We start from the raw sequence: 72,089 nt of genomic DNA, 5'->3' as shown, positions 1-72,089 counted from the left end.
CCTGAACGATCGTTACTCGACGTGCAGTTTTTAGCGTATAGCTTGCCACCTGGAAACAAAGCCTCACAGCATGCGTTGTGACGTCACAGCAGGAGTCAAACAATATCTGCACTTTGGGATGCCCTGCAACATGGATTGTCCATTTAAGTGAATGTATCATTACTTCCTGCGTCTTGCATAAACGTAAATTATCATTTAAAACAACGTAAAATAAATATGGTCATAATTTCTTTCACTGATTCCTATTATCACTGCAAATCTCATATTATTTCGACTTTTTTTAAGTGCAGCTTTGTAATTTTAACATAGGCTCGTAGATTGACAAAACATAAATCGTAATTTGCACCATTTTGTGCTACAATTAGCGGTCCATGTATTCACATTTTTATGTTAAAACGTATATGTTTCATCAGAATAAAACGTTAACATCTCTTAATGGGAAACGGGTGCAGATGTGATTCACTAATTGCAAAATATAGAGGCAGCATAACATGTTCATTTTCTATTAATGGAAAATTACCGAATTAGCTGAAACCTAGCCAGCAAAATTTTCTTTCATACAAATAAACATCTAAAGAGCGGCACACAAATCAATGCAAATATTTTGGAATCTATTGATTCATGTAATGTCATCAATGAGTAAGAAAACACACATTCATGACCCTTAAAAATAATAGAGATATTCTGTTACACACCTCAGGCAGAAAAAAAAGCACACACACAGAAAGCGAGGGGTGGGAAGAAATGGAATAATTATTTAAAAATATAAAACTGACTTTTTATTTCACCTCATAATGTGATTTCCAATACACTCTCCTACAGATCAATAAAAAAATTCAAGTATGCTCTTATGATGTTTTTACTTTTTTAAAAAAAACTTTTAAATTTTTCTTCATAGCTGCATAATTTCTTCTCTTAATATGATTATTTAATATGATATTTACACAACAGAGCAGTATGGAACACCTGATAGATTCAAGACTATGTTCGTTTTTTACATTGAAATCCACCAAACAAATCACTGGGAATATTACAGGATGCTACCTTCAGAAGCACACACCTTTGATTTCTCTATTGGAGAAACAAAATTTGATGTTCTTTTACATTTTTTGAAAAGTTAAATAAACATATGTTACACATGATACATCTTCTTTGGGATATGCCAAGCCTCCTCGATCCTTTGCCGTTATCATATGATCATCTTGCTTTACATCATCTGAAATAAGAAATACTCGCAGTGCAATACTCACAGTGAGGTTTTTTTCAGCACTTGGTGTGAGCAGTATCCTGATATGTAGTGAAATAACAGCCATTTGTCCTCCACTATCCCTTCAACATCATTCTCATCTACCACCAAACTCAATAAATCTGGTACTGGGATATCACTTAACCCCTGGATTTCAAAAGTTGTTTAAAAACTATATGACACGTAAATAACCACATCTCCAACTACCATAGACTGTGCTCTCAGCACTAGGTTTTTGCACAGTTTCAAAAGCCTGTCTAAGAGAAATATGGTATTTTCCCCCACTTAATTCCAAACAGTCAGTCCATACTCTTCCAAGGAGCCAATAGACAGCCAGTAAGTACTGAAATCAGTCAAAGCAGCTGTTGTATGTCATAAAGCAAAGCGTGTTTCTTTAGAAAGTTTCCTGTTATCATTCAAGCCATGCCATAAACCTAACCAAGACACAAAGCTCTTTAAAAAATCAAATATGTGATAGGAATAAGAAGTTGCAGTTTCCTGAAAAACATTTCTTAGCCTCTGACCCTTAAGTAATGTTATTGCATTCACAGTACACCACTGAAGTTTTATTATTCTTATAAATGTTACAGCACTTTAAAAATTTTGAATTCCTTTCTTCGAGCCTAGTCTCTGCAAAGCAACAACTGTCATATCATTAAAAAGCACTTGTTTAGCATCTTGCCTTTCAATTGAATTTGGAAACAGAGATTTTAAAGCTAGAGAGTTTCTCTATTGTAATAAATCATCCTTTTCAACCTCCCTCCATGTTCCTACTGAAATCAGGAAAACACAGAATCTGCTCCTTTTCATTGAACCAGTTGTTACAAATACACTTTAAAATATGAACGGTATCCCCAAAATAGTACAGTGGGCGATCTGCAGAAGACCTTGCAGGTTGACAGCACTTTACCTTTACTTCTGGCGGAGTGCTGAAGTTAGATATTGCTTTTCTATAAATTGAATTATTGTCTCCCACTAACCCAACTACCTCACATCAAGCTGCTTCTAATTTAAATGTTACTTCTTTTATGTATGAGAAAACTACATAAGCCTCAATTGTTTTAAATGGGAGAATTTATACCACATCCTTGTAAGGTGAATGTAATCTTTGTATCCTAAAAATATAAACACTGGTTGCACACAAAAAGTTGTCACTGTTGAATGCACCACCTGCAATATTCGCACCTTCGTTGTCAAGTTTTTGATGAAAGTAATAAATACTCCTTGCAAAAATAGAATTGTAACTTAAATATACTCTGTTAGTGATATACGACGCCGCTTTTTCATTTTCTGTTAAAATATTTTATTATACAGTAGATAATCGACGGTCGCAATTTGCACACGATATCTACAATGTATTTACCATAAATGAGGTTCTCTGATTTAAGTTAAATTAGTGGTTTTTGTTCCTAATTTCAATAGGTACTGCCTAAATTTTTTTTGTGTATAATGTTATTTTTTGTTTTATCACGATTTTTCTTTATATCGCTACGCTACGCTTAGCCTAGACATTTACTGAAGAATACAGCAATTATAGCGTCGCAGATGTGTTTGACGTCAGTATATGACTTTCAGATGGCGATGCGTTGTCGTCGCTGCTTATGGTGCAATTGCTCGCCGACACTCACAAGCACGTGTGAAAGTAGTGGAAACATCGCGTTACCTCGATATGTGTAGCTCAAGTTATGAGAAAGAATAGTTAGTAATGATTGTAAACATGCGCTGTTAAGTTTTAGCTACAATTATTCACATTACTTCAAATCCAACTGTCGGCGCTCATATTTTACATTTCCGTCAACGGAGGCCGTCAGGGTATGAAACTGAACAATAACTTTAACTGTCACGGCGGATATTGTCTTAGGGTTAAGAGACTAGACAGGAATTTGCAGAATTATTTACGTCTCGTTGTGCAGAAACAGAGTCCTAGCAGGATTCCAGTCAGTTGTTGTGGCAAAAGCCGACGGTGGTTATCATCGTAATCTTGCATTTTTGTTGAAATTTGACGCGACAGAAATACCGTGAACGTCCGAAATTCCGTCTCCGATTGTAACAAACTTTTCGACCTAGAGCTGTTCTGGGGGCACTTTTTCTAGTTACATGTCATCTTAGTTGTTGCTTTACCAGATCCTTACGGACTGAAAACTAGTGAGCTGGTCTGAAATATAGTGACGATCACTTCGGACCTCCGATATCGGTTACGAAACATCTGTGGGTCCCGTCATAGCACGATACCCAACTGTGTGGGACCCATACCACACAGAACCGACAGCGGCTAATGAACGTCTAGAGAGAAGGGCAGCAGAAATCGTGAAAGGTTTGTTTGACCCACAAGAGAGTGTCGCGCATTTGTTGAAACAACTCAATCATGAGAGACGCAAGCTGTCCCACGAGAGGCCGCTTACGAAATATCACAGGCGACTGCTAAGCGAGGAGTCCAGAGGCGCTCTCCAGCCACTACTCGTCGCTGCCGTAAGGAGGCTGAAGGCAGAGTCAGGTCGGCCACAGCACGGAGACGTCTCAGCACTCGCCCTTAACGCAATGCGTTCGCGAACGGAACGGGAAAAAAAATTCAAGATTTGTTACCCTGCCAAGTACCCAATGCCATGCACTTCACAGTGGCTTGCAGTGTACGTACGGGAATGTAGATGTAGACGTGATGGTGAATATTCGCTGCTCGTAAATACGTCGCGATGTAGATACTTCCAAAACAGCAACATATGAACTAATGTGTGCATCTCCACATAAAGACAGATTCAATTGTTAGATTTGTCCGTGGGTTCTCATGTTGATTCTTGGATCGTTGAAGCATTTTTGAGGCGTTAGTGGTGCTCGGGAACTAACGATTAATGACCGGGAATCTTGTCACGGATACTAACGACAGAGTAGCGTTAGACAACGTCTTACTAATATTGCGGTAGGTCAAATAAAGTTGGATATTTAGTTGGAATCCTATCATTTTAAGATTCAGACTACCCAACCGTCAAAGTATTATGCACTGTTTACGGCTCAAACGTTTGAGCTCGCGACCGGTGGAGGAGAAACCTACTGGGGCAACTCTTACGAGACCGGAGGTAACAAAGTCGACTACAAATCAGTTACGAGAAGTGTGGGGAGGACGCACTGGACTTCGATACGTGAATCACAAATAGCGGCACTGTGCACCCCCCTCTACGTATTGTGGCAGACGATATTTCAAACATTCATTCCGCTGTCTGTTGTAATAGAATTACGCTTTGCATCCCTGTGCGTGGATGTGTCACTAAAGTGTCAAACGATATACTGAACAAGAGGTTTTCTAGCCCACTTGTGGTAGTGTTATAGTTGGAAGCTTTACGACACTGTTTGCGGACGATACGGCGGTCTATAAGAGAGTGGCGACGCCAGAAGACAGTATCGATTTGCTTAATGACCTGCAGAGGACTGATGAATGCTGCAGCCTCTGTGAGTTGACCCAGAACGTCAATGAATGTAACATATTGCGCATAGATGGGAAAAGAAATCCACTGCTGCCCAACTACACTATTGATTAAATGGTTCAAATGGCTCTGAGCACTACGGGACTTAACTGCTGTGGTCATCAGTCCCCTAGAACTTAGAACTACTTAAACCTAACTAACCTAAGGACATCACACACATCCATGACCGAGGCAGGATTCGAACCTGCGACCGTAGCGGTCGCGCGGTTCCAAACTGTAGCGCCTAGAACCGCTCGGCCACGGCGGCCGGCTACTATTGATTACAAATTGATGGAAGCAGTATCTACCTTAAAATATCTAGGAGTAACTATCTAGAGCGACCCTATGTGGAATGACCATGTAAACCAAGGAGTAGTCTCATAACGAGAAGGATTAGGAAATGCAACGCATCCACGAAACACGTGGCTTACAAGATGCTTGTACGATCGATCCTTGGGTACTGTTCTACAATCCGGGACGCTTACCGGGTAGGGCTGATAGGAGAGACAGAGGAGATCCAACGAATAGCGGCGCGTTTCGTCTCGTCATCGTTTGGTCGGCGCGAGAGCGTCGCAGGGGTTCCCAACAAACTCCAGCGGCACACGCTACAAGAGAGGCGCTGAAACCGTAGAAACATGAAAAACTATCATTTTCACAGCATCGAGCACATCATACAAATTCTGCATTTTTACAGGAGAACTGACCTGTAGCCAACCTGCGGGATTTGGCCTGAGAACTAACAAGAAAAAAATGGTTCAAATGACTATGAGCACTATGGGACTTAACTTCTGAGGTCATCAGTCCCCTAGAACTTACAACTACTTAAGCCTAACTAACCTAAGGACATCACAAACATCCACGCCCGAGGCAAGATTCGAACCTGCGACCGTAGTGGTCGCGCGGTTCCAGACTGTAGCGCCTAGAACCGCTCGGCCACTCCGACTGGCCTCTACGGAACAGGAAGCAGCCTCCGCCATTTTCGTAGTGCTCATTACCAACGCGACAATCAGAGCACAACACTGCAGAAGCTGTAACTGCACACGATTTTTGAACTGAAAACTACGTTGCTAAAGGGTGATTAAGAAAATCGTTGATGGCTGTTACTACATTTGAATATCTTAAAGTTTCATTTAACGTAACTTAGCAATAAAAAAAAATGGCTCTGAGAACTATGGGACTCAACATCTTAGGTCATAAGTCCCCTAGAACTTAGAACTACTTAAACCTAACTAACCTAAGGACATCACACACACCCATGCCCGAGGCAGGATTCGAACCTGCGACCGTAGCAGTCGCGCGGTTCCGGACTGCGCGCCTAGAACCGCGAGACCACCGCGGCCGGCTTAGCAATAATACATATCTTATGTATCTTATGCTCCTAATACAGAAATAGTACCTACACTACTGGCCATTAAAATTGCTACACCACGAAGATGACGTGCTACAGAGGCGAAATTTAACCGACAGGAAGAAGATACTGTGATATGCAAATGATTAGCTTTTCAGAGCATTCACACAAGGTTGGCGCGGGTGGCGACAACTACAACGTGCTGACATGAGGAAAGTTTCCAACCGATTTCTCAAACACAAACAGCAGTTGGCCGGCGTTGCCTGGTGAAACGTTGTTGTGATGGCTCGTGTAAGGAGGAGAAATGCGTACCATCACCTTTCCGACTTTGATAAAGGTCGGACTGTAGCCTATCGCGATTGCGGTTTATCGTATCGCGACATTGCTGCTCGCGTCGGTCGAGATCCAATGACTGTTAGCAGAATATGGAATCGGTGGGTTCAGGAGGGTAATACGAAACGCCGTGCTGGACCCCAACGGCCTCGTATCACTAGCGGTCGAGATAACAGGCATCTTATTCTCACGGCTGTAACGGATCGTGCAGCCACGTCTCGATCCCTGAGTCAACAGATGAAGACGTTTGCAAGACAACCACCTGCACGAACAGCTCGACGACGTTTGCAGCAGCACGGACTATCAGGTCGGAGACCATGGCTGCGGTTACCCTTGACGCTGCGTCAGAGACAGGAGCGCCTGCAATGGTGTACTCAACGACGAAACTGGGTGCACGAATGGCAAAACTTCATTTTTCCGGATGAATCCAGGTTCTGTTTACAGCATCATGATGGTCGCGTCCGTATTTGGCGACATCGCGGTGAACGCACATTGGAAGCGTGTATTCGTCATCGCCATACTGGCGTATCACCTCGCGTGATGGTATGGGGTGCCATTGGTTACACGTCTCCGTCACCTCTTATTCGCATTGACGGCACTTTGAACAGTGGACGTTACAGTTCAGATGTGTTACGACCCGTGGCTCTACCCTTCATTCGATCCCTACGAAACCCTACATTTCAGGTGGATAATGCACGACCGCATGTTGCAGGTCCTGTACGGGCCTTTCTGGATACAGAAAATGTTTAGATTGCTGCCCTGGCCAGCACATTCTCCAGATCTCTCAGCAATTGAAAACGTCTGGCCAACGGTGGCCAAGCAACTGGCTCGTCACAATACGCCAGTCACTACTCTTGATGAACTGTGGTATCGTATTGAAGCTGCATGGGCAGCTGTACCTGTACACGCCATCCAAGCTATGTTTGACTCAATGCCCAGGCGTATCAAGGCCGTTATTACGGCCAGAGGTGGTTGTTCTGGGTACTGATTTCTCAGGATCTATGCACCAAAATTGCGTGAAAATGTAATCACATGTCAGTTCTAGTATAATATATTTGTCCAATGAATACCCGTTTATCATCTGCGTTTCTTCTTGGTGTAGCAATTATAATGGCCAGTAGTGTACTTCGAAGAGCATAACAACACCAGTCTACAAGTGCTACGGCTTCTCATCAATCGTCGCGTTTGTGTTTGTTTACAACAGGTTTATTCTTATGACGAACGGAGTGTAGTAAACATGAGCTCTAAAATGCTTAACTGAAAAGGCTATGAGCACACGTTCAGTAGGAGAGATCATTTCTCAGCAGCGAAGATGAAAAAGTGTGAGGATATTGAAGAATGGGATACAACCCGTCGGCTTTGATCAATGATGGCACACGTTACCACACATCTTGCATTGCAAAGATTTAAAAGCATAGACGAATGTTGAGAAACAAACATTTGAAGTACAGTGGCAACAGATCGTGCACATGTATCATGTACATCAATATTTCGAATGTAGTGTGAGGCATATCGCTTTCTCTTACAGTAGAAAACCCTAGTATAAAGTGATATATCTGACATTGGCATGGAGTGCCTATGTTGATATATACACGAGTTTTACGTTTATCAGTTTTTTCACCTTCGTTGGTACTAGCGTCAACTGAAAAATAGGATACTAGTACTAGCGAAGCCGAAAAAAGAGACAAACATAAAATTTGTATCCTGTACTTCAGGTGACCTACATAGTCCAGTGGAAGAATACGATACTAGTACCAGCGAAGGCGATAAAGTACTGCCGGCGGAAGTGGCCGTGCGGTTAAAGGCGCTGCAGTCTGGAACCGCAAGACCGCTACTGTCGCAGGTTCGAATCCTGCCTCGGGCATGGATGTTTGTGATGTCCTTACGTTAGTTAGGTTTAACTAGTTCTAAGTTCTAGGGGACTAATGACCTCAGCAGTTGAGTCCCGTAGTGCTCAGAGCCATTTGATAAAGTACTTGTATCCTATATACATGTATAGGTCAGCTGAAGAACAGGATACAACCATCGTAATTCAACTGAGGTACGTGATGCCAGTTATGCGTATGTCGCTTCTTCTTCTTTCGCCAATACTTCTTCAGCTGACCTACATAGTACATGATATGAATCGAGTGCAGAGGAAACAGCAATTAGAACGACTGACTATCAGACACAGGTATAATTCGCAAGACCTACGCAAAATACCACCAGCATCAAAAATCGTACACATTATTTATTTCTTCATAAAACATTCATTTATTCCTAGTTACGATTATTACCACAGAAAGTAACCAATTTATTACCTATCATTCGAAAATAAATTAATATCTATGACTAAAATATGACGTCATTAGTCAAAGCCGACGAGTTTTATCCCATTCTTCGTTTGACCCTGAACACCTCCCAAAATATGGAAAACAAAGAGCTGCAATAGAAGAGATTGGTTTAACAGCATCTGAGATGACGAAGTGCTCATAGCTGTTAAGGTATGCATGTTAGAGCTCATGTTTAATAGACATTTTTGCTTCGAATGATCATTCCTGTCATATCTTTGAATATTGACCGTTGCTCCTGGGACAGCAGAAAATTGGAACGGTTATCACAAAAGAACTTTAACTATTTATCGAAATGGGAACGATCCAAGTACCGCGAAACAAGGAAAGACTACAGCTGTGGCACAGTCTTAACATGGTGATAAACATCTTAGTAAATTAGCTTACTACGCCTATTTTTCACTCATTGCTTTCATATGGCATCATATTTTGGGGTAATTCATCACTGAGGAATAAAGTATTTATTGCACAATAGCGTGTAATCAGAATAATAGCTGCAGTCCACCCAAGATCATCCTAGAGACATATATTTAAGGATCTAGGGATATTCGCAGTAGCTTCTCAGTATATATACTCTCTTATGAAATTTGTTATTAACAACCAAACCCAATTCAAAAGTAATAGCAGTGTGCATAACTACAATACTAGGAGAAAAGATGATCTTCACTATTCAAGATTAAATCTAATTTTGGCACAGAAAGTGGTGAATTACACTGGCACTAAGGTCTTTAGTCACTTACCAAATAGTATCAAAAGTCTGACAGATAACCAACAAGTATTTAAGAAGAAATTAAAAGAATTTCTGAATGACAACTCCTACTGCTCCATAGAGGAATTTTTAAGATGTAAATTAAGGAAAAAAAAGGTTGTTATATTAACTTAAGTATGTTATTAAATTAACTTAATTATGTCATGTATTGGAAAATTTGACTCGTTCCACATCATTACGAAATATCGTATTCATGATCCATGGAACTGGTATTAATCTATTAAATCTAATCTAATCATAACAGTCACGGCGCTCCATTTATTTCTTGTTACCCACAGCGGTTGCAGCGCACCTAGCGGCCAGGAAGTTACACTGTTGAGTTTGGTGAGATCTTTTAAAAGCGAAAGCGTTGCGTAATTGTTTATATTGGTCTTTAGAATGGTTTTCACAAACGGAAGCGTATGTAGCGCTGCACATTGGAACAACAAGAAGAAGAAGACACCACATTTTTCTTTTTTAGTTTCCTAGCATACCTAGCAGATGTGAACTGCTACATTATGGAACAGTTCATTTACAATTTTCTTGTAACCTACAAATATTTCCTAGAGAATGTCGTGTTCTTTAAGAACAAAAACATCGCTAGTAAACAGAAGGAGACGTGACAGCTTGCAGAGAGGTATTTTCGGTTGAGGCGGAATCTTCTCACGAAATTTCAATCACTAGTTTTCTGCTCCAAATGCGAAAACATTTTGCTGACGCCCACCTACATAGAAAGAAACGATCATTATAATAAGATAAGAGAAATCAGAGCTCGCACGGAAAGATATATGCATTCGTTTTTTCCGCGCACTGTTCGGAGATTGAAATAATAGAGAATTATTGTGAAGGTGGTTGGACGAACCCTCTGCCAGGCACTTAAGTCTGATTTGCAGAGGATCCATGTAGATGCAGTGGCGGATACATACTGGGTCGAACCCCCACCACCTTGCGGAGCCAATTCGTTCATTTCTCTCGGCAGTCGACTCGACTGAATCGAGATATGGAGTAGTTGTACCAAAAATAAAATAATTGTGCTTGCATAAGGCTCATTTCCAAAATAACCCAGTTTTAGTTGTACTTTCCTATGTAGCACGCGCGTCCGCGTGATCGTATTTTATACGTTTTTGTCTGGCACATAAATAGCTAACACACACCTACGAGTAAAGTCGCGACCATTCTAGTAACCTCGATTCGTTATCCTGTCTGGCATTTGTTCAAGAAAGTCGCGAATATTCTACTGTTTCCTTGTACAGAGAACCTTCGATACGTAGCGTTATAAATACGGACTATTCGCCGAATGGGAAGCTAGTTTACATTCAGAAGCAGAAATATGAATATTGAAGAATGAATAAGTAAAAAGTCCTAGTTGTAGCACGTGCAAGTGTGAAGGCTAGTCAAGAGTGAGATTGACCAATTGATTGTGAAGTATTAATAATAGTAATTCGTAGTAACTTCTCAGGAAAAATATTGTTATGAGACTCGTAACAACATTTTTACCAATAACGTAACAGTAGTTTCCCTTACCTAACTCGTAATCTACGGTAATAGTGATTTTCGAGGAAATGCCTAGAAACGCATTTTTATTACAGTAAAAGTAAAGGTAGCTCAAGATATCTATAGCGCCCCATCCTTGAGGTTCTTCTGTATCCGCCACTGTGTAGATGTAGATATATGTCTACTCAAAAACGTAAATTTTTCTTCACTGCACTTCCAGTCAAATCACTACACGTGGAATATAGGAAACGTGTAAGCAATGCAATACCTACGTTATTTAAAGTAGCAGATAAACTACCACAACTGTAGTTCAACGAAAAACCCGACTAGAGTCACAATAAAAGAATAAAAGCAATAAAACTGTTTCCCAATACAGATGAAACCAACTCCGTAATTGTTGATGAGTCTGATTCACAAACAGTTAGAATCTTCAACACATTCGATTTTGAAGCAAAAGTAATTAGATTTACAAAAATATTTATGTATTAGAAAGCTAAGTGACGTGTAAGAGTATGCGAAACATTAGGCTGCTTACGAAGTTATTACGCGTCAAGGAAAGCGTCTGTTTTAATTAGAACAGACAACAAAACAAATATATTCTTCTCATGCATGAAATATGCGATCAAATACTCTTGTTTTCAGCAGAGTAAGCTACAATTATACGCATATTCGAAAGTATTACTTCATCATTCGGTTGTAGCTTATGTCATTGAACCAGGATCAAATGGCTCTGAGCACTATGGGACTTAACTTCTGAGATCATCAGTCCCCTAGAACTTAGAACTACTTAAACCTAACAAACCTAAGGAGAACACACACATCCATGCCCGAGGCAGGATTCGAACCTACTATCGTAGCGGTCTCGCGGTTCCAGACTGTGTAAGTAGGCTGTTTAGGTTTTCTTGTTGGTAACGCCACGTAGCGCTCTGTATGAATATCACTGGCTGTGCTGTGTGCAGTCTGTGGCTAGTTTGCATTGTTGTCTACCATTGTAGTGTTGGGCAGCTGGATGCGAACAGCGCGTAGCGTTGTGCAGATGGAGGTGGGCTGCCAGCAGAGGTGGATGTGGGGAAGTGAGATGGCGGATTTTTGAGAATGGATAATCTGGAGGTGTGCCCATCAGAAACAGTACATTTGTACGAATGGATGTCATGAACTGCTCTATATATTATAACTATTAAGGTAAATACATTGTTTGTTCTCTATTAAAATCTTTCATTTGCTAACTATCCCTATCAGTAGTTAGTGCCTTCCGTAGTTTGAATCTTTTATTTAGCTGGCAGTAGTGGTGCTCGCTGTATTGCAATAGTTCGAGTAACGAAGATTTTTGGTGAGGTAAGTGATTTGTGAAAGGTATAGGTTAATGTTAGTCAGGGCCATTCTTTTGTAGGGATTTTTCAAAGTCAGATTGCGTTGCGCAAAAAATATTGTATGTCGGTTTAAGCACAGTCGTATATAATTTTTCAAAGGGGACGTTTCATCATTATGATGCTATGTTTTACACGGTCTTGAGTAGCATGAGACCAATACTGTGAGAGGAAGGCATGATAAAATTCTCCTTCACTGTGACAATCGTGAATGACCGATCGCATTCTTTCAGCTGGTTCATTCTCTAAGTAGCCACACATAAATTCTAATCTGTGCTCTAACGACCAGTTGGGTGGAAAACAATGAGAGAATTGATGGAGCCATGCTTGTGGATGAATGTCGTTGTCAGAATTCTTAAATGTTTTGAATTTACGTGTAGTAATGAACAGCTTATAGTCAAAATCATCGTGTCGGCGAGTCGCACATCGCTCGTTGTTACTTCGTTTCCGCGGTTCCATCTCAAAATCCAATGCGCCTTGCCAATTTCTTTCATAATTTCCGAAGTGTCCTGTGTTATTATTTTGTGGTTGTTCCGTATTTCTATGTCCCTCTTCTCGTACTGGAACGCGAGTGTAATTCTCGTATTACTTGTGCCAACTGATCTTGTACTTCCTGGATTTCTCTTTTGTACTGTGTATTGATTTGATTTTGATTTTGTTTGAATTTTCTAATTTGTTCATACTCTTCTGTGTCAGTGATGGCTACAGGTCTTGTGTCATTCAGATCATCATCTACCTTTGCAGATAAGTTAGTGAACTGATCCGAAAGTTCGGCTACTTTCTCCGATAGTGCACGTATTTCCTCAGTGTGTTTTCTGAACCAAGTTTCAGAGTGTCCATTTGTGTTGAAATCGTATCTACTGTGTTCTTTAAGTTTTCTTGAGTTTTTGCAAGTTGCGTAACCGGATCGGTAGATGCAACTGAGTCAATTTTAGCTTGCAAGGTGTCGTGATTTCCATGAACAATAGTTTGCAGTTCTTTTATGGCTGCTTCTTGATTTTGTAATCCATTTTCATGATGCGAAAAAATAGGTTGGAAATGCTCACAACTTTGTGTTCTTACGTCATTACAGACTTTTTGACACTTCGATTCGATGTTATGTAACTCAGTAGTTAAATCTTCACGTGTTTGTTCAAGCGTGGTGTCTAACATTTGAAGATTTTGTTCCATTGTGTCTAACTTTTGAAGCCTTTGTCCCATTTGTTGCATTAACTATAATAACAGTGCACTGGTGTCTGAAACATGTTCCTCAGTGCTTTTCGGCAGTGAATTTGCACCGGTATTATTCGCATTTTGAAAAGCAGAAAATGTGTCTTGATTTATTTGAGAAAACGGTGAGGACGCAAAACCTGAATCTACAGTATTTGCAAGATTGTGTCCTGTCGTTTCTGAATCCTGAGGCGAGCCGTTGCGGACTGATCGATCGATAATGCTTCCCTGTTCACTAATTGTTTCACTGCCTACACCATTATGTGCAGCCCGCTCCATGTCCCTACGCACAATTACCAAATTACTACTTTGAACATTAGTTAATTCATTACATGGTGGCGCTAACACACTGCTTTCGCCTTCACTGTCATTTCTCAGTTTACTTTGGAGCCTAGTATTACGTTTTTCACACGCCATTATTGTCACAATATTTCACATGACAACACAGAAAAACACAATTTGAAGAGCAAAAATAAGAGATCACATTAACATAGCACTGAAAATAATATCTAGTTAATTGCAAGCGCAGCTGCGAAATACTTGGTGCAAATCTACATGCATGCCACAACTGTTTTACTGTACAACAATGAAAGACTGCAACTACAAAGGAGATTTTCTCTACAATTACGCGCTAGCAATAAACAAAATCTACACTAATTACACAAACTACAAGAAAAAATCAGAAGATTCCAATGAGGTATCCTCGGCTAAGGGTCGACGTATGAAACGTCCCCTTAGAACAATTATACAAGACTGCTTAAACTGACACACAATTTTTTTAGCGCAACGCAATCTGACTTTGAAAAATCCCTACAAAAGAATGGCCCTGACTAACATTAACCTATACCTTTCACAAATCACTTACCTCACCAAAAATCTTCGTTTCTCGAACTATTGCAATACAGCGAGCGCCACTACTGCCAGCTAAATAAAAGATTCAAACTACGGAAGGCACTAACTACTGATAGGGATAGTTAGCAAATGAAAGATTTTAATAGAGAACAAACAATGTATTTACCTTAATAGTTATAATATATAGAGCAGTTCATGACATCCATTCGTACAAATGTACTGTTTCTGATGGGCACACCTCCAGATTATCCATTCTTAAAAATCCGCCATCTCACTTCCCCACATCCACCTCTGCTGGCAGCCCGCCTCCATCTGCACAACGCTACGCGCTGTTCGCATCCAGCTGCCCAACACTACAATGGCAGACAACAATGCAAACTAGCCACAGACTGCACACAGCACAGCCAGTGATATTCATACAGAGCGCTACGTGGCGTTACCAATAAGAAAACCTAAACAGCCTACTTACAACTGTAGCGCCTAGAACCGCTCGGTCACTCCGGGAGGCACTGAAACAGGAAAATTCGGTTGTTCCTACATGTGTTTCATGGTCATTCGTGTCCCTTGCCAACTTACTAATGCTTCGAATGCAAAAATTTAACAATTATTTCGCTAATCGATTAGAAAAACCGTTAAAAACCAACTTTACTTTTGCGGTCGCTTTCTGGTCGCTTGGGGCGCTAGTGTCACACCAGCTGTCAAGACGGTAAAAATATCCACAGTAATGAATGTCGCAATTGTATTAGACTGTGGTTGTAATGACACCGCGACAAACGGTACGAATAAAAGAAAAACCTTATTCCCTAATACAAATCGCCAAACTACGCTAAGTCTCGATGGATGTCTACATAATCAGTTACTCCATCGAGAAACGACTTCATTTCTTATTACAGTTTGTAGATCTTGATTAATTCCGAGCGAAATGGCAGATTCAGGATTGCTCTATATATTTGTGACAATTCCACGATCTTAAACCTCAATTTCACGTTTACGCATGTACGTTTCAGGTGTTTGGATACTTAAGACGAAACAGTTACGTTGACTATCGAACTTTGAGAAAGCGCAATGTACTTACCATATCCTTTCCTCCCTTAAGACTCGCAACATGCCACGCATTGTGACAAAGCAGAAGAACCCACACGTAGAGTAGGTGGACTTTACATGACGAGAGCATTACGTTCACGTCTAGAAGATTCCTCCCAGATTTAGACGCAGACTAGGCATGCAAAACATTTGCTTTTTTTTTTTTTTTTTTTTTTTTTTTTTTTTTTTTTTTTTTTTTTTTAAATGGACTTGTAGTCCGGGGTGATATGTTACAATACAGCGTCACCGGTCTATTGCGGTCTAACTGTGTTGGTGAGGCAGTAAATTTCCACAGGGCAGTGACTCCGTCACTGCAATTCGCTTTGGAGGTGTGGCGGTGGGACTTGTAGTCCCGTACCACCCTCTGACGGTGATAGTACTACATGAGTCAGGCAGAAAAATTTTGCCTAACATGGACAGGTGAAGGTGTGGCGGTGGGACTTGTAGTCCCGTACGCCAGGGCAGGGGTGGGATGTGCGAAAACATTTGCTGATATCATTAGAACTTTTATTCCTTCTCAACGACAATCGAGACAGATGAATGACAGTGACAAGCTACCAGTGAGATCAATACTGCGAAGCTTACTGCAAGCTACAGCGTTATCTTTGGCGAAATGGATTTCATGTACGCTCTTTTCATCATCTTCAACTTGTTAAAACTTACGTTTTTTTTTTCCTTTCAAAACTCAAATCCCGATTATTTACAGTATATTTATATTTAGAGTACATTTGAAATTTGCATAAAAGTCGATACATTTTTATTGATTTCTTTAATAATTGAACGAATAATCTATGGACAATGAAAGCTCGAACTACTTGTAACTACACTGAAGAGCCAAAGAAACTGGTACACCCGTCTAATATCGTGTAGGGCCCCCGCGAGCACGTAGAAGAAGTGCCGCAACACGACGTGGCGTGGACTCGACTAATGTCTGAAGTAGTGCTGGAGGGAACTGACACCATGAATCCTGCAGGGCTGTCCATAAAACCTGAAGAGCACGAGGGGCTGGAGAACTCTTCTGAACAGCACGTTGCAAGGCATCCCAGATATGCGAAATAATATTGACGTCTGGGGAGTTTGGTGGGCAGCGGTAGTGTTTAAACTCAGAAGAGTGTTCCTGAACCCACTCTGTTTGGGTGTCGCATTGTCCTGTTCTAATTACCGAAGTCCGTCGGAATGCGCAATGGACATGAATGGATGCAGGCGATCAGACAGGATGCTTACGTACGTGTCACCTGCCAGAGTCGTATCTAGATCCCATATCACTCCAACTGCACTCGCCCCATACCATTCCAGAGCCTCCACCAGCTTGAGCAGTCCCCTGCTGACATGCAGGGTCCATGGATTCATGAGGTTGTCTCCATACCCACACACGTCCATCCGCTCGATACAATTTGAAACGAGTCTCATCACGACCAGCGACGTGTTTCCAGTCATCAACAGTCCAGTATCGGCGTTGACGGGCCGAGACGAGGAATAAAGCTTCGTGTTGTGCCGTCATCGAGAGTACGCAAGCGGGCCTTCGAAAGCGCATATGGGTGATGTTTCGCTGAATGGTTCACACGCTGAACCTTGTTGGTGGCCCAGCACTGAAATCTGCAGCAATTTGCGGAAGGGTTGCACTTTTGTCATGTCGAACGATTGTCTTCAGTCGTCGTAAGTCCCTTTCTCGCAGGATCTTTTTCCGGCGGAGAGATGTCGGAGATTTGATGTTTTACCAGATTCCTGACATTCACGGTACACTTGTGAAATGGTCGTACGGAAAAATCTCCACTTCATCGCTACCTCGGAGACGCTGTGTCCCATTGCTTGTGCGCCGACTGTAACACCACGTTCAAACTCACTTAAATCTTTCCATTGCCACTGCAGCAGCAGTAACCGATCTAACAACATCGCCAGACGCTTGTCTTACATATGCGTTGCCAACCGTATTGCCGTGTTTTGCCTGTTTACATATCCCTGTATTTGAATACTCATGCCTATACCAGCTTCTTTAGTGCTTGTAGTGCAGCAACGGCGTTGTGGACAAGGGCTGGCACGGTAGCTCAGCGTGTTTGGGAGAGGGTTAAGTGCCCTCTGTGATACAACTACAACGGGTGTCGTGGGACATCCGCCCCGAAAAAATGCAGTGAACAACAACGTAAAACAAATAGTAGCATCACGGTGATGGGCCGCCACGCGGGAGAGTGGTGCTCAAACCCACCTCGTGCCAACTTGTTTTTTCTTTGTTCGCTATATTCAAATTTGTGTCTGTGTCGTGGTGTAACATCCGTTTGCAACAACAGGGTGTAAGAATGGGACCTACATTGACAGTTGATTCTGCGCAACTACTCTATTAGAAGCGGAAAGGAATTGTCTTTCAAATGGGAACCGCAAACGTTTGAGGACAAGGCGACAAGTCAACCGAATCCTCCATCAGAAAACACGTCTCGTGTGTCATACACGGCATTAGTGACAGTAGGTGTGTCATGTGGTAAGAACCTCTTACCGACGCATCTAATTTGTACGCCTGATGAGTGAGTGAGATATGCCTCCTTGCCCGGTATAGGTGTTCGTATGAATGTCATCAGTTCCAAGGAAATGCTGAAAATACAGGGTGTTACAAAAAGGTACGGCCAAACTTTCAGGAAACATTCCTCACACACAAAGAAAGAAAGTATGTTATGTGGACATGCGTCCGGAAACGCTTACTTTCCATGTTAGAGCTCATTTTATTACTTCTCTTCACATTAATCATGGAATGGAAACACACAGCAACAGAACGTACCAGCGTGTCTTCAAACACTTTGTTACAGGAAATGTTCAAAATGTCCTCCGTTAGCGAGGATACGTGCATCCACCCTCCATCGCATGGAATCCCTGATGCGCTGATGCGGCCCTGGGGAATGGCGTATTGTATCACAGCCGTAAACAATACGAGCACGAAGAGTCTCTACATTTGGTACTGGGGTTGCGTAGACGAGAGCTTTCAAATGCCCCCATAAATGAAAGTCGAGAGGGTTGAGGTCAGGAGAGCGTGGAGGCCACGGAATTGGTCCGCCTCTACCAATCCATCGGTCACCGAATCTGTTGTTGAGAAGCGTACGAACACTTCGACTGAAATGTGCAGGAGCTGCATCGTGCATGAACCACATGTTGTGTCGTACTTGTAAAGGCACATGTTCTAGCAGCACAGGTAGAGTATCCCGTATGAAATCGTGATAGCGTGCTCCATTGAGCGTGGGTGGAAGAACGCGAGGCCCAATTGAGACATCACTAATAATGCCTGCCCAAACGTTCACAGAAAATCTTTGTTGATGACGTCATTGCACAATTGCGTGCGGATTCTCGTCAGCCCACACGTGTCGATTGTGAAAATTTACAATTTGATCACGTTGGAATGAAGCCTCATCCGTAAAGAGAACATTTGCACTGAAATGAGGATTGACACATTGTCGGATGAACCATTCGCAGAAGTGTACCCGTGGAGGCCAATCAGCTGCTGATAGTGCCTGCACACACTATACATGGTACGGAAACAACTGGTTCTCGCGTATCACTCTCCATACAGTGACGTGGTCAACGTTTCCTTGTACAGCAGCAACTACTCTGGCGCTGACATTAGGGTTATCGTCAGCTGCACGAAGAATTGCCTCGTCCGTTTCAGGTGTCCTCGTCGTTCTAGGTCTTCCCCAGTCGCGAGTCATAGGCTGGAATGTTCCGTACTCCCTAAGACGCCGATTAATTGCTTCGAACGTCTTCCTGCCGGGACACCTTTGTTCTGGAAATCTGTCTCGATACAAACGTACCGCGCCACAGCTATTGCCCCGTGCTAATCCATACATCAAATGGGCATCTGCCAACTTCGCATTTGTAAACATTGCACTGACTGCAAAGCCACGTTCGTGATGAACACTAACCTGTTGATGCTACGTACTGGTGAGCTCGATGTTACTACTGTAGAGCAATGAGTCGCATGTCAACACAAGCACCGAAGTCAACATTACCTTCCTTCAATTGGGCCAACTGGCGATGAATCGAGGAAGTACAGTACATACTGACGAAACTAAAATGAGCTCCAACATGGAAATTAAGCGTTTCCGGACACGTGTCCACATAACATCTTTTCTTTATTTGTGTGTGAGGAATGTTTCCTGAAAGTTTGGCCGTACCTTTTTCTAACACCCTGTATAACAATTTGTCACATAAGCTGCAACAAATGTACGCAACAGTTTCCGTCACTCAGTTTCTCTGTGATCTGTCAAAACATACGTTTTAACGTCTTTTTAAGTTGCGTTCCATGTAGGAAGTTTTCACTCCTTTGTCGTAATATAATTCACGCCCGTTTATTAGTTGTTTTCATTTCTGTGAGACATGTGTGTGGTATCTCAACTGCTCCCACTATTCATCATGTTTACTTGCGACGGTAAGGTATTCTTACCACATGACTCATATTCTGTAATCAACGTATAGTATGACAACTGCTTACCGTGGCTATTCAGGTCAATCACTTATCCGTTCACTATTCGTATTTTTTTCTTTTTCCACAGTTCAGAACACTCTCTTCCTGTTTCCATGCTTGATCTGTGTTCATTTTTAGACGGGCTATCCACTGAGCCACCAAATCTGATGGGGCTGCCATTGGGAGTTTCTGTTGTAAGCACCCTCGGCGGTATGAAGCGCTACATTACAGGGCAGTTTATTTACGATTCTCCTGTAACAAGAAAGTGCTAGTAAACTCCTGAAGACCTGACCTTCTGCAGAGATACGTCTTATATCTACCCAACAAAGCAGAGTTTTATTCGCTACGTTTTCAGCCACATCAGTAAATGTGGAACGTAGGAGACCTATATGGAATGTAATACCTAAATTATTGAACGTAACAAATGAGCCCCCACAACTGTAGCTTAAGGGAAAACGTCAGAAGTACTAAAACTGTTTCTCGACACGGAAAAATTCATTTCAAAAATGATTTGCTAAACCTGGGCCGCGTACGGCTACAATCTTCAACACGTGCAGTTTTGAAACAAAAGTAATTACATTTACAAGAATAATTGTGTATTAGGAAGTCGAGTGATGTGTTAGAAAGGGGCAAATCACGAGACACCATTCAAATTTTTTAAGTGGTTCGGAAAGTGCCCACGGCAATAACAACAGGAATATGTGCTACTCGTGCATGACATAGGCGTTTACATTCTCTTTCTTTCAGCGCAGTACGCTGCAAATACACGTATTCCAAAGAATTTCGTAATGAATTAGTTATAGCTTACATCATTGAACCAGTGTGGTTGGGCTGTTTTCACATGTATTTGATGATACTTCACGTCTCTTGATAACTTCCTAATACATGGAACGCAAAAATGTAACAGCTGTTTCCTGAATTAAGTAGAAAAAACTAAAAACAAAACACTATCCTTAAGACGCATGTGACTGTTTTCTCACCCCTCGGGGCGCTAGTACCGCTCTAGCTGTCAAACGGAAAGGGAGTGCGGCCATAAAATCTTGAGCTGTTCCTAAAATATCGATATCCTTTCCAAAATATATCGATTTTCAACGACGTGAAATTCAACGCCGACATATTTATATCGAAACGCCTATATCGAGTGTCGATATTTTGTTTTATATTCTTTTCTCCTATTGAATTTCTATTATTTATTTTATGTTATTATATTTTATTTATTATTATTTGTATGTCTATTATATTCTTTTTCACAATTTTCGGTAATATTTGAAGCTTTTTTTAAAAATAATAGTAGAACATAATTTTACTTTCTCTGTGTGAATGAGTCATTTATGTCTCAGTGAATCAAATTTTTGTCGAAGTAATTAAACTTACAATCACCAGAATAGTTATGACATCTTATCTACTAAATTTTAGTGTAGATATCACTGCCACAGTAACTCTGTTGTTAGTGTAATTTACACGCTATGGTGTCTGTTTCTGTCCCCACGTTTTTCTTCGCACGTAGTAAAAGTTTGCATACGACCTCCAGCAGAACAGAAGGAAGCCACAGTGTATTGTAACTAGCTTAAGATCCATTTTGCACCTTAGCATATGGCAACGACACAGTTTCCTTGTAAATGATAAAGAGTGGCACCACTTCTTCGTAAATGACACACCGTTACACTTTCGGGAAAGAAGTAGACGCTCTTACGCTGACGCTGGTTTGCAGCAGCGACCTAGAGGCAATGACCTCACAGTTGCCCCGTGAGGCCTGGATATCGGAGGGTGTGGGTTGAGACCCCTATTATCTTCTGCAAGCCCGGCTGTTCGGAATCTCGCTGCTCGGAAACGTAAAACTCTGTATCTCATTTGGTCAAAATCATTGTTTTCAAGGAAAGTACCTACTATTCGATTACGCATACCACTTTTCAAATACAAAATACAAATACATTGCACAGACTCTTACTGCAGTCTGTGCCTGCCAAAAATTACACCGTTTCGACAATTCGATGCGATTAGGTCAAAATCGTTGGTTTCAAGGAATGTACCTACTATTGACACCCGTTATTGATTTTCCTACTCGGGTGGTAAAGGATAGCAGCTCACTGATAGATAACTTCTTTATAGACCAAGATAAGTTTAACCAGATAAATGCTCAGCCTGTTGAGAATGGTCTTTCTGATCATGGTGTACAGCTAGTTACAATATATGACATAGCTCCATTCAGCAACACTAAACAGTCCTCCAAAGTAGTACATTCAGTCAACAATTTAACAATTGCAAATTTCAGGGAAAGCCTACAGCAGTTAGACTGGGATGAGGTGTACCATGAACCTGATGCCAATTTAAAATATAATTTATTTCATGACATTTTTGTAAATGCATTCGAAAACTGCTTCCCCAAGAAAATAGTTAAATATACTCGTAAGAAACCTTGTAACAAACCATGGCTTACTAAGGGTATAAAAATATCTTGTAACTGGAAAAGGGAACTGTATCTGACAGCAAGAAAGAGTAGTGACCCAGAAACTATCAAAAATTATAAAAACTACTGTGTTATATTAAGAAAAGTTATTAAAAAATCCAGGAGTATGTGTATCATGTCTGAAATCAGCAACTCTGATAATAAAATTAAAACAATTTGGAATATTATTAAAAGAGAAACAGGTCAACCAAGAGCAGAGGAAGACAGTATTACCATCAAATTGAATGAAAGCTTTACGAACAAAAAGTCAGAAGCTGAAAACATTTTTAATAATCATTTTCTACATGTTGTGGATATAGTACGATCCAGGTGTTCATTAGAAGATGCTAGGCTGTTAATGGAAGAGGCCATACCTATGCAATTTGATGCAATTGAAATCTCACCCACTTCTCCCTCTGAAATTAGGAAAATAATAAACTTGCTTAAAAGCAAAAACTCACATGGAATTGATGGCATTTCCAGCAAAATACTAAAAGCTTGTTCTCAACAGATAAGTAAGATTCTCAGCCACCTGTGTAATAGCTCTCTAGAACAGGGCATTTTCCCTGATAGACTGAAATATGCTATTGTTATACCTTTGCATAAAAAGGGGGATAGATCTGATGTCAACAATTACCGTCCAATCTCCCTTCTAACAGCTTTATCCAAAATTTTTGAGAAAGTAATGTATTCAAGAGTAGCTTCACATATCTGTAAAAATGAAGTACTAACAAAATGTCAGTTTGGTTTCCAGAAAGGTTTTTCAACAGAAAATGCCATATATGCTTTCACCAGTCAAATTTTGAATGATCTGAATAACCGGACACCACCCATTGGGATTTTTTGTGATCTCTCAAAGGCTTTTGATTGTGTAAATCATGAAATTCTGCTACACAAGCTCAAGTATTGTGGCATGAGTGGGACAGTGCACAAATGGTTTAATTCGTACCTAACTGGAAGAGTGCAGAAAGTTGAAATAGCCCGCATCTCGTGGTCGTGCGGTAGCGTTCTCGCTTCCCACGCCCGGGTTCCCGGGTTCGATTCCCGGCGGGGTCAGGGATTTTCTCTGCCTCGTGATGGCTGGGTGTTGTGTGCTGTCCTTAGGTTAGTTAGGTTTAAGTAGTTCTAAGTTCTAGGGGACTGATGACCATAGATGTTAAGTCCCATAGTGCTCAGAGCCATCATCAAAGTTGAAATAAGTAGTTCTCGTAACATGCAAAGATCAGCACATTCCTCAAACTGGGGAACTATCAAGAATGGGGTTCCACAAGGGTCAGTCTTGGCTCCTTTGTTGTTCTTATTATATATTAATGACTTGCCATTCTATATTCATGAAGAGGCAAAGTTAGTTCTCTTTGCTGATGATACAAGTATAGTAATCACACCTGAGAAACAAGAATTAACTGATGAAATTGTCAATACTGTCTTTCAGAAAATTACTAAGTGGTTCCTTGTAAACGGACTCTCACTGAATTTTGATAAGACACAGTACATACAGTTCCGTACAGTGAATGGTATGACGCCATTAATAAATATAGACCTTAATCAGAAGCATATAGTTAAGGTAGAATATTCCAAATTTTTAGGTATGTCCATTGATGAGAGACTAAATTGGAAGAAACACATTGATGATCTGCTGAAACGTTTGAGTTCAGCTACTTATGCAATAAGGGTCATTGCAAATTTTGGTGATAAACATCTTAGTAAATTACCTTACTACGCCTATTTTCACTCATTGCTTTCATATGGCATCATATTTTGGGGTAATTCATCACTGAGGAATGAAGTATTTATTGCACAAAAGCGTGTAATCAGAATAATAGCTGGAGTCCACCCAAGATCATCCTGCAGACATTTATTTAAGGATCTAGGGATATTCACAGTAGCTTCTCAGTATATATACTCTCTTATGAAATTTGTTATTAACAACCAAACCCAATTCAAAAGTAATAGCAGTGTGCACAACTACAATACTAGGAGAAAGGACGATCTTCACTATTCAAGATTAAATCTAACTTTGGCACAGAAAGGGGTGAATTATACTGGCACTAAAGTCTTTGGTCACTTACCAAATAGTATCAAAAGTCTGACAGATAACCAACAAGTATTTAAGAAGAAATTAAAAGAATTTCTGAATGACAACTCCTTCTACTCCATAGAGGAATTTTTAGATATAAATTAAGAAAAAAAAGAGAAAAAAACAAAAATATTAAAAAATAAAGAAAATAAAAAAAACACAAAAAAATAAAGTTGTGATATCAACTTAAGTATGTTGTTAAATTAACCTAATTATGTCATGTATTGGAAAATTCGACACGTTCCACATCATTACGAAATATCGTATTCATGATCCATGGAACTAGTATTAATCTAATCTAATCTATTCGATTACGCATACAACATTTCAAATACTTTGTCGACAAGTCCGACGAAACAAGGGCTGTATTTCTCTAAAAAGACATTGATTCTGCTATGGACACAGGATCCATGGAACTAGTATTAATCTAATCTAATCTATTCGATTGCGCATACAGCATTACAAGTACTTTGCTAGGCACAGGCTCTTACCCCAGTCTGTGCCTGCCAAGAATTGCCCCATTCCGGGCGGGCATTTGATCCGGAGCAAGAAAGCCTGGAATTCGATTACGCATACAGCCTTTCAAATACTTTGTAAGGCACAGACTCTTACCTCAGTCTGTGCCTGCCAAAAATTACGCTTTAGATGAAGCGCACGAGACTTGGAGGAATGGTCACATCTATACGTTTTTTTTTTTTTTTTTTTAATTTATTGTTATTTTAAAGCCTGTACAACAGGCAGGCCGTCAGCAGCACACTACGCTGCTCTTCAGCCATAGAATATACAAGCAGAGAAAACAGGAGAAGACACATAAGTTACAGAATGTGGGCAATAAAACAGGAGACACATAGAGACAAACACGGAGCCGTTCACACTCGTCGATAATCCACACTGCTAACTGATGAGATGACGCACAAACTCTGAAGATGACGATGGCACTGGTGAACGAGGGAGCGTGACGGGGAACACTGAACACTAAACACGACGGCACACACTAGACACTGATGGCGATGATCTCCGGCGCGCGAATGTTCACCATGCGTGTGCGAGTCCGGGGACCTGCCAAGAGAGGAGGAGGAGGAAGGGGAGTGGGAGAGGGAGAGGGGAGAGCAGAGATGCCACGGGCAGGGGAGAAAGGGGGGAGGGAGGAAGGGGGAGGGGATGCCCAGGGGGAAGAGTGGTGGAGGGAGGGGATGGGGGAAAAGGAAAGAGAAGGGGAGGGAAGGGAAGAGAAGGGAGGGAGGGAGGGTGCCTAAAGGAAAGGACACCGGAAGTGGGTGGTGGGGCAGGGTAAAAGTTGATAGGTGGGGTAGATGGAGGGGAGGAGGACACCATCAGGGAGGGGGAGCTGGCGGAAGCCACCTTGGGAGAGAGTAAGGAGGGTGGAGAGATGGAGACCGGGCGGGACGTGGGAATACAGGCGCGGCAGCGGGTGGGGATGGGAAATAATTGGGGAGACGAGCGGGTGAGGAGGATCGAGTTTACGGGAGGTGTACAGGATCCGTATCCTTTCAAGGAAAAGGAGAAGGTGGGGGAAGGGGATGAGATCATACAGGATCCGCGTGGGGGAGGGGAGACGGATGCGATAAGCGAGGCGGAGAGCATGGCGTTCAAGGATTTGGAGGGATTTATAAAAGGTAGGGGGGGCGGAGATCCAGGCTGGATGGGCATAACAAAGGATAGGGCGGATGAGGGATTTATAGGTGTGGAGGATTGTGTAAGGGTCCAGACCCCACGTACGGCCGGAAAGGAGCTTGAGGAGACGGAGTCGGGAACGTGCCTTGGCTTGGATTGTATGGAGATGGGGAGTCCAGGAGAGGCGACGGTCGAGGGTGACGCCAAGGTACTTAAGGGTGAGAGTGAGGGCGATGGGATGGCCATAGACGGTGAGATAGAAATCAAGGAGGCGGAAGGAAGGGGTGGTTTTGCCTACAATGATCGCCTGGGTTTTCGAAGGATTGACCTTGAGCAACCACTGGTTACACCAAGCGGTGAATCGGTCAAGATGGGATTGGAGAAGGCGTTGGGAGCGTTGCAGGGTGGGGGCAAGGGCGAGGAACGCAGTGTCATCGGCAAACTGGAGGAGGTGGATGGGGGGCGACGGCGGCGGCATGTCCGCCGTGTACAAAAGGTACAGAAGGGGGGAGAGGACGGAGTCTTGGGGCACACCGGCGGAGGGGAAAAAGGTGTAGGAATCTGTGTTATGGATGGTGACATAGGAAGGACGGCGGGAGAGAAAGGAACCGATCAGACGGACGTAGTTAATGGGAAGGGCAAAGGTTTGGAGCTTGAAGAGGAGACCTGAATGCCAGACGCGGTCATAAGCGCGTTCGAGGTCAAGGGAGAGGAAGATTGCGGAGCGACGGGAATTAAGCTGTTCGGAAAGGAGATGAGTGAGGTGAAGGAGAAGATCGTCGGAAGAGAAGGATGGCCGAAAGCCACACTCGGTGACGGGAAGGAGGCGGTGCTGGTGGAGATGCTGGTGGATGCGGCGGGTGAGGATAGATTCCAGGACCTTGCTGAAGACCGAGGTAAGGCTGATGGGACGGTAGGAGGAGACGGCGGACGGCGGTTTGCCAGGTTTAAGGAACATGAGGATACGGGAGGTTTTCCACAGGTCGGGGTAGTAACCGGTGGACAGGACTACATTGTAGAGCCTGGCCAGGGTGGAGAGGAAAGAGACAGGAGCTTCACGAAGGTGACGGGTAGGTGGCACGATCGTGACCAGGAGCGGTGTTGCGTTTTGTGCGGAGTGTATCAATGAGATCCTGTGTAGTGATAGGGGCATTGAGTTCCGTGTGTGTAATGTTGTCCAAGTACTGGAAACCAGGAGCGAGGGGAGGGACAGAGGCGTCAGTTCGATCGCGGATATCCGGGAAGAGGGAGTAATCGAACTGGGGATCGTCGGGGATGGAGATGACATCAGAGAGGTAGGAGGCAAAGTGATTGGCCTTACTAAGGGTGTCAGGGAAGGGGTGATCATCGTGGAGAAGAGGATAGTAGGGGGAGGGTTTAGTTCCGGTAAGGCGACGGAAGGCCGACCAGAACTTGGACGAGTTGATTGGTAGGGTTGCATTTAAACGGGTGCATGTCTGTCGCCAGTCCCGGCGTTTCTTAGCCGCGAGCAAATTACGAACATGTCGCTGGAGTTGCCGGTGGCGTCGTAGTGTGTCCGGGTCACGCGTACGGAGGAAGGCACGGTAGAGACGACGGGATTCACGGAGGAGGAGAACGGCCTGTGGGGGTAAGGTAGGACGGTAGGGGTGGATGGCAACAGTAGGAACGTGGGCCTCCACGGCCTCAGACAAGGTCTGCTGGAGAAAGGAGGCGGCATGGGTGACATCGTCAGGGTGGTGGTAGGTGAGAGGGTGGCTATCGACCTGGGTGGAAAGGGTATCCCGGTAGGCATTCCAGTCGGCTCGGGAATAGTCGTGGACATACTTAGGGGGAGGGTCAGTACGAGGGTCGGGGCGAGGGCGACGACCGTCTGAAACGGTGAGGAGGACAGGGAGATGGTCGCTACCAATAGGCTCCAGGACATCCACCGTTATGCGGCCAAGGAGGTTGGGGGAGGAGAGGATAACATCAGGAGTGGAGTTGGATTCAGGACGGGTATGCCGGGGGATGGGGACGAGGTCACCTTGTAGGGTGGAGAGGAACCGATGCCTTCGCCGTAACTGGGCAGCGGAGCGACTATGGATGTTGAGGTCGGCGGCGATCACGTAGGAGGAAAAGGTACGATCGACGTGGGAGAGGAAGTCGAAGGGAATAGGAGCGTTGGGGCGGACATAGATGGTGGCGCAGGTAACGGTAAGGCCAGGGAAGAAGAGACTAAGGATCAGGTGTTCGGTGGGGTCGGGAAGGAGAGGTTGGAGCCGAACGGGGATCTGGCGGTGGTGACCAATGGCAACTCCGCCACGCGCAATTGGGAGGGGATTATCGGAGCGGTGGAGTAGGTAGGGCGAAGTGTGAATGGTGTGGTGGGGTTGGAGGAAGGTTTCATTAAGAAGGAAGGCATCCACGCGGTGGGTGGCAAGGGTGTGCAGGAAGAGGTTCCTGTTGGCGGGTAGGGAGCGGATGTTGTTGAAAAGGATACGTTGCTGTCGCGCCATGATAGCGATTTAGACGAGGGTGTCGAGGCGGGAGAAGGTGAAATGGGCCTGGTTGTTGGAGTAGGTGGCGTACATCTTGAGTTTGAATATGGAACGGGCGGAGAGGGAGATCTGTTGGAGGGTGTATGGGCTCTGAAAGGGATGAACATTCTGGAGGACGATGGTAAGGAACCTGATGATGTCCTCAGCGGGGGGGGGGGGGGACGAAGGGAATTGCCAGGAGGGGTGGGGGCGTCCAGGGGACGGACAGGGACGGTGAGTTAAGGAGTGGTTGGAGGGGGTCGGGCTTTACACTTTTGGGAGTAGGTGGGATGGGGGAGATTGCAGGTATTGCAGGAAGGAGGGGATTGGAGGTTAGGGCACTGCCTGAGGAAGTGCGCTTGCCGACAATGCGGGCAGGTGGGGGCCTCGCGGCACTCAGCTGTGGGGTGTGCGTTATAGCGCAGACACCTCTGGCTGCGCAGGGATGGAGGAGGGGAACGGGAGGGGTCGACCTTGTACCACTGGTTAAAAAGGAGGGCTCCCTCCTTCAGGAGACGGTCAATGGAGGGGGCGTGCTCAGAAAAAACCCGCATAAGGCGGGTGGGGCCGGCAGCATTATGTATGCGGCAAACCGCACGCACCTCCAAATGGGGATGCGCCTTGAGCTCCGCCAACACCTCCTCCTCCGTGATCACTGGACTAAGCCGAGTGATCACGGCGGTGAGAGTTGGCGGGCGACGCGGAGGTTGGGGTTGGCGGGAGGGAGGTGGTGAAGGAGCAGGGGTGAGAGAGGCATGAGAGCCAAAGCGGGTGACAGGGATGCGGGAAAGGAGGTAGGTGTAGAGGGTTGGGCTGGGGGAGGAGATGAGGACCGAATCTCGGCGAGGAGTGAGGATTGAGATGGGGGCACCAGGACAATGCTGGTGAAGGAAGAGGGTGAGGTTCCGGGCTTCAAGGAGAGAGGGATCAGGACGGGAGAGGAGGTGGCGGTAGGAGGAAGGGAGAGAGGAGGAGGATGAGGGGGCAGGGACAGGCGGGGAGACTTCCATGGCATCATGGGTGGGGGAAGGAGGACGAGGCGCAGCCTTTTTGGAAGCAGAGGAAGCAGGAGTGCCACTGGGGCGCTTGACAGCGGTGGAGGAGGTGTGGGGGATGGGAACAACGGGAATGTGGCGGGGGGGGGGGGGGGAGGTCCCGGGGCCGGAGTCGGCGCCGGAGATGGTGACGGTGACGGTGAAGGCGAAGGCGACGGCGACGATGACGATGACGATGGCAGTGGCGACGGTGATGGCGAAGGTGACGGGGAGAGCTGGGCGTGGGCAGTGGCCCGACGGGCCACCACCCGAGCTGGAGCTGCAGTGACAGGCTGGGGGAGTGGGGGGAAGGGATCAGAGCGAGAGGAGCGGGAGGAAGAAGCGGGAGAGGGGGCGACAAAGATAGAGGGTGAAGGGAGAGTGAGGAGAGGTGTAATGGAAGGAGGGGGGTGGGACTGGGCACACCAAGTTATAGTGGTGGAGGCGGCGGAAGGGGAGGTATAGACAATGGCGGTGGTGGTAGTAGTAGTGACAGTGGTGGTGGGGGCGGACATGACGGGAGAGAGAAACAAGAACAGAACGAAGAGGAGAGGACAGAAACTGGGGACAGACAAAGACGAAGACGGATGAAGACGGCCGTAGACCAGGGTCAGGACGGCGGCGGCGGCGGCGGCGGCGGCGGCGGCGGGCACCGGCGACGAACAGACGGACGGACGGACAGCAGACGGCAGCGAACAGGCAAGCAGACGGACGGACGGACGGACAGCGACAGCAGGAAGCGACGGGCAGGCAAGCAGGCAGACTGGCAAACAGACACAACCGCCAAAGACGGAGATTACAACCTGAGAGCAGCCCAGGCGTTGCAACCCGACGTCGTCGACTGAGGGGATCCAACCATCTGATGCATTTTTTTTTTTTTTTTTTTTTTTCCTTTATTGAATTTCAATTCCCCCCGAAGGGGGCGGGCTGGCAGCAGCTTAGGACGCCGCTCTGCAGCCTACAGGTTTTCTGACAAAGAGCAGGAGAATAAATAATAATAAAAAACAGGCGATAAAATCGGGGACTCATTGAGTAACAAGGTGAAAAGAAAATGGGGAAATGAAAACAAACAACAGAGGGATGATGAAGCGAATAAAAATACATACGGAGCAGACAGGGGAAACAATAGACAATTAAAAAAACACGGCGACAGTCTGGATTCTGTTCGCAAAGTATATAAAACGCACACCCAGCGACAGCATGGTTTCTGTTCGCAACACAACACTGAATAGTCACTAGAACACAGCACGAAAAAGTCGGCAAAGGTGACACCACAGTCGAGAGCAGGTGGGGGGAAACTGAACAGGAGATGGGAAAACAAAAAGGGGGGGGGAAAGGAGAGTAAAAGCGAAGGGGGGGGGGAACCGGGAAAGGAGCTGATGGAGGATGAGGACCCATAAGAGGGGTGGGGGGCCGACGCGACAGGGAGGGGGGTAGGCAGAGGAGGGGAATACAAAAGGACTGGGGGGGAGAAGGGAGGTAGGGAGAGGTGTAGTGGGGAGGAAACAGGACGGAAGGGGGGGAAGAGGGAGCCCAGGGAAAGGACAGAGGAAAGGAGGGGGAGGGAGGATCACAGTTGATAGGAAGGATAAATGGAGGGAGAGAGGGCATCATCCGGGAGGGGGAGTTGACGGAAGCCACCTTGGGAAAGGAGATGGAGGGTGTAGAGATGGAGGGTAGGGGGGACACAACGGTGAAGACGGGGCAGGGGGCGAGGATGGGAGAGGAGAGGAGCAACCAGGGGGTGAGGGGGTTCAAGACGGCGGGAGGTGTAGTGGATGCGGATATGTCCGAGGAAGAGGAGCAGATGGGGGAAAGGAATGAGATCATAGAGGAGCCGCGTGGGGGACGGGAGGCGGATACGGAAGGCGTGGCGGAGTGCATGACGCTCAAGGATCTGGAGGGACTGATAGAATTTGGGGGGGGCAGATATCCAGGCAGGACTGGCATAACAGAGGATGGGACGGATTAAGGATTTGTAGGTGTGGAGGATGGTAGAGGGGTGCAACCCCCATGTCCGGCCAGAGAGGAGTTTGAGGAGGCGGAGGCGGTTGTGGGCTTTGGATTGGATGGATCGGAGATGAGGGATCCAGGTGAGGTGACGGTCAATGGTGAGGCCAAGGTAGGTGAGGGTGGGGGTGAGACGGACAGGACGTGCGGAGACAGTAAGGGAGAAATCCAGGAGCCGGAAGGAGTGAGTGGTACGACCTACGATGATTGCCTGGGTCTTGGAAGGATTGAGTTTCAGGACCCATTGGTTACACCATGCAGCAAAAAGGTCAAGGTGATTCTGGAGAAGGCGTTGGGACCGTTGGAGGGTAGGAGCGAGGGCGAGGAATGCGGTGTCATCAGCATATTGCAAGAGGTGCACTGGAGGGGGGGCTTGGGGCATATCTGCTGTGTACAGGAGGTAGAGGAGAGGGGAGAGGACAGAGCCCTGGGGCACACCGGCAGAGGGGTAGAAGGTGCGGGAATTGGCATGATGGATGGTAACGTAGGAGGGGCGGCGGGAGAGGAAGGAGGCCACCAGACGGATGTAGTTGATAGGAAGGGCGTAGGTTTGGAGTTTAAACAGGAGACCGGGATGCCAGACACAGTCGTAGGCCTTTTCAAGGTCAAGTGAGACAAAAATGGCGGAGCGACGGGAGTTAAGCTGGAGGGAGAGGAGATGAGTGAGGCGGAGGAGTTGGTCATCAGCAGAGAAGGAAGGTCGAAAGCCACATTGGGTGTTTGGGAGGAGGTGGTTTTGGTGGAGGTGGAGATGGATGCGCCGGGAAAGGATGGATTCCAAGAGCTTGCTGAACACCGACGTGAGACAGATAGGACGATAGGAAGAGGCATCAGATGGAGGCTTATTGGGTTTGGAGAACATCAGGATACGGGAGGTTTTCCACAGGTCGGGATAGAAGCCAGTGGCAAGGATGACAGTGTAGAGGGCGGCAAGGAGGGAAAGGAAGGAGGGAGGGCAGTGTTTGAGGTGGTGGTAGGTAACGCAGTCGTGGCCGGGAACAGTGTTGCGTTTAGTGCGGAGTGTGAGGCTGATGTCCTGTGTAGTGATGGGAGTGTTAAGTGCAGATGGTGGGGTGTGGCCCAAGTACTGGAAGCTAGGAGCAAGGGGAGGAACAGAGGTATTCGTACGGTCCATGACATCAGGGAAGAGGGAATAATCAAAGTGGGGATCATCTGGGATGGAAAAAACATCAGAGAGGTGGGAGGCAAAGTGGTTGGCCTTACTGAGGTTGTCAGGAAAGGGACGGTCATTAAGGAGGAGAGGGTACTGGGGGGTGGGGCGGTTCCCAGTAAGGCGGTGGAAAGCAGACCAATACTTGGAAGAGTTGATGGGGAGCGTGGTGTTGAGGTGGGTACATGTCTTTCGCCAGGCTCGGCGTTTCTTCGCAACAAGCAGGTTGCGGATGTGTCGCTGTAATTGCCGGTGGCGGGTAAGTGTATCCCGGTCACGAGTGTGGAGAAAAGAGCGGTAGAGGCGGCGGGACTCCCGAAGGAGAAGGACGGCCTGTGGAGGCAGGGCGGGGCGGTGAGGGTGGACGGCTTTGGTGGGGATATGGGTGGCGACGGCGTCAGACAAGGTCTGGTGCAGGAAGGCAGCAGTGCGAGAGATGTCATCAGGAGACTGGAGGGTAAGGTCGTGGCTGTCAACCTGGGTGTGAATGGAATCCCGGTAGGCATCCCAGTTGGCACGGGAGTAATCATGGACAAGTTTAGGAGGGACGTCAGGGCGAGGAGCGTGGCGGGGATGGCGACCGTTAGAGATAGTGAGGAGGACAGGAGCATGGTCACTGCCAATGAGGTCAAGAACATCCGCGGTGATGCGCCCAAGGAGGTTGGGAGAGGCAAGGACTACATCAGGAGTGGTGTTGGATTCGGGCCGGGTGTGCTGGGGCAGGGGGACCAGGTCTCCCTGGAGAGTGGTGAGAAACTGATGCCACCGCCGGAGGTCGGCAGGATCGCGGCTGTGGATATTGAGGTCGGCGGCAATCACTTAGGTGGAGAAGGTGCGGTCAATGTGGGCCAGGAAATCATACGGGATGGGGGTGCGAGGGCGGACATAAATGGTGGCACAGGTGATGGTAAGGGCGGGGAAGAAGAGGCTGAGGGTGAGATGCTCGGCAGGATTGTTAAGGAGAGGTTGGGGCCGGACAGGGAGGTGCTTGAGGTGGCCTATAGCAACTCCGCCACGTGCCAGAGGGTACGGGTTATCGGTACGATGTAGGGTGTAAGGGGCAGTGGAGACGGAGATACGGGGCTGAAGGAAGGATTCATTGAGGACGAAGGCATCCACGCGGTGCTGACGTAGGGTGTGGAGGAAGAGGAGTTTGTGGGTGGGCAGGGAGCGAATGTTGTGGTACAGGATATGGTACGGTTGTTGTACCATGGGAGTGGAGAGTTAGACGAGGGTGGTGAGGGGGGTGAAGGTGAAGTGGGCCTGGTTGTGGGAGTAAGTGGCATAGGTGGTAAGATGGAAGATGGAACGGGCAGCGAGGGCGATTTGGGAAAGAGTGTGGGAGCGCTGGAAGGGGTGGATGTTTTGGAGCACAATGGTGGTGAAACGGATGATGTCCTCAGCAGTAGGGGGAGGGCGGAGCGAGTTGTTGGGGTGGATGGGGTCATCAACAGGACGGACAGGGACGGTGAGCTCAGGGGTTACTGGTGGAGGTTTCGCTTTACACTTCAAGGAGTAGGTAGGATGTGGTTCATTACAAGTGTTGCAGGAGGGGGGAGAGGTGAGGTTGGGGCAATGCTTGAGGAAGTGGGAGGCTTTGCAGTGGGGACAAGTAGAGGGGTTCTTGCAGGCGGAGGTAACGTGGTCATTGTAGGTGAGACAGCGTTGGCAGCGGTAGGATTGGACAGGGGAACGGGAGGGGTCCACCTTATGGCGCTGATTGTAGATGAGGGCTCCCTCGGTGAGGAGGCGGTCAATGGAGGAGGAGGATTCAGTGAATATCCGCATGAGAAAAGTCGGCCCGGCATCATTGAAGATGCGACGGGCCGAGCGGATTTCGATGTCGGGCCGGGAGTTGAGTTCCGCCAACACCTCAGCCTCCGCGATCACGGGGCTAAGCTTCGTGATCACAGCGGTGAAGGTCGGCGGACGTCGGGGAGGTTGAGGCTGACGGGGAGAGGACGGGGTGTGGTAGGGGGTGAGGGTTGCACGTTGGCCAAATTGGATACGAGGGATGCGGGAGAGGAGGTCGGTGTGGAAGGAAGCATTGGGGGATTTTATGAGGACCGAGTCCTTGCGAGGAATCAGTTGGGAGATGGGAGCATTGGGGCAGTATTTCCGGATGGCGAGAGTGAGGGAGCGGGCATCAAGGAATTGAGGGTCAGGATTGGAGAGGACAAAGGTGTGGGTGGCAGGCGTGGCGGGGGTGGGGGTCGGGGCCGCGTCCATGGGAGTGGGTGGGTCACAGGGATTGGGGGTTTTTTTGGAGGAGACTTCGGGGGAAGGGTCAGCATTTGGGCGCTTGGAAGGTTTCGTGGACACCACTGGGTGGGGAGGGGGCAGGGGGATGGGTTGCAGGGGGAGATGGCGGGGGGCAGGACCACCCTGAGCAGCGGAAGAAGCAGACGGTGGGGGCGTGGGTGTCACTGAGACTGTGGAACGTCGAGCAGAGATCCGTGCTGGCTTGGAGCCTGTCGGAGGCGGTGCGGGGAGCGGCGGAAAGTCAGTAGCTGTCGATGGGGCGACAGTGATAGGGGAAGAGGAGTTGGGGGTGGGTACAGCCGAAAGTGGCGCAGGGGTGGGGTGGACAGGGAGAGAAGGAAGGACGGGAAGTGGGGTGGAGAATGAGCTCTATGTGATGGTGGTTGGAGCAGCGGAGGGAGAGGTGAAAATGATAGTGGTAGTGGTGGTGGGTTGGGACATGGTGGCGGCGCGCGAGAAGGGCGGCGGCGGCGGCGACCAGACGGCGGCGGCGGTGACCAGGCGGCGGCGGCGGCGGCGGCGGCGGCGGCAGGCGGCGACCAGGCGGCGGCGGTGAGGACCGGCAGGCGGCAACCAAACGACGGCGGCGGCGGCGGCGGCGGCGGCGGCGGCGGCGGCGGCGGCGGCGGCGAGCAGTACTGACGACGAGCAGACGGCAAGGCAAGGGTGGGGATCTTCCACGTCGAGGGTGCACCCTGAGAGTAGCCCAGGCAGTGAAACTCTTCGACGAAGAAGTTAGGGAATCCAACCCTCGAAAATGACTGATGCATCTATACGAAGTTTCTGAACACTATATAGCATTTGTCACAAAGCGTGAGAACGAGTATTAAACATTCTTCGAAGAAGTATTGTAAATCTTCATTCATTTACATCACCGTCATTACAGAACAAGGTATATACAATTGTTGAGATTAGCGTTACTTCAGATACTATCCGACAAGACGTCAAAATTGCAAATAAATGCGATTCCCAGCTGTCTGTTGCTACTGGTCGGGGACGGCGGACCGCACAGCTGTTGCGGGGCGTCGCCAAGAGATGGCAGAGAGGTAGCCGGTCCTTGGCTCACAGCAGTACGTGTAGTATTAACACCTGTATGCAAGAATGTCGACCTCTTTCCTAATACTTTGGTTGGCCAATAAGAGGCAGGCCGATGACAAATAAACAGCTCTTCTGTCAAAGTTCAAGCTAATTAAAACGTATTTTGAATTACATAAAAACAGATGGCTATGAAAGATGATTGTTCTTTTAATGCGTACCCTACCCCGAAACAACGCCCATATCATCCCTGGCTCTATGGGGAACAAATACGTTTTGACGATCCTCACATTGACATCTCCGGCGGTACACCGCAAGGTTACCGCCCTTCGATAGTGCCTTTTTCGCGCTAATCGAAGTGCTAGGGGTTCCAGGTGCCAGCCAGCCAGCAGCAGCAGCAGCAGCAGCAGCAGCAGTTCCCGGTCCCGGCCTGCAGCAGTGGTCCCGCACCCAGCCAGCCAGCCAGCGAGCCAGCCAGCCAGCCAGCCCTCCGGTAGCAGCAGCAGCAGCAGCAGCAGCCGCCGCCGCCGCCGCCGCCGCCGCCGCCGCCCCGGCCCCGTCCGCGGCAGCAGCGTCCCTGCCTCTCGCCGTCGCCGTCGCCGTCGCCGTCGCCGTCGCCGTCGCCGTCGCCGTCGCCGTCGCCGTCGCCGTCGCCGTCGCCGTCCGTCGTCTCGCAGTGTGTGTCCTGTCCTTTTAGTGCTGTGTTTTTTCTTTCTTCTTCTTGTCATCATGTCCGCCCCCACCACCACCGTCACTACTACCATCACCGCCATCGTGTATACGTCCCCTTCCGCCGCCTCCACCACTATCACTTGGTGTGCCCAGTCCCACCCCCCTCCTTCCATCCCTCCCCTCCTCTCTATCCCTTCGCCCTCGCTCTTTGTCGCCCCCTCTCCCGCATCTTCCTCTCGTTCTGATCCTTTCCCCCCACTCCCCCGGCCTGTCACTGCAGCTCCGGCTAGGGTGGTGGCCCGCCGGGCCACTGCCCACGCCCAGCTCTCCCCGTCGCCATCGCCATCACCTCCGCCACCGCCACCACCGTCATCATCGTCACCATCACCATCACTGCCACATTCACCTGCACCGTCACAGTCACTATCTCCGGCGCCGACTGCTGCGTCCGTGCCAGGACCTGTCCCTTCCCACCACCTCCCCATCGTTCCCGTCCCTCCTGTCACCACCCGCCCATCTGCCGCTGTCAAACGCCCTAGTGGCCCCTCCACTTCCTCTGCTCCTAAAAAGGCTCCACCCCGCCCCCATCCCCACCCCAAAATGCCATGGACGTCTCCCCACCAGGCCCCGCTCCCTCCTCCTCCTCCTCCCCACCCGGTCTCTACAAATATCTCCTGTCCCGTCCCGATCCTTCCTTCCTCGAGGCCCAGAATCTCTCCCTCCTCCTCCGCCAACATTTCCCTGGCGCCCCCATCTCTCTCCTTACTCCCAGACGGGATTCTGTTCTTATCTCCTCCCCCAGCCCAACCCTCCATACTGACATCCTCTCCCGCCTCCCCATCACCCGTTTTGGTCCTCACGCCTCCCTCACCCCTGCTACCTCCCCATCTCCTACCCGCCAACCCCAACCCCCGCGTCGCCCGCCGACCCTCACCGCCGTGATCACTCGGCTTAGCCCGTCGATCACGGAGGAGGAGGTGCTGGCGGAGCTGAAGGCCCATCCCACCCTGGAGGTGCGGGCAGTCCGCCGCATTTTCAACGCGACCGGCCCCACCCGCCTTATGCGGGTTTTCTCTGAGGACGCCCCCTCCATTGACCGTCTCCTGAAGGAGGGTGCCCTCCTCTTCAATCAGCGGTACAACGTCGACCCCTCCCATTCCCCCCCTCAATCCCTGCGCTGCCAGAGATGTCTGCGCTACAATGCACATCCAACAGCAGAGTGCCGCGAGGCCCCCACCTGCCCGCATTGTCGGTAAGCGCACTTCCTCCGGCAGTGCCCCAACCTCCAATCCCCTCCCTCCTGTAATACCTGCAGCCTCCCCCACCCCACCTACTCCCAAAAGTGTAAAGCCCGACCCCCTCCCACCACTCCTGAACTCACCGTACCTGTACGTCCCCTGGACGCCCCCACCCCTCCTGGCAATTCCCTTCGTCCCCCCCCCACTGCTGAGGACATCATCAGGTTCCTCACCATTGTCCTCCAAAACGTCCATCCCTTTCAGCGCCGCCACACCTTACAACAGATCTCCCTCGCCGCCCGTTCCATATTCCACCTTAAAATGTACGCCACCTTTTCCAATAACCAGGCCCATTTCACCTTCTCCCGCCTTGACACCCTCGTATAAGTCCTTCTCATGGCGCGACAGCATCGTATCCTTTTCAACAATATCCGCTCCCTTCCCGCCAACAAGAACCTCTTCCTGCACACCCTTGCTACCCACCGCGTGGATGCCTTCCTCCTCAATGAAACCTTCCTCCAACCCCACCACTCCATCCACACCTCCCCCTATCTCCTCCACCGCTCCGATAATCCCCTCCCAGTTGCGCGTGGCGGAGTTGCCATTGGCCACCACCGCCAGATCCCCGTTCGGCTCCAGCCTCTCCTTCCCGACCCCACCGAACACCTGATCCTTAGTCTCTTCTTCCCCGGCCTTACCATTACCTGTGCCACCATCTATGTCCGCCCCAACGCCCCTCTTCCTTTCGACTTCCTCTCCCACATCGACCGTACCTTCTCCTCCTATGTGATCGCCGCCGACCTCAACATCCATAGTCGCTCTGCTGCCCAGTTACGGCAGTGGCATCGGTTCCTCTCCTCCCTTCAAGGCGACCTCATCCCCATCCCCCAGCACACTTGTCCCGAATCCAACTCCACTCCCGATGTTATCCTCTCCTCCCCCAACCTCCTTGGTCGCATTACGGTGGATGTCCTGGAGCCTATTGGTAGCGACCATCTCCCTGTCCTCCTCACCGTTTCAGACGGCCGTCGCCCCCGCCCCGACCCTCGTCATGACCCTCCCCCTAAGTACATCCATGACTATTCCCGTGCCAACTGGAATGCCTACCGGGATACCCTCTCCACTCAGGTCGATAGCCACCCTCTCGCCTACCGCCATCCCGATGATGTCACCCATGCCGCCTCCTTTCTCCAGCAGACCTTGTCTGAGGCCGTGGAGGCCCACGTCCCTACTGTTGCCATCCACCCCCACCGTCCTACCTTACCACCACAGGCCGTCCTCCTCCTCCGTGAATCCCGTCGTCTCTACCGTGCCTTCCTCCGCACGCGTGACCCGGACACACTACGACGCCACCGGCAACTACAGCGACACATTCGAAATTTGCTCGCGGCCAAGAAACGCCGGGACTGGCGACAGACATGCACCCGTTTAAATGCTACCCTCCCTATAAACTCGTCCAAGTTCTGGACCGCCTTCCGTCGCCTTACCGGAACTAAACCCTCCCCCTACTATCCCCTTCTCCACGATGATCACCCCTTCCCTGACGCCCTTAGTAAGGCCAATCACTTTGCCTCCTACCTGTCCGATGTGTTTTCCATCCCTGATGATCCCCAGTTCGATTACTCCCTCTTCCCAGATATCCGCGATCGAACTGACACCTCTGTCCCTCCCCTCGCTCCTGGTTTCCAGTACTTGGACAACATTCCACACACGGACCTTAATGCCCCCATCACCACACAGGATCTCATCAATACACTCCGCACCAAACGCAACACCGCTCCTGGTCACGATCGTGTCACCTACCGTCACCTTCGTGAAGCTCCTGTCTCTTTTCTCTCCACCCTGGCCAGGCTCTACAATGTAGTCCTGTCCACCGGTTACTACCCCGACCTGTGGAAAACCTCCCGTATCCTCATGTTCCTCAAACCTGGCAAACCGCCGTCCGCCGTCTCCTCCTACCGTCCCATCAGCCTTACCTCGGTCTTCAGCAAGGTCCTGGAATCTATCCTCACCCGCCGCATCCACCAGCATCTCTGCCAGCACCGCCTCCTCCCCGTTACCCAGTGTGGCTTTCGGCCATCCTTCTCTTCCGATGATCTTCTCCTTCACCTCACTCATCTCCTTTCCGAACAGCTCAATTCCCGTCGCTCCGCAATCTTCCTCTCTCTTGACCTCGAACGCGCATATGACCGCGTATGGCATTCCGGTCTCCTCTTCAAGCTCCAAACCTTCGCCCTTCCCATTAACTACGTTCGTCTGATCGGTTCCTTTCTCTCCCGCCGTCCTTCCCATGTCACCATCCATAACACCGATTCCTACACCTTTTTCCCCTCCGCCGGTGTGCCCCAAGGCTCCGTCCTCTCTCCCCTTCTGTACTTGTTGTACACGGCGGACATGCCGCCGCCGTCACCCCCCGTCCACCTTCTCCAGTTTGCCGATGACACCGCCTTCCTTGCCCTTGCCCCCACCCTGCGACGCTCCCAACACCTTCTCCAATCCCATCTTGACCGGTTCACCGCTTGGTGCAACCAGTGGTTGCTCAAGGTCAATCCTTCCAAAACCCAGGCGATCATTGTAGGCAAAACCACTCCCTCCTTCCGCCTCCTTGATTTCTATCTCACTGTTTATGGCCGTCCCATCGCTCTCACCCCCACCCTTAAGTACCTTGGCGTCACCCTCGACCGTCGCCTCTCCTGGACTCCCCATCTCCAGACAATCCAAGCCAAGGCACGTTCCCGACTCCGTCTCCTCAAGCTCCTTTCCGGCCGAATGTGGGGTCTGGACCCCTCCACCATCCTCCACACCTATAAGTCCCTCATCCGCCCTATCCTCTGTTACGCCCATCCAGCCTGGATCTGCGCCCCCCCTTCCTTTTATAAATCCCTCCAAATCCTTGAACGCCATGCTCTCCGCCTTGCCTATCGCATCCGTCTCCCTTCCCCCACGCGGATCCTGTATGACCTTATCCCCTTCCCCCACCTCCTCCTCTTCCTCGAAAGGATACGAATCCTATACACCTCCCGTAAACTCGATCCTCCTCACCCGCTCGTCTCCCCGATCCTCTCCCACCCCCGCCCGCTGCCGCGCCTGTACTCCCATGTCCCACCCGGTCTCCATCTCTCCACCCTCCTTACCCTCTCCCAAGGTGGCTTCCGCCAGCTCCCCCTCCCTGATGATGCCCTCCTCCCCTCCATCTACCCCTCCTACCAACTTTGATCCTCCCGCCCTCCTCCTGTGCTTGCTCCTCGGGGCACCCTCCCTCCCTTCTCTCCCTTTTCCCTCCCTCCTCCTTTTCTCGTCCCTCGTCCCCCGGGACCCCCCTCCCCTGTCCCTATCCTCCTGTCCCCGTCTCCTAAGCCATGGCATCCTCTTTTCCTCCCCTCTCCCCCTCCTCATCCCTGTTGCCCTCTTGGCAGGTCCCCCGGACTCGCACACGCTCAGTGGACATTCTCGCGCCGGAGATCACCGCCATCAGTGTATCGTGTGTGCCGTCATGTTTAGTGTTCAGTTTCGCCGTCACGCTCCATTGTTCACCAGTGACATCGTCTTCTTCAGTGTTTGTGCGTCGGGTCTCCAGTTCATAGTGTGGATTGTCCTCAAGTGTGAACGGCTTCTTGTGCTTTTATATTCTTGTGTCTCCTGTTTTTTCCCGCCGTTTTTCTATGTAATGTCTCTTCTTTGTTTTATCTCCATGTACTCTCTTCGGCTGAAGAGCGGCGTATTGTGCTGCTGCCAGCCTACCTGGTTGTTCAGGTTTCAAAATTACAATAAAGAAAAAAAAAAAAAAACCCTCACATTGAATTCTGACTGTCTTTCTCGCCTTCTCCAAATGTTTCTGGAATTCAGTTTAGACACTTCTCATAACACAAGGCTTATTTCTGGTGTTATCACACTTCCAGCGCATTTGACATTTCTCAATCCTTTCACTAAATTTGTAGAAGCTGTCTGTTCATCTAAAAAATCTTCGACAGTGGGCCACTAAATACACCCTTCGCAAAACGATGTTTCTTTTTTCCATTTGCAGTCTACCTCCATTGACAAAGAACCTCTCTCCAGTCATTCTTCAGAGAAGACAAATAAGCCACATCTAAAGACTGCATAAGACTAGTACTGTTCGGTGGAATGCAAATGAAATTTATGTTGTTTTCCTCACACAGCCCCGTAGTTTTCATTAAGATGTGAGAAGAGGGATGATCTCTGATAATTACTCTCTGTCGTCCTTTCTCTGAGGCAAACAGGAGGAAGTGAGTCCGAAACCAACTGTCAAACACACTCTGTTCTAGCCACTCACTCTAATGTGTTCATTTGCACTCCAGGAGGTGAACTGTAAATCCAGTCTGTCCATTTTGGCTTACCTTTATCAATACGATAAGGGGGAAGGAATTCTCGTGCTGCCTTCCCAAACAATATGAGACTGAGGCACGGTTTTGAGGTGTCCTCAGTTTTCTCAGGACGTCGACAAGTCCGACGAAACAAGGGCTTTCTTTCGCAAGTATGTGATGAAACCCAGTTTCATCAAAACTGAAAACATTTCAAAAGGAACGCCTTCAACCTCGGCTTTGTATTTCTCTAAAAACACATTGATTCTGCTAAGGACACAGGATCAGCCCCGCACCGCTCTGTGGGACGGTTTAGGAAGGAATTTTAGGCGAGGACAGTGGGTGCTGTTGGATGGTCACGAGGTGTGCGTTCCACATTAGTAATGCGTCGAGAGCTAGTCCTAAACATTTCACTGTCAGAAACAGGCAACACTGTCGGTTGCAGATGGAGAGTCGGAAACCCAGGCGACGGAGGCGCCGACCGCTCAGCCACGCAGCCTGCATCGCTGTGTCGCCAGTCGCGCTGCTGCGTGGAGTACCGGCAGTGTTCAGGGTGCGCCGCGGTTCCGCGCTGTGCGAATTACGGCGCCGTCAGAGCTCTGAGAGTCTGGGACCTGACGCAGCGCCACCTTCAAACGAAGCCCCACAGCGCACGCCTCAGGCAGCTGTGACGTCACACGCAGGGGTCATAACAAACCGAAATCTTCGAGTCTTCTGCAAGTACCATATGGTGTGTTGTGCTTCGGATCGAGTGACTGTTTACATTTTAGATTGTGCTAAATAAATCACGGCGTTTATCAGTATGCCACGGAGGTGTTGCTTGCCAAATTGCAGAGGCAATTACGGCAATGGGCCTACAGTTTCTGTATTTTATTTTCCATCTATGAGTCTCTAAGATTGAAATGGATCTGGGCTGTTCACAGACAAGATTGGATGCCCAGCAAACATTCAGTTGTAAGTATCGTTGTTTTTCTTAACTACTAAATCGTAACACATAACTTTTATTGCGAAATGTATTACGAATGAAAGCAATACACAGTCCCGCCCATCTTAACGGTCATTTTCATAACATCTTTATCAATCTACTGTACGCTTCACTTAAGGTATGTGTGCTGCATTTCAACGAAGAAGGTATATTAAGCAGTACAAGTATGTACCACCCAAGAACTGGCAAGCTGTTAACAGCACCATTGGATCGTCGATGTTTGAGAAAAGGTAAGTTAAACAACGAAATGTTAGGCAGAGGCCTACATTAGTAAATTACAATGTCTTAAGTGGGAAGCTGGTTGTATAGTTGCATCTCATTTGATGTTAAACTTTTCTTTTTCAGATGCAATACCTTCAAAGTTACCGGGATGCCCTTCATATTTGTCCAATACGCCAACATCAGCCTGAGGGGACCCCGAAAGTCGCAGGGAGCGACTAGAAAACAGTGCCCTTCACATCGCCATTCGAGAAAGTGTATAAACGCAGGAGAAGTTGATAGGAGCGGCTTCTTTCTGTAGTTTAGAGCAACTAAAAAGTAAAATAAGTGTCTGCGATAAGCATAGTGACTGGATCAAAGATCACAAATTAGACAGTGTGTGCTCATTGTTAATTACCCACAATCCTTACCCTAGAGTCGATTGCTACTCTGTTATAAACAGTGATTTATTTCTCAGAGTTTTTATTAATGGTGTGGAATTGAAATGTGTTCGAAAGATGAAACTTCCTAAAAGTCTGCAACACACAAGAGGTGTGTCAAGCTCTTAACGAAAAATATTTATTGTGTAATAAAGATGAGATTCCTGTTGATAGTGTTCTGTTGTTCACTGAAGATAATTTGCAGAATTTAGTGAAGAAGTTGCCAGAAAGGGAAACTGAAATTTTTTTTTTTAAATTTCCAGGTTTCATTCCTGAAATGAAGAAGTTCATCTCAGTTTAGATATTATACTGACTGGTGCTGTGATCATTACTAAATACTATTAGCTGACGTGGATGTACGTTTGTCAGAAGCACTGCCATTATTTCTATGCCAAATACAAATACACTGTCCAGGCTTTGTAGTAGGCTTTTAAATAGTCCATCATTGAAAAACATGGTGATCAGTTAGAAGTCATATCTCACAGAAAGCTGGAAGTTTAGCCTCACAGGGTAAAGCACTTCTTGTGTCGACTGATGCAATAGATTTGAAATCCTAGCTTGATTACGAAGGTGAACTTTCCTGATACATAAAAGAAGTAATTCTTAACTCAGAAGCAGCTTGCTTTGAGGTGGTTAGGTTAGTGGCAGACAATAATTAAATTTATAGAAAAGCAATATCAAACTTTATTACTCCACCAGAAGTAAAGATAAAGTACTGTCACCCTGCACAAACTTCTGCAGATCGCCCACTGTACTCTTTTGTGGACACAGTTCATCTCTTAAAGTGTGTCTGTAAAAACATGATCTATTGCAATATGGAGACTTTCTCGCTTTAAAAACTCTTTTTCCAAATTCAATTGAAAGGCAAGATGTTAACTGGTGCTTCGTATCTTAAATAATAAGACAGTTGTAGCTTTGCAGAGACTAGACTCGAAGAAAGGAATTCAAAACTGGGAAAGCACTGCGACATTTATAAAAATAATATATCTTCGCTGGTGAACTGTGAATGTGAAAACATTACTTAAGGGCCAGAGGCTAATAAATGTTTTGCAGGAACCTGTAACTTCTAATTCCCATGAGATATTTGATTTTTTAAAGAACTTTGTGTCTTGGTTAGGTTTATGGCATGGGTTGAATGATGCAGGATACTTTCTAAAGAGACACACTTTGCTCTAAAACATACAACAGCTTATTTAACTGATTTCAGAAGCAATTAGCTCTCTGACAAAAACAGGTCCTGTTTGCTCCTTGGAAGAGTACAGACTGACAGTTTGGAAGAAAGGTTGGGTAAATACTGCCATTTACCTTGGGGAAATTACCACATTTCTCTTAGACAGGTTTTTGAAACTGAGCAAAAACTTAGGGCTTAGAGCACAATGTAAAGTAGTTCGAGATGTGCTTATTAAGATGTCAGATACTTTTGAAACAACTATTGAAATCCAGGAGTTAAAAGATTTATTAAATGTAGCAGTAGATGAGAATGATGTTTAAGGCACAGTACAGGACACTTAGCCATTATTGCCCCACATACCAGGATATTGCTCACACCAAGTCCTGAAAAAACTCACTGTGAGTATTGGACTGTGAGTATTTCTCATTTCGGGTGAAGTAAAGCACGATGATCATTTGATAGTGGCATAGGATTGAAGAGGCTTGGTATACCTCAAACAAGATATAGTGGCATGTGTAACTTACATTTACTTTCCTTTCAAAAAATTGTAAAAGAAAATGAAACTTTGTTGCTCCAATTGGCAAATCAAAGGCGTGTGCTTTTGAAGATAGCATCCTGTAATAATATTCCCAGTGATATGTTTAGTGGTTTCCAATGTAAAACTAGACATAGTCTTGAATCTATCCGCTGTTCCATACTGCTCTGTTGTGTAAATATCGTATTAAATAATCATACTAAGGGAAGAAATGATGCAACTACGAAGAAGAACATAAATGTTTTTAAAAGAATGAAAAATGTAATTAAAGTGTACTTTAATTTATTATTGACGTGTACAAGAGTGTTTTAGAAATCATATTACGAGGTGAAATAAAAAGTCACTCTTATATTTTTATTTAATTAGATTCCGTTTCCTCCCACCCCTCGCTTTTTGTGTTGTGTTTTTTTTTCCCATCTGTCTGTAACAGAATTTCTCAATTATGTTAAATAGTTTCCTTACTCATTGATGACATTGCATGAATGAATAGATTCCATAATGTTTGCAGTAATTTGTGTGTACTCGTATAAAACAAAATTTTGGTGGCTAGATTTCAGGTAGTTCGGTAATTTTCCAGCAACAGAAAATGAACATGATATTCACCTGCTAAATTTTACAGTTAGAGTGCGCTTGTTTTCCATTAAAAAGGTATTAAGATGCAAATTGCGATTTATGTATCGTCACTCTATGGGGCCATGCTAAAATTACAAATATGCACCTGAAAAAAATCAAAATGTTGCGAATATGAGATTTGCAGTCATAATACGCATCAGTGAAGGAAATTGTGAACATGTTTACTTTACGTTATTTGAAATGACAATTTACATTTATGCAAGACGCATTAAGTAATGATACATTCACTTAATTGGACAGACCGTTTTGCTGGGCGTGCCAAAGTTCCGATATTTGCTTGACCCCTGCTGTGACAACACGACGCCGGCTGTGAGGCTTCGATTCCAGGTGGCGTTGCCTGACGACGGCGAGCTCTACGCTGCAAACTGCAAGCAGAGTGACGTCGCTCACGACAAGCGTGAGGCTGCCTACCGTGCTGCCATCTTGTGGCACCGGCCTGCAACATGGGTTAGTTGCGTGGCGCACCGTTCGATGGCAGGACTAGCCGTCGCTGATTTCATTTCGTTTTCTTGCGTTTTGCAGGAACGTGTCTGAACCAGCGGAAGTTCTCGCAGTAGCATCAATTACTTACTTTGTTTTATTTTACAAAGCTGATATATGTGGCAGTGAAATGTAATCGTTCGGAATGGTGTAGAAGTGTTGTGTGCCTCGTTGCAGAGGAAATTATGAAAATGAGCCACGAGTAGTAAAACTGAAATTACCAACATTAATGTTTCATGTGAACAAGTGAAATTAATGGGTGTCCAAAAGAGGGATTACAGATACTCACCAGATTGTATTACGTTTTGTAGTATTTTATTTTCAATATCACCACACACTTACCAGTATATAAGGAGCACACACTGTCTTGTGCTACCCCATCCTAGTACACTTCATAAGATTTGGCCGCATTTTCAAACACACTCAGCAGGTTAGAAGCTCGATGACAAATACCTGTTGTATACAAAACACAAGTTCCAATCTTTTTGTGTGAAGCAGATCATTTTGCTTCACTAATTAGTCTCTGTTCTTACAAGGGAACCTCCCCGTCGCACCCCCCTCAGATTTAGTTATAAGTTGCCACAGTGGATAGGCCTTGAAAAACTGAACACAGATCAATCGAGAAAACAGGAAGAAGTCTTGTGGAACTATGAAATAATAAGCAAAATATAGAAACTGAGTAGTTGATGTGCATCATAGTTCACATCAAGAACCATCCGACCCCATGACCACTGTGGTCCCGTGGTTAGCGTAAGCAACTGTGGGACGAGAGGTCTTTCGTTCAAGTATTCCCGCAAGTGAAAATTTTAATTTTTCATTTTCAGTTTATGTGACAAACTCTTACGTCTTCATCACTTTCTTGGGAGTGATTATCACATCCACAAGAAAACCTAAATCGGGCAAGGTAGAAGAATGTTCCCAGAATGATATTTTCACTCTGCAGCGGAGTGTGCGCTGATATGAAACTTCCTGGCAGATTAAAACTGTGTACCCGACCGAGACTCGAACTCGGGACCTTCGCCTTTCGCGGGCAAGTGCTATACCATCTGAGCTACCGAAGCACGACGCACGCCCGGTCTTCTTTAGAAGAATGTTTTTACCCATTCGCCAAGTGTACAAGTTAGGTGGGTCGACAACATATTCCTGTCATGTGACTCACATGCCACCAGCAGTGTCGTATGGAATATATCAGACGTGTTTTCCTGTGGAGGAGTCGGTTGACCTATGACCTTGCGATCAAATATTTTCGGTTCCCATTGGAGAGGCACGTCCTTTCGTCTACTAATCCCACGGTTCTGCGGTGTGGTCGCTAAACACAGACACTAAACTTATTACAGTGAACATAGACGTCAATGATCGAACGGACAGATCATAACTTTGCGAAAATAAAGAAAGTAAATTTTTTACTCGAGGGAAGACTTGAACCAAGGACCTCACGTTCCGCAGTTGCTCACAGTAACCACGTGACCACGGCGCTCTGGAGTTCAGACAATCCTTGATGTTGCATATCTTTCACATGGACTACTCAGTTTGTATATTTTGCTTATTATTTCATAGTTCCACACAACTTCTTCCTGTTTTCTCGATCGATCTGTGTTCAGTTTTTCAAGGCCTATCCACTGAGCCAGCTTATAACTAAATGTGTAGGGGGTGCGATGGGGAGGTTCCCTTGTTAGTGACAAAAATTCAGTTAACTGATGGACCATGCAACTCTTTGCTTCCCTTTCTTAACTGTCAGTTGTTTACAATTTCCCTTGTTATGACACCCAACCCTCTTTTTAGTTTAACATTCCGTTCACATATTAAAATGTGTCACATACGATTGGATCAGTAAAGAAGATCCAGGTCAGACAAAGTACCCACACTTTGAAACTATTTCAGAATGTACACAACTAAGTATGGGCAAAATCTCTGCAATTAAAAAGCTGCATGACGTGGAAAGTCCACAGATAATCAATTTTTGTAAAAAAAACTGAATTTAAAGTCTCATTATAAAAACTACCTGTCAAATCTGTGCTAAATATTTTCAAGGAGAGTACTGTTCAAGGTTTCCTGTCATTGGGGGAACATCATGTTACTGAAGGTTTTGACAGCAGCAAAATTAATTTGGACATGGTGGAACATTTTATATATTAGCTGAACAGGCAATCTGTTTCAAGAATGCACTGCAGAAGCCACTGTCAGATATTCTGAAAAGTGTTTATCATGGCTGGATATATGGAAACGTTGTTCTGATCGCACATTTGGATTATCCAAAGACACTCATTTGCACATACCTCATGCCACTCACGGTCATCTAGAAATGACCAAGTATTGCACTAAGGACTCGAATTTTGAATATCTTTTGCCATGAAAGTTTCAGACAGATGCTGTAGAAAAAAAAATCGTAAAATATCTAACAATGACAGTATGTCACTATTTGACATCTCTGGGACAGGTAATTGAAATTGAATCCAAGCTAAGAATTCAGGCCCCGCTACCCTTGAAAATTCCATCATCTGTTCTTGGAGGAGTTGGAACAGATTTAGATTCTTTGGAAGCTGACTGTGTAGATGATGTCACCTTACCACCACCGCGATCAGACATTGACAATATAACGGATTTCAGTGAGGATCGAAAAAAGTTGACATGTAAGACATGTAAAACATATTTTGGGCGAGATAAAACATTATCAGCAACAGAAAATGATGAAGGCCAATAAGGTTATTAATGTTGTCATTTCTGCTTATTGGGATGTTAAAAACATGGTCTCTGGAGAACATCTACACATCGTCATTAGATGCTCTTCCCAGAGAAATTTACTTTTAAGATTAGCTGTTGATGCAATTAAAGAAGAAGACATCTTCCTAAGGTAATTTTGTCGTAGTCAGGTAGATCACACAGACAACAGACTTCTTCGGTGTGTAATAAAATGTAGGGTGTAATATGCTTCTCAATAATTATGTTAAAAAAATAACAATAGCCATAATAGTAATAACAGCAGAAAGGGAAAAATGTGAACCGTAAAGCAGTTTGGAATAAATTTCGTGACTGGTTAATAGACATTAACATTTGTCCTTTTCCCCTCATTTATAATTTTTTTTCTTGATCTGTTTAATTGCATTGTTAACACTGAAACTGCATAATACTAAGCCTACATTTTACGTAAAAAGATTTCATTTAATTAATGGCATTATTCTGGTACATATCTGACAGTTCTGACGACACAGACAGATGGAGGTGTCAGATGTATGAAAACACTCTCTTTGATTTGTTGGTTAAAACTTGGTAAGATGACGATTTACTATTAAACCGATCCCGGCGACAATATCGATAAGATCTTTATGTCTCACTGAATTATATTTTTGTCCAAGTGATTAAGCTTACGATCACCAAAATAAGTCTATGCGCAAGTCGCCGAAGTGGTGTCAACTCCAAAGACTTGCCCCCAGCGATCGGTCTACCCGACGGGAGGCCCTAGTCACACGACATTTTGTTACCAGAATAATTACTTCATCTCGTCTGAGAAATTTTACTAAAATGGTGTAAGTTGCAGGCTGTGTTGTATGTTGGTTTCACTCGTAATTTTGCGTATGATCTGAAACACAATAGAAGGAAATAAAAGAGTATTGTAACCAGCGTAATATGCATTTTGCACTACAGCATACAGGAACCACATAGTTTCTTTATGAATGATAAAGGCCGGCACTATTTCTCTGTAAATGGCGTACAGATTGATAGTCGAGATGTTAAGTCTCGTGATTTTGTTAGGCTTTCACTCTTGCAGTATGATGGAGGTTTGCAGCCACAGCCTAGCGGCGATGACGTCACAGTTGCGCCATGAGGCCTGTAAATCAGAAGCTATGGGTTCAACCCCCTACAGCCTTCTGTGCACCTGACTCGACAGTTGAATGTGACGTCGAACTGCCTGGTTATGTCGTTCCATCCTTGTCCTCAGTCGAAAATTTTTTTAATGGGCGGAAGTTCTCTATTCATCGAAATATGTTCCAGTATCGAACATCTTCTCCTCCAGCTATATTCAAACAACAGAAAAAAGTTGACACACGTTTTATTAAGTCACAGTTTACAAGGGAAGTGACACCAATTTTGAATATTATTGTTTTATAGCACCTTTGTTATTTCTTGCAGAGCAAATTTATTTTGCTTGTTCGAAAGGCATCAGTTCTAGAGCTTCTGGGTTTTGAAATGAATTACCTAATGGCTTTCGCTGGTTCCAAAATATGACATGAATCACTAATTCATAGATCCAACCCACACATCCCAACGTTCGATAAAAGTTATGGGAAACGGATCACATTACGAATCTGCTCCAGCCAAATATTGTAACTGATACTAATTTTGTACAACAGTTTATTGAAAGTGCTGTAAAATATATAACATATGACAAAAAATATAGGAACGAGTATTAAATATTTTTAGAATAAGTTACTGCAAATCTATGTTCTCTTATACCAAAGTCTTTAAAGAACAAGAGATATGCTTTTGTTGAGATGAACTCTATTTCAAATACTTTCCGTCAAGACGTCAAAAAGCGAAATAAACGTGACTGCCATCTGTCGGCCGCTCTGGAAAGCGAAGGGCGGGCCGCGCAACTGTTGCCGGCCGTCGCCAACAGATGGCAGTACGGTAGTCATTCTATTGCATGCAGCAGTACGTGTTGGTATGCAGGAATGTCGACTTCTCTACTCTTAAACTAATTCCCCACTAAGGGGAAGGCTAAAGGAACATAAACCACTCTTTAGAGTGCAGGGGAAATAAAAGATATTTTAAATCAAATAATAACATGGCTATGAAAGCTGTTGGTTCTTTTAATGCATATCCTATCCGAAAATAACGTCCATATCATCCCTGGTTCTATGGGCAACATATACGTTTTGTCACATTGAAAACTGACTGTCTTTCTCACCGTGTCCAAACGTTTGTGGAATTCAGTTCCCACATGTCTCATAGCACAAGACTTATTTCTGGCATAACAGGTAGATGCTATAAGACTCACATCGCATTTAATATCCACATTTCTCAATTGTTTCACTAAATTTGTAGAAGCTGTCTGTTTACCTAAATGCAGAATATTCGCCAATGCGCCACTAAATGTGCAACAGAAAACGTTGTTTCTTCTTTTCATTTGCAGTCATCCTCCTCCACCAGAGAAACTCTTCAGAGAACAAAAAGAAACAACATTGCAGAAGACTAGTAGTGTTCAGTGGAATGCAAATGAACTTTATGATGTTTTCCTCATACGGCTCCGAAGTTGTTATTGAGATGTGACAAGAGAGATTATCTTCAATAATTACTCTCCTTCCTTCTCTCTTTAAGGCAAACAGGAGGAAGTGAGTTTGAAACCAATTGCCAAACAACTCTGTTCTAGCCAGCCGCTCTGCAGTGTTCATTTGCATTCCAGGAGGTGACTGTAAATCCAGTCAGGCCATTTTGGCTTTTCTTTTTAAATAAGATAAGGGAGAAGGAATTCTCCTGTGCATTCCCAAATAACATGTGAGGTTTTCTCAGGACGTCGACATGTCTGGCAAAACAAGAGCTTTCTTTTGCTGGTATGTCTTGAAACTTAGTTTTATCTAAACTGAAGATATATCACAGGGACGCCTTCAACCTCAGCTTGGTATTTCCCTAAAAAGTTATACATTCCCATTTACATTAGCAGAATTCCTTGAAATATTGACTGTAAAAATGTGAGACAGTTCAGAATTTGTTTCTCTAAAAATGCCTTTCCCCAGTCCCATCCAAGCATATTAAACTGAACAACAAATTTGAAGTAGAAGCGTGTAAGTTGCATGATTTTGAGTTAGTTATGTTTCTTTCAATATAAAATGATACAAATGCATCATCTTCATAAATATTTAGCTCTAGTTTTTGAAAAAGTAATCTACATTTTTGTATAAATAACTCACTAACTAAATATGTATTCATGTTCCAAGATTCAGCATAACAAATTTTAACTGAATAATTACTTGAATTGTGTTATGTGTTATGCATTGATGAATTTCAGTGCCATTCTGGGAGTACAAAAGTAAAGTAATAAGGAAAAAAATGAAGATGATATTACATGAATGAAAATACTTTGTAAGTGTACATTGTACCAGAACTATGTAAAGCACAAAAGAAAATATATAAAGTAACTGGCCACAAATATATATAAAGGATTAGAAATGTTAAATGTCCATATGTATAGTATATACAATTACATATTTTGTTCGGAGATAAATACAGAAGATGACCGTTTTCACTTGACTTTACATTTATACACAAACTAGGGAACATCCCTTATGACAGTCCAGCAGTAATCTGCTAAAATAGTAGGGCTCCACTTTCTGGCATACCTCTTCTCAAATGTGGCAGTATCTTGATGGAATCGCTCCCCATGTTCATCACTTACTGCACCACAATCTTTGGGGAAGAAGTCAAGATGACTATGTAGGAAATGCATTTTCAGTGACATGTATGGACCTAGTTTTTCATAAGATGACAACATGTTATCTACAATCTCCTTGTAATTTATTGTGCGTTTGTTCCATAAGAACTGTTAATAGATTGCCTTAAAACATTCCCATGCATGCTTCTCATCACCTTGTATGATTCTATCAAAAGTATGGTCTCCAAAAAGCTCTCGAAGCTGTGGGCCTACAAAGGTGGCCTTCTTTACTTTGGCATCACATAAGTAAGGGAATTTTTGCCTTAAGTACTTAAATGCGTCACCATCTTTGTTCATCCCTTAACAAAGTTTTTCATGAGACCCAACTTGATGTGCAAGGGCGGGAGCAGAATCTTTTAGGGTCTACTAGAGGTTCACTCTCTTTTGTAAAGCAAATGTCACTTCTCCCCACACACAGCAAAATGTGTCAGCACTGTTAACACAAACTCGTGGCATTTTTGTTCACTTCAGTAGAAGTCACCTTGCACAATTGGTAGTTAATCTGGAAACAAATGAGCAAAAACTATTACATGCATTCATAAAGTCTATGAAGTTGAAGATGAGGGAGACAAAAAAATCACTAAGACTTATATCAAAATGTTTATAGCTAAAATAATGCACAGGTAAGGGCAGGGACAATAATATAATGCATTGTTATTAGTAATTATGACTTTAACAAACCAATATAATATTTGGTTTTAAACTTAACATAAAAATCCGTATATAATAATCTCACCGTAATTCAACAGTGTAAAATGAAAACTAGAGCTAATTTTGAATTGTCTTTGTGATATTCGCGATAAGTACATTAGAACTGATAGGAATCGGCTATTTTCATTCGATTTACATTTTCATTGTTGCACAATGTTTTCAGCAAGGCAGTCTAGTTTCCTTTTATAGGTAACAAGTTATGATTTAACCATGCACCTCAATTCAAAGACTGATATTGAGAGACCCACATCACTGACACAGATACTGTCTTTTACAAAAGATCTTTCTCCAGTCCCGGTAAGAACGTGGGCCTTCCACCTTTCCCATTACTCTTGTTTCTCAATTTGTTCACAATGTTTCTTGTCTTGGAATGTCACACTTCCCTGCAGCTCTCGCAAATTCGTAAAGAAGTAATTTCTTTTAATATCTTCTTGATTTTTGTTCGAATAACAAGTTTTGTGTCACATCCCTGAGTACCTGGGTATGGACGTTTCTGTCATCCAGTGGTCTGTAGAAGAAATACATAGTAAGCCTACTGATTTATATTCGTGGCTAATTGGAGGCTTAGAATGAATATTTAAGCTTATTTAGAACTGAACCTATAGTACTTTTGGGGGAAGAATATAGAACAATCCTGTTTTCTTTTGCATAAGTTTCTACTGTTGTTCTTGGTAGCTGTGCTGCCTCCAGAACTGGCTGAAAGATGCTGGTTCTACTAATAGTCTAAAGCGATACTGTGGTCGACACCAGAGGTAGGTTTAAAACACTTTAATTACACTCACAGTGTAAAGTATTCATCGATAAGGCCAGATTTGGGTCTCACAAGTAGTTCTAATCAAAGAAAATCTACTACACTGATTCATATATTGTTAAATTGTCCTAGTTTTAGTAATCACACTACACAGCCCAGCAACTGAAAGCGATTCACATGTAACAAAAATTTAACGTATCAGTAATCCATGACATTGCTCTCATACACATTTAAGGAACTCTAAACCATTGAGATAGTGCACAAAAATAATAAAGTCCGACAACACTGCCCTGCTAAGAGGAATGATAAGTTCTCACTCGGAATTAATAAGTAATTACTGTCAGAAAAGTCACGAATGAAGGAATCGTACAGTACACAATATATGTGAATATTTCAGAATGTTAGTTATCAGACTACAGCACACAGCTCATGATAAGAGATACAGCTGTTGCTCCATTTACCCTAAGACACAGACTGCCTTACCTCAGATGTACTAGGGCTGTATATAGTTTCGCCTATGAACAATGTGTTCTATGCTACTCATTATTGATAGCAGCCATCTTGCATAAAATATTTTATAACCCTCCAAATACTGAGATTTATAATTAGCTATGTAATCAACAAATGCTGCATATCAAATGGAACATAAAAATTTACTAATAAAATTATAAAATCCAAGTTCAGAATCTATCAGTAATTTCGACATAATTTGTAACAGTAGTTAGCTTTAATAATAATTGATTCAGAAGATAATTAGTTTCAGACAATTTTAGATACCTTGTGGAATTAATAGGTACTTTCAAATGATATTCGTTAACATGCTGAAATACGTTTCCTACCACATGCTACATTTGTATGGTCGTATTGTATGAACTTTTTCAATTAACAATAATTCACAATAAACAAAGTTTCTGAGTTAACTAATTAGATAACTGCAACTGTATTAGTAGGTAGTGTGTAATGAGAATGAAAGTCAGTAGGGCTAAGCTTATTTAAGAACCTGAAATCACTATGCACTCCCTGGGTACTAGGTGCAGTATCATATTGTCATTATTACAGTTATCATTACTATAGTTACTTTCGAAAATTTATCGGGGTTGAAAAACATAGAAGATGAGCCAGGATACTTAACTTGCTTCGTCTCAAGTGACATCAGAAATTGTGCAACTGTCTACCAGAAGTTCTTTTTTTATAATTGGGATAAGAATTTTCCAATCCTTACATGCATAAGTAGTATAGTAGTATTGACGGGGTCCATCATCAAAATCAGATAATTCACGCTAAAGCGAGTCACTTTCTCAATTTTATTGTAGTAGTATCTTGATTTATTATTACAGTTTCAATATAGTAAACGTTATACTATAGTAGTGGCAACCTTTCACCGACGGAATGTTTCTCTAAAATGAGCATGAACTTGCAACTAACTGTGTCACAATGTTAATTTCGATACAGTAACTAATCGTTTGAAATATCATTACTCCACTGTAAACTGAAAGAATTATTTGACTGCTTGAAAATGAAACATTATGAAGGAGGTCACTGCACCGAAATCTCTACCTGTATTGCTGTCTTCACAGCCAATTTGGTAACACTCGTTTCGCACAACTTCCCGCAAACGTGACGTCACTTTCACGCCACACGCAAAAGTCGACGACCGCGAATTTCGTCAGCGTTCGGTACGGGCCTCTCACAGGACTTCATGTGCGCATACGGGATATTTACAAAAACACGTCAGCCTTGAAATGATTTATTATAGTCATTGCAATACTAAGACCCATATAACGATTATCGGCAGTTAATGTCTACGTATAGGAGTGCTCTTTGAGGAGTGAGTTGTTCTCGTCAATCATTTACAAGTTAAACATTAACGTTTTTATCATTTGCCGTTTCAAGGTCACAGGGCGCTGAAAATTTATCGCAAACGCGTTGCCATTGTGTCTGAGATGATATACAAAATTTTATTGCTTGTTAAGAAAAATGCTGAGAGTGAAACCGACATACATCACACCCTGAAAATTACCCTACAAGAGTATCTGTGATAGAGATAGTTTTAGTAAAAATTAGAAGACAGGATGAAGTAATTACTCTGATGAACTTACGTTTAATTACTTTGACAAAAATGTAGTTCACTGAGACATAAATGACTCACCAAAGATTGTATCGATATTGTCGCTGGGATTAGTTAAATTTTAAACCCTCATGTAACCAAGTTTTAAACAACACATGAAAAAATAATATATATGCCTAGTTTTATGAACTTTCAGTGCTAAAAGTGCAGTTACGCATATTGAGGAGAGAAAACTAGGAATGAGGGGAAAATGACAAAAGTAAATGTTTGTTAACCTGTGAGAAAATTTATTCCAAACTAATACACAGTTGAATATTTTCTTATCTTGCTGTTATTACCATTATGGCTCTCGTTAAATGTTTAAACGTAATTATTGAAAAAAATATACACGGTACTTTTGTTACACACTGAATAATTCTGTGGTCTGTCTGATCTACCTTACTACAAGAAAAGTCCCTTAGGTAGAAGTCTTCTCTTTTAATTACAAGAACAGTAAATATCTTTGCGAAGAGCATCTAAAATGGCTCCTAGCACTATGGGACTTAACAGCTGAGGTCATCAGTCCCCTAGAACTTAGAACTAGTTAAACCTAACTAAGGACATCACACAAATCCATGTCCGAGGCAGGATTCGAACCTGCGACTTTAGCGGTCGCGCGGTTCCAGACTGAAGTGCCTAGAACCGCTCGGTCACAACGGCGGCGGGAAGAGCATCTCATAAAGCTGTGTTCATTTTCTCTAGATGCCATGATTTTAACAACAAAATAAGTAAAAATAACAACATTAATGACCCATTATTAGCACACTACGACAAAAATCTGTTCACCTTTCTTATGTGTTCATCATTTTCTATTACTAAAAGTCTTTTATCTAGCACTAATTACGTTTTAGGTGTCTCACATCTCAGTTTCTTAAGAACAGATCTGGCATAATACCCTGACAAGTATGTGAAAATAGTTAAGTATTCCTGAGCAGACTGAATTTGTTCCTCAATGAGATCCATTTCACTGTCAAAGTTGGTGGGGGTGGAGGTAAGGCCTCATCAACTACACAGTCAGTTTAAAAAGAATCTGAATTTGTTCCAACTTCTTCAAGTGCACATGTCAGAATTTTCAAGGGCAGCCAGGTCTGAATTCTTAGCTTTAATTTGAATATCAAATCCCTGTCTCCAGAAACCAAACGTTAAGATCCTGCCATTGTTGGATGTTTTCCAAATCTCGCTTCTAGAGTAGCTATCTGAACCTTTCCTGGCACTTCCTCACTACAATACTTGGTCATTTCTAGACTGTGAATGGTATCTGATATGGCCAAATGTGTGTTACTGGATAATCCAAATGTGCAATCAGGACAACATGTCTATATATCCAACCACGATAAAAATCTTTCTAAATATCTGATATTTTCGTCACTTTTGCTAGAAAGTAGTTACTGAAGAGCATTATTGAAATGGCTATCTCTATCAGGTGAGGTAAAATTTAAAATCTTCCACCATGTGTAAATTAATTTTGATGAGTTTAGCAGTACTCTCAAAACTTAGTAAGATGATGTCCCCTCAAGGCTATGAAACCTTGAACAGTCATCTCATTGAAACTATTAAGCACAGGTTTGACATTTGGTCGCTCTAGGTGGCTTTCATAAAGATACTTTAAGTTGATTGGCGGATTTTATTATCTGTATACACCCTGCACCATGTAGCTTTTAAACTGCAGAGAACTTGGCCATAACCAGTTGTATACTTTTTCAATCTGTTTAACACTGTAGTTACTTTATTGCCTCATCGGTATCTTTTTTATCGATTCAGTTGTTTCTGACACATTTTAATATGCGAAAAATATAAAAATTTAAGAGGGGTTGTGATTCATCACAGTGGTGTTTGTAAACTATTGACAGCTGAGGAAAGGAAGCAGAAGAGTTCTTCACCATTTATGTTTATCACTGTAGGGATAAAAACCTGAGGACTAGTTGCCGCATTTTTAGAACTGAATCAGTTTCCAAAACCTCCTGTGAAGTCCAAATAAGGCGTATTGTTAATTTCGTCAACTATTAGTGAAACAACATGATTTAATTCACAAAGGATCCGGAGCTTCTATTTTGTATACAACAGAAAATTGTCACCTAGCTGCTCACCTGCTGGGTGCGTTTCAAAATGAGGAGAGAGATTATGCAGTGTATTAGGATGTGGTAGCACAAGACAGTGTCTGCTTCTTTTTAACTTGTAGTGATACTGAAAATAAAATACTACAAAACATAATACAATCTAGGAAGTATCTATAATGTTTCTTTTGCACACCCATTTAATTCAGTTGCTCACAAAAATAATTAAGGTTGCTACTTTCAGTTTCTTCAAAAAAATTACCATATTTTTTCAAGTAAATTGTTATGAGTAGCAAGTGGTCTGTTGTGAATTACCATTGTTCTTTCTGGTAATGTTTTCCAAGTTATCAATAACGTCAAGTAAGTCCTCCAAATGGTTAATTGTTAATGGGAACTTCCTTGTACCAAGTTTTGTGGTTTCACTTCTACCAACTGCATACTCTGGTCAGTATTTATCACAAAAGAACGCAAAAGTGTAGGAATATCTGTCGCTTCTATTAGTACAAAACCAATAGCACCATCTGACTTTATAATATCCTAATTTTTGGTCAGCTTCATGCCCTCCGAGTACTTAAGATAGCCATTCATATTCGCTTTTGTCCGCCGCTCGTGGTCTCGCGGTAGCGTTCTCGCTTCCCGGGCACGGGGTCCCGGGTTTGATTCCCGGCGGGGTCAGGGATTTTCACCTGCCTCGAGATGACTGGGTGTTTGTGTTGTCCTCATCATTTCATCGTCATCCAGGATCGTGGCGCAATTGGACTGAGCAAATGTTGGGAAAGTGTACGGGCGCTGATAACCACGCAGTTGAGCGCCCCACAAACCAAACATCATCATCACATATTCGCTTTTGACTTTTAGGCTGAGGCATTTACTTTACTGCAACTTGATCCTGCAGTCGGCACTCGTGCTTTACATTTTCATGAGCAGAAAGGCTGTCATTCTATGAAGATCAGCAATAATTATATTTGTCGGGACGGGTACTGTCTCAGCGTTAAGAGATAACACAGTAATTAGAAATATTTATGTCTTACTGTGCGGAAAGAGAGTAACAGATATCGACAGCAGGACTGCAGTCAGATGGTGCGGCAGAAGCCGATGGAGGTTTCCGTCCTGATATTCCATTTTTACTCAAATTTGACGCAGCAGAAATACCGTGAACGTGAGTGTCCGAAATTCCGTTCGCGGTTGCAACAAAATTGTAACCCGAAGCTGTTTTCGTGGCACTCTTTTTTGTTACATGTCATCTTAGTTGTTCCGTTATCTGATATTGACGAACTGAGAACTAGTGAGTTGGGGTGAAATGCAGTCACGATGACTTCTGACCTCTGGCAGGACACTCGGAGAGTGGAGCCAGTCTGGTGTCGATGTTGGTTACGAAACACTAGTGCGTCCCGTCATAGCACGAAACTCAAGGGTGTGGGTCCCATACCAGACAGCACCGATAGCGGCTACTGAACGTATACAGAGAAGGGCATCAGAAATTGTCACAGGTGTGGCTGACCCACGGGAGAGAGTTACGCAGGTGTTGAGACTACTCAGCCGGCAGACGCTTGAAGAGAGCCCCAAGTTACCCCACGAGAGGCCAAATACGATATTTCGCAAGGCGATTATTAAGGGGGTATGTAACGAAAAAGTAAACATTTATTTAAAAAATCATTTCAGCCGTATTTATTAATGTACAAACCTAAAATTTTACATGTGTAAAGCAAAAGAGCTTTGTTTTAACGGAAAAGTATAATAAATATGCAAAATTAATATTTTGACAGAAATTGAATTTTATTTTTTTATTCTTCATAAAAAGCCATAACTCAAATTCTAATCAAGCAATTAATCTGAAAATTTTATTGTCATCTCCTGAGAAAATTATAAGACAGTTATTACGGCTATTAATTTATGGTATAAACTTTATCATTAACATTGTTTTTAATTTTGCGCATCGAAAATTACCTTTTTTTGCTACAATCCAAAAATGAGAATATAATTGCAGGATCTCGTATTTTTTAGTTCCAAGGAGACAACAACACGTTGCGCACAGTTCCTGAAAATTTCATAGCATTAGCGTGTATGCCTTTTGAGTAAAGGCTTCTGATGACGTAGAAAATGAGGTTCGAATATTTTCTTCTCATATATCTACATGTGATAAGCTTACCTCAGTTTTAAAATCCTCCATACTGATACTCCTCATACTCCAGGTTTCTCTTGTCTCCTCCTCGAATCTGCCTGGTCTATATTTGCCAGTAAGACACTGATCTGTTAGCTTTCGTTGCTCGTCGATGGTGTAAAATGCTTTTGTTGTAAACGTTCCTGGATCCAAACCAACTCTCTTCAGTACTTCAATTCTGCCATTATTTCCGTTATTGTAACACAAAACTGCATCATAGACACTTATTTTTAGTATTTCAAGTCTGCAGAATGTCCTATTTGAGCATCCATTCCAAATTAAATTAGTGAGGCTTTCATTTGAATTTTGTGTCTTTCCATGAAGACACTCCCCCAATAAACCAGGGTTTGCAAGAAACCTGAATGTGGGCATCATTGCATTCATAACTGGTTCTGGTAGTGAGTGTTTGTAGAGGGACTTTGATTTTTGCCGCGCTGCACTCGTTCGCTCAGACATAAATTACACCGTCACAGCGGTATGAGCGCTCGACGGCAGAGAAGATAAGAATATAAAGGTACAAGAAATTGTAACTGCTTTTGTTTTGCTACCCGCTTTTGTCTTTGAGAGCGGAAGCTTAACTTACTTATTAGCTATTCTTGGTCGGATTAAGACGAAAAAACTCATTGATGTGCAGACGTATTGTGGAAGTTGGTATGAAATTCGGAGGAGGGAAGTAGCAACGTAAAATAATTTGCATTCAGTATCAAGATGATTTTGATTTGTATAAATTAGTGATTCCTGGACGATTGCAAGATTTCGGTGCAGCCAATACTTTTCACGCAGAAATGAAGTAGGAGATTTTTGAAGACCTGGACGCCGCATGAGAGAAGACATGTTAACACGCTAAAGGATTAACTCTTATCTACGCCCTTTCCTCCTGTTAGTCACATTTTGTTATTCTCTGTTCTCCTGCAAATAATTTTTGTAGTGGAAATTGTTTGACTTTTGCTCAGGAACGCCACAAGGACCACCCCAACAATAGCTTTTCCGAATCAGGAAGTCCGGTAACTTTTTTGTAATGCGAAGTATGATTTGCATTTCATTCTTTCCCTTTTTCACGGCCATTAACGATTTTAAAAACACCTTTTTATTCACCATTTCTTCCCATATTTTCACCCCTTTCTTTTCTTTTATTCTCATTTCCTTTTTTTTATTAACCACTACATGTTTATGTGAATACATCTCGTTGCTGTTGTTGAACTTACACCAATCGTCTTTCGTATACAGAGTGTGCATTGGTGTTTGGTCACTAGATAGTTTGTGGGAAAAAATTGCCCACACTGCGCGCCACATTGCCTCTAAATTATGTGTGTCTTTTCTGATAGCTCTCCCATAATATAACTGTAGAGAATCAATTTCTTTCAGAGTAACCATGCCTTTTCCCCATAGTGGTTTTCCATCCTCAAGCACTTCACCTTTCTTCTCTTCCAGCAAGCGACGAAACCTACCACCAAGCCTCTTTTGGATGTGGTCATCACATTCCAACATTTCTATTGTTGTATTGTACAGCTTTATATCTGTTACAGCTGTGAAAGTAAAGAAGTAGCCATCAGGAAGGTATTTAGTGTATCTAACACCATACTCCTCCTCAGATCTGGAGAACAGCCTCACAACTGCAGCAGTCTCCATGCCCCACTTGAGCCACAATAATTTTAGAGCATGCTACTGCATTCTTTTCGTGCCACAGTTTCTCACTTTCATTGTTGGATATTTTCTTTGTTGCACACTGATGGCAGTATTTAAACGTAATTTCTACATCTAAAACTGTACCTCAGTCAATAGCAAGAACAGATGCAACTTCATGTTGTATCCATGTGCATCCAGGTCCCATCTACAAACACACACTGGTCATTAACATTTGTAGGAGATTCACTGTCATGAATATCTACTCAAGGATCTCTCTGGATTGTTTCCAACAGTGCCTGCACTGCTTTGTTCATAGAAACTGTAGCAGTATGACATACAACATCGGATATTTCTTTATTTAATTTTCGCGCCTTGCACAAGGGGGAGGCATGTTCAGAAAACCACACAATAAATTACCTCCTTCCCTGTCCTGTCCAATGCATATCAGAGCATATGCTAACCTAAAATTGCTTTCATAGGAACCAGTGTCAGTTTTCTTGGAGGAGAAAAATGAAAATTCATATCCACACGAATTACAAATTAATTTAAAGTCACAAGCTATTCCCACTCTTCTTTCTTCAGCAACAATCATGCATTGCGCATTTTTACAACAAACACACCAACATGGAAACTTTAAAGCCTGGCATAGAAGCTCTAAATCAATAAGCCTGAATCCAGTAGAATCCATATCAACATCATTCACGCACCTGTACAATTCTCTTGTCCCAAGTTCCGATGCTGAAGCTGAGAGCTTATATTCTTCATTACGCGCTGCTTCCTCTTTTTTGTTGGTAAACCGATTCCCATTAAATCTCCGTCTCCCATACACAGTTTTTCCACCACCGTTGTGCATAAATCTTTACTTCCATGTAAAGGTTTACAAATTCAACCGTCCACCTAGTACTGTCGAAACGTAAACAAACCACTGCAAGAAAGCTTTCAGGCAAAGATGTAGATGTCAGTCAGAGATATACACTCCTGGAAATTGAAATAAGAACACCGTGAATTGATTGTCCCAGGAAGGGGAAACTTTATTGACACATTCTTGGGGTCAGATACATCACATGATCACACTGACAGAACCACAGGCACATAGACACAGGCAACAGAGCATGCACAATGTCGGCACTAGTACAGTGTATATCCACCTTTCGCAGCAATGCAGGCTGCTATTCTCCCATGGAGACGATCGTAGAGATGCTGGATGTAGTCCTGTGGAACGGCTTGCCATGCCATTTCCACCTGGCGCCTCAGTTGGACCAGCGTTCGTGCTGGACGTGCAGACCGCGTGAGACGACGCTTCATCCAGTCCCAAACATGCTCAATGGGGGACAGATCCGGAGATCTTGCTGACAGCGTAGTTGACTTACACCTTCTAGAGCACGTTGGGTGGCACGGGATACATGCGGACGTGCATTGTCCTGTTGGAACAGCAAGTTCCCTTGCCGGTCTAGGAATGGTAGAACGATGGGTTCGATGACGGTTTGGATGTACCGTGCGCAATTCAGTGTCCCCTCGACGATCACCAGTGGTGTACGGCCAGTGTAGGAGATCGCTCCCCACACCATGATGCCGGGTGTTGGCCCTGTGTGCCTCGGTCGTATGCAGTCCTGATTGTGGCGCTCACCTGCACGGCGCCAAACACGCATACGACCATCATTGGCACCAAGGCAGAAGCGACTCTCATCGCTGAAGACGACACGTCTCCATTCGTCCCTCCATTCACGCCTGTCGCGACACCACTGGAGGCGGGCTGCACGATGTTGGGGCGTGAGCGGAAGACGGCCTAACGGTGTGCGGGACCGTAGCCCAGCTTCATGGAGACGGTTGCGAATGGTCCTCGCCGATACCCCAGGAGCAACAGTGTCCCTAATTTGCTGGGAAGTGGCGGTGCGGTCCTCTACGGCACTGCGTAGGATCCTACGGTCTTGGCGTGCATCCGTGCGTCGCTGCGGTCCGGTCCCAGGTCGACGGGCACGTGCACCTTCCGCCGACCACTGGCGACAACATCGATGTACTGTGGAGACCTCACGCCCCACGTGTTGAGCAATTCGGCGGTACGTCCACCCGGCCTCCCGCATGCCCACTATACGCCCTCGCTCAAAGTCCGTCAACTGCACATACGGTTCACGTCCACGCTGTCGCGGCATGCTACCAGTGTTAAAGACTGCGATGGAGCTCCGTATGCCACGGCAAACTGGCTGACACTGACGGCGGCGGTGCACAAATGCTGCGCAGTTAGCGCCATTCGACGGCCAACACCGCGGTTCCTGGTGTGTCCGCTGTGCTGTGCGTGTGATCATTGCTTGTACAGCCCTCTCGCAGTGTCCGGAGCAAGTATGGTGGGTCTGACACACCGGTGTCAATGTGTTCTTTTTTCCATTTCCAGGAGTGTAGATGTGAGCCTAAAATATCGAAAGAAAATAGCCTTCACAATGAAAAGAATTCCGCTGAAACAAGCAGTTTCCCAAATCTCAGAAAATGCGGGTGTGGCTGCCAGTTCAGAGTTAATCAGTTTAACAGTTTAAAGGCCTTTTTAAAGCTGCTATCGTGATAAAATTCACACACGAAATAAATTAAACTGCGAATATCAAGAAAATGATATTTTTGGAAAATCACTTTTGGGCGAAAATCCACTACATTTCCCCTGAAGCGAGGAGCGCAGACGCGCTCTCCAGCCACTACGGGTCGCTGCCGTAAGGAGGCTGAAGGCAGAGTCAGGCCGGCCACAGCACGGAGACGTCTCAGCACTCGCCCTTAACGCACTCCGTTCGAGAACGGAACGGGAAAGAATTGCAAACCTTGTTGCAGTGCTAAGTACCCTCTACCATGCACTTCATAGTGGTTTGATGAAATCGTTACAGGAATAGAAAGCTGGCCAGAGCCGGAGATAAATTCTGCCGAAATTTTTACAGAGGCGCAAACCGTGTTCAGAAAGTATAGATTAAGTAAAGTAGGTGGTGTTTTGTTTGTGTCTGTTGGCAGTAGTTTATCTTGTAGTGAAGCTGAAATAGATAGTTCCAGCGAATTACAGTGGGCAGAGGTTATACTCAACATCTGTACCAAAATAATAATTCACTGCTTCTACCGACCTCGGACTCAAATGATATAATAGCTGAACGCTTCAAAGAAAACTTGACTCTCATTACAAATTAGTACCCCACTCATACAGTTATAAGTGGTGGAAATTTCAATCTACCCTCGATTTGTTAGTGAAAATACATGTTGAAAGCCGGTGGTAGACAGAAAACATCTTCCAAAATTGTACTAAATGCTTTCTCAGATAATTACTTTGAACAATTAGTTGATGAGCCCACACGAATTGTAAATGGTTGCGAAAACACACTTGACCTCTTAGCCACAAATAATCCTGATCTAATAGAGAGGGTCATGAAGGATACAGGGATTAGTGAACACAAGGTCATTGTAACGAGGCTCAGAACCATATCAACCGAAAATCTCTAAAAATAAACGCAGATAAAATTCGCTTGATGCCTTCTTAATAGAGAGTCTCCATTCCTCGCAAGCTAATTTCGTAAGTGTAGACCAGATATGGCTCAAATTCGAAGATACACTGTCGACAGCAGTAGATAGATTCATACCGCATAAGTTAATAAGACTCGGGACTGATCCACCATGGTACACAAAACTCGTCAGAACACTGCTGCAGAAGCAACGACAAAAGCATGCCAATTCAGAAGAATGCAAAATCCCCGAGAGTGGCTAAGTTTCACGGAAGCTCCAAATTTACTGCGGACGTCATGTGAGATGCCTTTAATAGTTTCCACAGAGAAATATTGCCTCAAAACATGGTAGAAAACCCAAAGAGACTCTGGTCGTATGTAAAGTACACCAGTGGCAAAACACAGTCAATACCGTCACTGCGCGATAGCGATGGAAATGTTACCGATGATGGTGCCACTAAAGCGGAGTTACTAAATACAGTTTTCCGTAATTCCTTCACGAAAGAAGCCGAAGTAAATATTCAAGAATTCGAAACCAGAACAGCTGTTAGCATGAGTGAAATAAAAGTAGATATCTTAGGCGTTGCGAAACAACTCAAATAACTTAAGAAAGGCAAGTCTTCAGGTCCAGATGGTATACCAAGCAGGTATGCAGACACAATAGCGCCTTTTTTAGCAATCATATACAACCGCTCACTTGACGAAAGGTCTGTTCCTAAAGACTGGAAAGTAGCACAGGTCACACCAATATTCAAGAAAGGAAATAGGAGTAACCCACTGAATTACAGACCCGTATCACTGACCTCAATTTGCAGTAAGATTTTGGAGTGTACACTGTACTCGAACATTATGAATCACCTTGAAGAAAATGACTTATTGATACATAACCAACACGGATTCAGAAATAACTTTCTCGTGCAACACAGTTAGCTCTTTATTCCCATGTAGTAATGAGTGCTGTCGACAAGGGATTTCAGGTCGATTCCATATTCCTAGATTTCCAGAAGGCTTTTGATACCGTTCCTCACAAGCGACTATTAATCAAATTGCTTGCATATGGAGTATCGTCTCAGTTTGGATTTGTGATTTCCTCTCAGAGAGGTCACAGTCCGTAATGATAGACGGTAAATCATCGAGTAAAACAGAGTTGATATCTGGCGTTCCGCAACGTAGTTATATAGCCCCCTGCTGTTCTTGATTTACATAAATAATCTAAGAGTAGGTGACAATCTGAGCAGCCCCCTTAGATTGTTACCAGATGACGCTGTAATTTACTGTCTAGTAAAATCATCAGACGATCAGTTCCAATTACAAAATGATCTAGAGAGAATTTAGTGTGGTGCGAAAAGTGACAACTGGCACTAAAAAAAAAAAAAAAAGTGCGGGATTATCCTCATGGGTACTAAAAGAAATCAGATAAATATTGGGTATACGATAAACCGCACGAATCTAAGGGCTGTCAATGCTGCTAGATACCTAGGAATTACAATTACGAGCAACTTAAATTGGAAAGACCATATAGATAACGTTGTGCGGAAGGCGAAACAAAGATTGCGCTTTGTTGGCAGAACAATTAGAAGATGCGACAAACCCGCTAAAGAGACAGCCTACATTACACTTGTCTGTCCTCTGCTGGAATATTGCTGCACGGTATGGGATCCTTACCAGGTAGGATTGACGGAGGACATCGAAAATGTGCAAAGAAGGGCAGCTCGTTTCGTGTTATCGCGCAATAGGGGTGAGACTGTCACTGATATGATACACGAGTTGGGGTGGCAGTCACTGAAACAAAGGCGGTTTTCTTTGCGGCGAAATCTATTTGCGAAATTTCAATCACCAACTTTCTCTTCCGAATGCGAAAATATTTTGTTGACACCCACCTACGTAGGGAGAAATGAACATCATAATAAAATAAGAGGAATCAGAGCTCGAACAGAATGATTTAGGTGTTCCTTTTTCCCACGCGCCATTCGATAGTGGAATGGTAGAGAATTAATAGGAAAATGGTTCGATGAACCTGTGCCAGGCACGTAAGTGTGAATTGCAGAGTATCAGTGTAGATGTAGTATGGGGATGTAGATATAGACATAACGGTGGATTTGGAGCCTGTAAAGACGTTGCCTAAGTGGACGATTTAATAGCACAGTTTTGTACAATCGCGTGACATATGCAGCCATCAACGGTAATACACGACGCTTTTCCAAAGTACACAGAACTCAATACGTCGCTCTTAACGGAACAAAATGGACAGATGTAACGGTTATTTCTGCAGTGCCACAAGGAAGTGTGATAGGCCTTTGCTGTTTACAAAGTATGTAAATGGTGTAGTAGGATGCTTGATGTAACGTTCATGTCACATCCCTGCCGATGTTTATTACACTTTTGTTGCTGTGTTTTAATGCACGGTATAGGAAGATTTTGCTCCAAGAACCGGGTCTTTCATCACCTACATTTACTGCATGAATATTAATAAACAGCTACAGCGGTGCTGATGACGTTATTTGCAGCGAGAACAAGTTAATAAGAATTTCAAAATCACTCATTCTTCAGGAATTGCTAAGTACAAATTTTAGTTGCTGTCAGGGCTTATTAATGGAATTGACGGACCGAAGGGTAGGCGCCAACCTCTTAAGAGAGTCTAGGCGCTCAGTCCGGAACCGCGCGACAGGTTCGAATCCTGCCTCGGGCATGGATGTTTGTGATGTCCTTAGGTTAGTTAGGTTTAATTAGTTGTAAGTTCTGGGGGACTGATGACCTAAGATGTTAAGTCCCATAGCGCTCAGAGCCAGAGAGCTGACGATTGCAAAAACAGACATAATGTCTGATGGGATAACCGCAGTTCCAAAGAAACTGGTGTAGGCATGCGTATTCAAATGTAGACGTATGTAAACAGGTAGAATACGGGGCAGCGGTCGGCATCTCGTATGTAAGACAACAAGAGACTGGCGCGGTTGCTATGACGTTATAGTCGGCGCACGAGGGATGGGATGAACCACCTCCGAGGTAGCGATGCAGTGGGGAGTTTTCCGTACAAACATTTCACGAGTGTACCGTGAATATGAGGAATCCGGTAAAACATCAAATTTAAATATCTTCTACATTTCGCGGCCCTGTCAGCAACTGCGTAAGTATTAATTTTAATAATTAACGTCATAATTTGCACAGTTCGCCTAGAATTTACCTAGGTTTCAGTGTATTAATTTATGGATTTGTAGTTTTAGCTTGACGATGTCCACTGTGTAAAGACGGTAGTTACTGTTATTCTGAAGAAGGTTGGGTTATCCCTACTGAAACCTACGTAAATTCAAGGCAAACGGTGCAACTGAGTCTGTTAGTTATCAAAATTAAAATTAAAACATCAAATCTCTGACATCGCTGCGGCCAGTAAAAGATCCTACAAGAAAGGAACCAACGTCGACTAAAGAGAATCATTCAACGTGACAGAATTACAAAACTTCCGAAAATTGCTGCAGACACCAATACTGGGGCATCAACAAGTGTCAGTGTGCGAACCGTTCAACCAAACATCATCGATATGGGGTTTCGGTGCCAAAGGCAGAATCGTGTGCCTTCGATGACTGCCACAAGACGTACATGGGGACGCACAGTGCTGCTACGTGTGATTTACGTATGAAAGACCGGTGCGTCCTCGCCACACTTCTCGTAACTGATTTTTAGTCGACTTTCTTACCTCGTGTCTCGTAAGAGTTGTCCCAGTCGGTTTCTCGTCTACTTGTCGCGCGCTTTAGCGCTCGAACCGTAAACTGTCCATAATCATGTGACTATTCTGTAGGATTAAATGCTAAGCATGACAAGAATCTTAAAATGTTAGGATGGCGACTAATTATGTTTTATTTCACCAATCCCAAAGTTAAAAAGACGAGTTCTAAAGCCAGTCTGTCGTTAACATTCATAACAAGATTCCTGCTCATTAAGCATTAGGTCCCGAGCATCGCTAACGTGTAAAAAATGCTTCAACGATCCTAGAATCAGCGTGAGATCGTAGAGACAAATGAAACAATTAACTCTGCCTTGATGTGGAGCTGCACTTCTCACTCGAGTTCGCGTGTTGCCGCTTTGGAGACCGATCGTAGGCCAGTCGTCAGCTGTCTTAAGAGTTTGGCGCCAATATCCACAGTCAGCATCTGGCTTCAGAAGTTCTGGAACCCTAGGTGATGCAAAACTTTCTTTGACTGGTGTATATTCACATCTGTCTCTAATAATCGTCAAGCAATTACATTACACAGTGTGGGTAGAACTTCTCAACGTCGTACCATGTTGTAAACCGCATACAGAGCCGTAAAAGTGTACTTTGGAAACGAGCCGTATATTTCGGTTGATGGCTGAGTGTCTCACGCAACTGTACGCAATTGTAACATTAAATCGCCCACTTACGCGACGTCTTAAGGCTCCAAGTCCACTGTCACATCTGTATCTACATCCCCATACGTACACTGAAAACCACTATGAACTGCATGGCAGAGGGTACTTGGCACGGTATTAAGTTTTGAAATTTTTTCCCTTTCCGTTCGCGAACGAGTAGTGGCTGGAGAGCGCCTCTGTGCTCCTCGCTTCAGGGGAAATGTAATGGATTTTCGTCCAAAAAATCGTTTTTTGAAAAATATGGTTTTCTTGATATACACAGTTTAATCTGTGTTGTGTGTGAATTTTACCACGATAGCAGCTTTAAAAATGCCTTGAAATTTTTAAACTGTTTAACTCTGCACCGGCGGTCACTTCCACCTTTCCTGACATTTGAGAAACACCTTGCTTCAGCTGAATTCTTGTCAGTGTGAAGGCTATTTTCTTTCGATATTTTTGGCTGACATCTATATCTCTGGCGGACATTTACATCTTTGCTTGAAAACATTCTTGCACATAGCTTATTTACGTTTCGACAATACTAACACATATTAGTAGGTTGAATTCGCCAACCTTTACGTGGAAGTCAAAGTTCATGCATAATGTGGGTGGAAAAACTGTGTTTGGGTGACGGAGATTTAATGGAAATCGGTTTACTAACAAAATAGAGGAAGCAGCTTGAAATGAAGGACATAATCTCTCAGCTTCAGCATCGGAACTTGGGATAGGAGAATTGTACAGGTGCGTGAATGCTATTGATATGGATTCCACTGGATTCATACTTATTGATTTACATCTTCTATGCCAGGCTATAAAATTTTCATGTTCATGTGTTTGCTGTAAAAATACGGAATGCATTATTGTTGATGAAGAAAGAAGAATGGGAATAGCATGTTATTTTAAATTAATTTGTAATTTGTGTGGCAATGAATTTTCATTTTCCTCCTCCAAAAAAACTGACCCTGTTACCTGTGACAGCAATTTCAGGTTAGCATATGCTCTCAGTTGCGTAGGACGGAGCAGGGAAGGACGTAATTTATTGTGTGGTTTTCTGAACATGGCTCCACCTTGTGCAAGATGTGAAACAATAGATAAAGGAATGTCTGATGCTGTATGCGATACTACTACAGTTTCTATGACGAAAACAGTGCAGACACTGGTGGAAAAAACCTAAGGAGATCCTGGAGTCCATGACCATGACAGTGAATCTCCTACAAATGTTAATGTGTTTGTAGATGTTATCCGGATGCACATATCTGTTCTTGGAATTGACTCAGTTAAACTTTTAGATGCAGAAATTATGTCTAAATACTGCCACCAGTGTGCTACAAAGAAAATGTCCAACAATGAAATTGAGAAACTGAGGCATGACAAGCATGCAGGAGCATGCTCTAAAAATTATAGTGGCTCAAGTGGGGGCATGGAGGCTGCTGCAGTTGTGAGGATGTCTTACAGGTCTGAGGACCAGTATGACGTTAGATATAATAAATACCTTGCTAATGGGGAGTCCTATTCGCTCAAAGCTGTAACAGACAAAAATCTGTAAAATGCAACAGAAAATTTGGAATACGATGACGACATTCAAAAGAGGCTTGGTGGTAGGCTTCGTCACCTGCTGAAAGAAAGGAAAGATAAAGTAATTAAGGAGGGAAAAGCACAAGGAGGAAAAGGCAGGCTTACT

This window comes from Schistocerca americana, chromosome 11 (genome assembly GCF_021461395.2).
Source record: "Schistocerca americana isolate TAMUIC-IGC-003095 chromosome 11, iqSchAmer2.1, whole genome shotgun sequence".
In the NCBI taxonomy this organism is placed as follows: Eukaryota; Metazoa; Arthropoda; class Insecta; order Orthoptera; family Acrididae; genus Schistocerca; species Schistocerca americana.
The sequence above is the reverse complement of the archived record's forward strand: the minus strand, read 5'-3'. Positions refer to the sequence as shown.